The 65,023-nt window shown below is 38.9% G+C and overlaps 3 protein-coding genes and 2 long non-coding RNA genes across 7 annotated transcripts; 3 read left to right on the forward strand and 2 right to left on the reverse strand.

The window, feature by feature from the left end:
• Positions 1–10,327: 10,327 nt before the first annotated feature.
• Positions 10,328–25,543, forward strand: LOC139139180 (serine palmitoyltransferase 1-like). Its single transcript, XM_070707992.1, has 14 exons — positions 10,328–10,430; positions 12,019–12,126; positions 12,878–12,969; positions 14,396–14,489; positions 15,207–15,279; positions 15,732–15,864; positions 16,818–16,947; positions 18,398–18,487; positions 18,882–18,989; positions 19,390–19,485; positions 20,300–20,451; positions 21,124–21,238; positions 22,626–22,696; positions 23,609–25,543. The coding sequence occupies exons 1-14, from the start codon at positions 10,383–10,385 to the stop codon at positions 23,712–23,714; spliced, it is 1,416 nt and encodes a 471-aa protein (XP_070564093.1). The 5' UTR covers positions 10,328–10,382; the 3' UTR covers positions 23,715–25,543.
• A 2,388-nt stretch (positions 25,544–27,931) lies between these two features.
• LOC139139181 (uncharacterized) lies at positions 27,932–35,766 on the reverse strand. Of its 2 annotated transcripts, none has more exons than XR_011553737.1 (3): positions 35,601–35,766; positions 31,706–32,283; positions 27,932–28,995 (listed from the first exon to the last, which is right to left on the reverse strand). It is a non-coding gene; the product is annotated as an uncharacterized lncRNA (long non-coding RNA). The 2 variants fall into 2 exon arrangements; XR_011553736.1 differs by having other exon boundaries at positions 31,706–32,280; positions 35,601–35,764.
• Positions 35,767–42,599: 6,833 nt separating this feature from the next.
• On the reverse strand, positions 42,600–51,074 carry LOC139139182 (uncharacterized). Of its 2 annotated transcripts, none has more exons than XR_011553739.1 (3): positions 50,987–51,074; positions 50,261–50,685; positions 42,600–45,181 (listed from the first exon to the last, which is right to left on the reverse strand). It is a non-coding gene; the product is annotated as an uncharacterized lncRNA (long non-coding RNA). The 2 variants fall into 2 exon arrangements; XR_011553738.1 differs by having other exon boundaries at positions 50,912–50,987.
• An 8,065-nt stretch (positions 51,075–59,139) lies between these two features.
• Positions 59,140–59,847, forward strand: LOC139138092 (uncharacterized). The gene has a single exon (XM_070706316.1). The coding sequence runs from the start codon at positions 59,140–59,142 to the stop codon at positions 59,845–59,847; it is 708 nt and encodes a 235-aa protein (XP_070562417.1).
• A 719-nt stretch (positions 59,848–60,566) lies between these two features.
• LOC139138093 (uncharacterized) lies at positions 60,567–62,402 on the forward strand. Its single transcript, XM_070706317.1, has one exon. It carries the CDS (start codon positions 60,567–60,569, stop codon positions 62,400–62,402), a length of 1,836 nt encoding a protein of 611 aa, XP_070562418.1.
• The last annotated feature ends 2,621 nt before the right edge of the window (positions 62,403–65,023 follow it).

The following is a 65,023-nucleotide window of genomic DNA, read 5'->3' on the forward strand; positions in this document are numbered from 1 at the left end:
ACAAGGATAAATATGCTAGAGTGAACATTTATTTATAGTTCTCTAATCCCGCATCAAATATTACATTCAACACAACAGTATAACATTGTCATGTTCTAGTGATGTACAAGTGAGTGTAAGTGCATGTGAACGGGTGGGCTGCCATGCGTGCAAATAAGCGTGTGCATGCGTGCGTGCGAGAGGATGAAGAGATTGCATTGGTAAAGACTTAGGAAAATTTTACTTTCTTTTTGAGCAAGAACTAGCAATATGCCCCTTTTCTTCAGAAACGTAACAAGTGATGGACTGGGTTTATTTCTTTTGTCATCTAAATCTCTCATTATCGGCCCTTGACGACCATTTGAACAGTCTCTCAGTGAATTTAGACACTTTAGAGACAATCTCCTCTTCTTTGTTACCCAACAATAATACTATTAGCCTCCCGGCTTCTCTACCGAAATCATTCGATTCAAATTGTGCTAGCACTGCTCTGCGTCACTGCAACTTCGGGTGTACTGCCACCGTAGCGATCAACTAGGGCCCTCAGTGCTGCAATCAATTGTGAGCGTGACGTCAGAGACTGATAATGTGCCAGGTTCATAATTTTTCAAGGATGTCGTCCAACGAGGCAGTCTCAGTCTACTCCTGTAGTTTTTCCATCTGTTTCTTTAACATCGGCAATTCTCCATCTTGCGACTCTGAGAGAAAAGAAATGCACCTATAATAGATTCAACGTCATAGTACACTCTTGCCTTTACGGCTTCTTTCCTCTTTCCAACTAAAACACACTGTACATTGAAGAGACCCTTATCTCTACATTCAAACTTTCTCGCAGGTTTATAATTAGTCCCAAAGTTTCTAATAGCAGAATACTAGCGCATTTCCCATCCGTTACTGTGTACTATCCCATGTATATATATGTATCGCGTACCTCGCGTAATTTGAATTTTCGAATTCGTTCACGAATTCGCAGCGATTTTTGTAAAAATTACATTAAAACGTTATAATCCTTTGGCCCAAAATCCGTAATAAAATGCAAAATGGACCAACTTTTCTATGTCTTTCTGTGATTTCCACGTCGAAATATGGTTGGCCTAAAAATGCCACGGATTATCTACGACCAATGACAATAAAAGATGCAGCAGGTGCATACAAGGACTTGTCTATGACACGTGGAAGTTTTTTTTTCAATGGTAAAACTTTTTTTTACTCTACTATTCAACGGGTTGCGAACGTGTATTTTTTTAATGCGACGAAAAAGTCAATACATGTGATACTGCACTCGTAATAAATGGGGGTATCTATGGCAGCGATGACAACCAAAGGGTGAGAAAAACCTGGTGGAAACTCCACGTCAAAATACTAGAGGTAAATGCAAATGTACATATCAGGGAGTAAACAGACTAGGGAAATTTTACACAGAGCTGACCCGAAAACGAAAACCTCAGAAATTTACGGATACTCGCCTAGAAGGAGGAAAATCTACGACACAACTCGGAAAATATATACGGAGGATTCTGAAACACGCAAAGGAACGAAGCTTACCTGACTCGCATTGCTGTTGTTAGCAGCGGCCTCTCCACTTGCAGACATCGGGTTACTCTTCTGTACTTGGGTGGCATCTGGCTGCACCTCTCGAGGTGGTTTTGTGTACCACTGGGACCAGGCCTTGGCTGTGTACTGGCAGGGTCTGTAGTTTCCCGATGGGAGGCAACAAACACTCGAGCCGCTGGTGCCGTGCTGGGTTGTGAAGCCATCGTGCGTACTGGCTGGCCTATTGCAATGGGAGGGAACGACCACATGTTGCTACTCTCCTTTTATACGTGTGTAAATTTGCATATCGCGTATGGATATCGCTTCGTGATGCGGCTTTGAATATATGAGGCATTAACACCTGACGGCCTAAATATTCACAGCTAGCTGCTCCCTTTGTCTTTATTTAAATTCTAACACTATAGCGCCCTCCCAGCCACACTATAAATACACATAAAAACATTCTCTCAATTGCCATTCAACATCTGAGCCATTTAAATAGGTAAGAACTCCTGTATTTTCACAATGCTGTCACTTAGTATTTTCTCTGACATGTAACTTTTGTACGAAAAATACCGCTGTAACTCACTCCATATTGAAACTTTTTGTTTTGTAGCACCTGAGGAAGTCCTACTTTTAGGACGAAACGTTTTGCAGATATAATAAACTATTTGAACCAGCAGATTGGTACGTGTGTAATACCCTATAAACGAATATATATATATATATATATATATATATATATATATATATATATATATATATATATATATATATATATATATATATATGTCTGATTTATTAGGACGAAACGTTTTGCAGATATAATAAACTATTTGAACCAGCAGATTGGTACGTGTGTAATACCCTATAAACGAATATATATATATATATATATATATATATCTGATTTATTAAAGTATGGCGCCCGAAGGGCGCACCGAAAAATATGAAACATCCTGATATCTCTGACATATATGTCTTGTATATTAAAGTCATGCACCGGAAGGGCGTGCTGAAAAATGTCTGATATATTAAAGTAATGTGCTTGAAGAGCACGCTGAAAAATATTAACATACAGATATCTCTGATATATGTGTGTGCCTGATATGTTGAAGTCGAGCGTGCTGAAAAATATGTCTGATTATTAAAGTTACGCACCCGAAGGGCGCGCCGAAAAATGCAACTGAATGATGAAATTTGTGGCTGACAGGATGCATTTTAGGCAATGATGAGCCTGTGTCAAAATTCAAAAACACACTGACCCCCCCCCCCCTATTGGGCATTTCAAAAACACGGTGACCCCCATCACCAAAGTCAAAAACAGGGTGAACCCCCCCCCCATGAATCCACCCCCCCCCTCCCAGGCCGAAGAAACTGACCAGATCCTAAGAAGTTTTTTTCTCTGCATTACATGACATGACACGACAAAACAAACTGGGAAAAAATGAACAGCATCACAAAATTTAAATGTAACTATAAGAATGATTAGTGTAATATGTGCTGAAAATTTGACATTGTCTGATAAGCCCAACTTCAGTGCAAATTCTGCAAACTCTCCGCGAGTTGCTGGCGAAACAACAAAAGATTATTGTCCTGCAATAGATAAAGACGATATGAAACGTTTGATTTTGAAGGTGTTGCTTTTTCCAATCGACCCAAAGTGAAAAGGTTGTACGTAGGTGGTATTAAAGAGGGTACTACACGCGACCAGATCGAGCGCCATCTCAATAAAACCAATGTCCGCTGTACGTCAATTAGACTCATCACAAGTAAAAGGCGTGGTGCCATAGCTGCCAAAATAGATGTGGCTACCGATCACATTCAGCGTGTTTTACGCCAAGGATTTTGGCCGCCAAATGTGCTATGCCGACTATGGATGGGTGAACAGAAATTCTCTGACTACATTAAGCATCTACAATCTACAAGACGGCAACCTGAAACCACCAATACATGAAATTTAGCCTGTTGACCTTTTCCATTTTAAAGCTTGTTCTTGTTTGCTTATTGTCTATGCTCCAGACTCATAATTCTGCTGAAATACTAAGACTCGCATGCTGGAATGTCAGAGGTGTGATGTCTACCGTCCCTTACCTAGTCCAACTCTTCAATGAAACTGACATCTGCGCTGTAAGTGAAAATTGGCTTTTCCCACACTCACTGCACTTCCTTGATTTGATCTACAATGATTTTGCTTCTTTTGGTGTGACAGATAGGACGTACGATCTCAATCCCTGGAACTTTTCAGCTCGAGGTCAAGGAGGTGTGGCGTTTCTTTGCCGGAAAACACTACGCCCGCAGATCGAACATATTGACTTGAACGATGACCGCGTTATCGGCTTGAAATTGGACTGTAAAATAATCAATCTATCTTCATTTTTGCTTTGTATTTAACGCCTGTCAACTACACAGTAGATCCATACGTGGAATATGTTAATTTACTGGAAGATTTGTATAATACATATACACCTGTCGGTCACGTGATTTTTTTTGGAGACTTTAATGCAAGTCTATCAGGACCACGTCGACAAGTAAATCCTGTCACAACCAGAGAGAATTCTCTTCAGCAGTTCGCCGATTCTTACAACCTTCAACCAGTCAATCTATTAAACGTTTGCAATGGTCCAGTCGAAACTTTTTGTTCCTCAGATGGTTTGCATCGATCGACAATTGACTATATATTGATCAGAGTGTATAGCTGACAATGTTACCAAGTGTCAAGTACAAGATGGTGATGCACTGAATTTATCAGACCACTACCCAGTTGTGTGGAATCTAAGACTCTCCGTCGCTACTTTCCATTTGTTGCCTGATCGATCACGCCTAGCGTGGTCTAAAGTTAACGATCGTGTCATCAGATAGACAAACATACAGTCACTCACTCTCTCACAAACTAAAGTTACTTTCTCTTGACAGAAAACCATTAGTATGTCCCGCTGACATTGAACAAGTCACGAATTCCCTTATTAATGTTCTACGTGAAACTGCCTGTGAACATATTCCATCATCTCGTTTCAAACCTTTCTTAAAACCATACTGGTCAGAACTTAAAGATTTTCATCGTAAAACATGAGAATGCCGCAAGAAGTGGATTGAAGCTGGTAGACCAAGAGAACGCCAGCATGATACGTATCGTCTATACAAGGAATCAAAACGAGCTTTCCGAAAGCAGCTACGTAAAAAACAAAGGGAAGAGGAAAGGAAACAGTATGATTTCATTGAAACTGCAATTGAACTTGACCAAGGAAGTTTCTGGCGATGTATAAACACTCGACGGAAAAACAAAGGTGATACCTTTCCTGTTCTAAAAGTAGACAGTCTGAAAATTTGTGATCCTGACAAAGTAGCTGATGTTTTTGCTAAAGTCTTCCAACAACTGTATGAACCATTGGAAGAGAACACTTTTTCTAGCAATTTTAAAGTAACAATCGACAACAACAATAACTTACTAGTTACCGAGGGTTATTTGAATCGGGAACAGATTGTGTCTACTCCCTTCACTAATGAAGAAATTTCGTGTGCCGTAAGGAAATTGAAACACGAAAAAGCTGGTGGTCCAGATTCAATCACTTATAAGCATATTATATTTGGTGGGCCAGTTCTCCGAACTGTGTATTTTTCAACGCCTACAGCCATGGCTATCCAGTAATCACATCCCTCATCCACTCCAAGCGGGATATCAACCAGGGCTAAGCAACGTCACAACGGCTGTCGGCATCCAAGAGACTATCAACTATCACATTGAACGTCGTAATAAAGTCTTCATGTGCAGCTTAGATATACACAAAGCCTTTGACACAATTTGGTGGAATGGACTTCTTACGAAACTTTATAGACTGGGCATAAATTCAAAACTTTGGAGGTTCCTACGCACGATGTTCCACGGCCAAAATTGCCGAATAGCCATTGGCAGATATAAATTGAAAGATTTTCCAATATTTCAGGGAATCAGACAAGGAAGTGTACTTGCAAGAGTGCTCTTCCTTGTTTATATTAAAGATTTATTTAACGAACTAGTATCTAATGAAAGTCGCTGCTTTGTTGGATCATCGTTTGCTGGTGTACCCGTACTAGCAGATGACATATCAATTCTTGCACCTACCCTGTCTGGCTGCCAAAAACATGTAGACACTGTCAGTGAATTCTGCTCACTATGGAGACTAAAACTTTCCACAAGCAAATGTAGCTTACTTGTTTTCGGAGAACCGAACGTTGAGCACAAATCTAGGCCAACCCATTCAACCTTACTCCTGAACAATACAGCAGTCGCCGAAACGGACTCAATTACAATCGTTGGCATGAAATTGACCAGACCTTTGTCTTCCATGGAGAGAACTGTTACTGATGACTGTAAAAAAGCAAGATCCATCATTAACTCTCTTCGTAGCTCGGGTATCGGCCCGAACGGTCTCAACCCTATTATCAGCGCATATGATTTGGAAAAGGATGTGCATCCCGGCAGTTTTTCATACCTGTGAACTTTGGACCATCTCCGCCACAGTACTTCTCATGCTTGAAAGATGTCAACGTTATGCAGCTAAGTTGATATAAGGTTTGCCCAAGAGAACTCCGTCAGACATTGCTCTAAGCATATTTAGATCTATGCAAATTAAGATTCTTTGGCAATGTTTGTCAACTGAATAGTAACTTAGTATGCAAGATAGTTTTCTTAATTCGACTTTGTGAATTCAAAAGTTCTGCAGAACAAAAACAAGTTACCACTGAACAACGAGTCTAGTTGATTCTCACCGGTGAATTCATTCTCACCATGAAAATCACCATTCTCACCGTGCTTGGTGTGAATTTCCATACTCACCAAGGAGTGCATTTCTCACTGCAGTGAGAATGACATGAGATTCTCACCGATTGCGAGAAAGCGTCCCTTTCTCGCTCCAGTCTCTCAATTTTTTCGTATCGTGTAGAAAGATAGACAGTGCAGAATGGGAGCGCAGATCATTATGCAGATCTCATTATCCGCAGATCGATAACCCAAACCTCCATCAATCAATTTGCGAAATAGTGTTCAGTGATTCACTTTATCGAAGGCTTTTGGAAAACAGGGGTATTATGACGCTTATAAAAATCAATTATTTCTTTTAATAAAAACACACATATCAGTTGAGTGACTTTCTTTAAAACCAAATTGATGATCACTTGTGTACAATAGACTATCACACTTATCAAGACTGAGTATTTCATACATCTTAGAAATGGCAGTGGCAATAGCAATACGTAATTCTCAGAATTAGTAACATTGACACTTACATCACCAGTTTTATTCTTTACAAGTGGAACCAAGGTGGTGTCCATCATGCGAGACGGCAAGTAACCATGAATATGCAGTAAACATCACTGAGAGAAAAACATGCAGGCGTGAATGGGCAAACTTTAGATGCTCAGCTGTAATGCCATCTGGACCAGCAGATTTACCAATGGCTATTGGAGTGACAATCATATCCTCATCGAACGAAAGAATCGAAATAATATCTTTCACAAAACTCTCATTACTGTTGTTGGTGACAGAGGAAAGCAGACTTGCAAAATGGTCACGTCACAAATGTGCAATGTCATGTTGCTCATTACAGCCATCAATGGTTGATGATAAAGGTGACTTCTTTTTACTTTTGACACGCTTCCAAAACTGCTTGTCATTTTTGTTAGAGAGGTTGTCGGCTAAGGTGTTAGCTCTCTTTCGAGACTCACTATTTTTACAGATCTTAAAAACATACGTAAACTTAGCACGTGATGTCCTAATGAGATTAAAAATCGGACCTTGTCTGGGACTGCCAGAGTCCCGCCACAACAGGTTAGCGTCACGAGCAATGGCATATGATGTAATTGAAAATATCACAGTGTCACACTTTCTGTTTCACTGCATGCCTGGACTACACTATCGCAGAGACTTTTTCCCAAGTTGAACTGTAGCCCTAATATCTTGTATAATGAAGTGTTTTCACTCACCACATATATCGCTTTTAGTTCAGTTAACAGGCACGGCAATTAATGTACAGACAGTCCTGTTGAAGTCATAGAAGTAGACTTATTTGTTATATTTGAAGACTTTGATTTACACAACAGTACTAGAGACGTTGGTATATTTTTTGGTCATATTTTCAAATGTTGCTTTTTTGAAAATATGTCTTTGATGTCAGTAATACAGTAACAGTACTTTCTTGTTTAATCAATAGCTAGCCTAGATAGGGATATCCTACATGGAAAGAGTTTTCCTGGTTGTTCCAACTTTTGCACACATTTTTTCCATCACATTTTCAAGGTTATAATGACAATGGGTCATGAAAGCAAAACAAAGTATATATTATAACTTTCTACCTCCAAGAATAAAAGCAAAAGTTTTTATTAAAGTTATATTTTTAAAGAAAAAAATACACTATACCAATCATGGAAACCACTGTCTCCATTTTAATAAAAATAAATGACTACAGACTGCTTTGCAGACTCGGGGCCGTATTCGGGCCTGGTTTTCGCCTTGCTCTGTCTTTGGTAGCTTGTACAAAGTAGAGGTGTGCCAAGTGTCTCTGCATCAAGGTGGGTCTGTGCGGGTATTGAACTCTATTCAATCGGCCTGACTTCTAGTGACTATGGTTCCAAAGGCTTGGACTCTACCACTGCGCCACGATGGTTCAGCCCACCTCCACCCTTGATCATTCACAATTTAACCAATTTTGACAAATTAATGCTTACATTTGATTCCACTATTCCAACCATACGGTATGATAATGGAAAAGTCTTTGATTTGTCACCGTTCAAGTTGAACACATTGAGCCCTAGAGAAGTTGTTGCACAAAATGTAATGTATTATTGCTTTCATGAATATATCAGGCGCCTTTGCAACTATCAGTGTCGGTACTGCAAGACAGTAGCCGCCGTTTTGATCTTCAATGGTAAACATTACAGCAATAGGTTGTATTCCTAAATTGATCAATGGTATATAGTATCAGTTTTCGAAAACTAGAAATCTAAGCAAAGACCATCTTGCTTGTATCCCCATGCACGTTTGGGTACGGTAACCGTGCTCCGTGCAAAAACTGAATCACAGGACTGTGACCCAAAACAAACGTACCCACATAATTATTCACTGTAAAAAGGTATGTACACAGGAGAACAAAAGGTCGCAGGAGGTGCGAAACACAACAAAAGAAGTGTTAAATGAGCAAAACAACAACAAAAAGTAAAACTACCAACCAGAAAATACAGTAATCTCGCTTGTACCTCAATCTTTGTAGTGTGCAAGAAAGATAAATATAAATCCTTGTATAGACTAGATTCTTAGTTCTTAAATTTTCATATCGTTGGTAAATTCAGTTTCTTGTCTTTCCATACGACCAGAGCCGAAGAACTATCTCTCATCATACAGTCAAACAAGCTGTCTTGATCCCCTTCCCACAGCCTTGCTGTAGAAATACTTGAATAATTTAATTCTGTACACAAACCGTTAATCGCTCCCTACAGTCTGGAAAAGTACCTTTATTACGTTATTCAAGTAAGCAATAGCTTAAAAAGATATCGTATGAGATTTGTTATTTTTCATAAAATATAAATGGCAAACACTGTCACTCATCACTTCCAAGTTGCTACTGGAAACTTTGTAATCTAAACACAGAAAGTTTCACAGTACAGAGACTGCTCTACTAGACTTGGTTCAAGTCGGAGAATTTTTAAAAAATAAACTCATTTATAATAGTTTCTCTTGTGTCTCTCCAATTTCGTACAACCTATTCCGAATTTGGCAGGCCTGGCCACGTTTTCCCAGCGATTGAACGCGTTAACTTGAGACTGCGCAGTAGTGAATAAGTTTCTGCCGGATTCACCCAGTACAGAGATGTCATCTTATGAATAATATATAAGTAAATAAAACGTCATCTCATGAATAATTTATAGCAACGCAGACCTAGCAAGAAAGCAAAGTCTGTGATTGCTGTTGAAACTCTCCTGTATAGCGTTCACCCCACTCATCGCGTCCACTTCACTCATGTATTTCACATGAAAATAAAACACTAATCTTCGCATCCACTCCACTAAAACATCAAAAAATCACAGACTTGAACCAAGTCTACTGCTCTACTTAAAGTTACTTAAAAGTTCAAGAAAAGTCGTTGTCATTGCTAACATCAAAATTTGCATATAAGCTCTGCGTATGTGTGAATAATTCGTGAAACTTTGAGGCGTCACCGTTGTCCACTGTACATGGTATACCCATGGAGGTAGTAGAGAATGGAGTAGTTAGTAAGGCAAACAGCGGCAAAACACATGGTCCCTTTGATCTCCGCCTAGTTGTGACTCCTTCTCTACTACCTCCATGGTATACCGTTCTCCTGAGGCTATGATCTGCAGGTATCGATGTCAAATGACTAAAAAATTCACTTCTTGGATAGAATCATGCAAAATAAATCATTCATTGTCTAGATATAAATAAAAATATCCTTTACAAAAAGAAACCTCTTTATTCATGCATGGGCTACCAGACCTTGTCGCTGGGCTACCAACTTCAGAAAATGGTAGCCCAATCGGACTATCAGGAAAAAAAGTTAATTTCGAGCCCTAGGAGGGCTTCATACCTGACATTGTAAGAATTTTCTCAAAATATGATTTGCTTTGTTTGTTTGGGGTTTTTTTTGGATGAATTCTACATTATCGGCTTCTTTCCATCTAAAGAGATATGGAAGATAAGGGAGCTGTTTTCCAGAATGAAAATTCTATTGGAGATATGTTTGGGCCACGCTTGGGCGTATGCTGGTGTTCGCCGTGCGGCAACGCAAACTCTGATGACCTATTCCTCTCCCCGCATTAGCCAATCAAAGGACAAGAGCTCGACCTTTGACACTGGTCATGCATAATGATCGGAATTCAAGATGGTGGATAGTTGGACGTACGATGAGCTGATTGAGGCCTTTCAAAAGGTAACACATTGTGTCTCATTAATTACGACACCATACACTCTATAGACTGTGTCCTTTAGTGTCAGTCTGTCTAAGCTTGTATCTAACCGTCTTCTTTTGGTAATCAGAGACAGCAAATGATTATGGGAGTCGTGTTATCTAACCGCGACCTGACTCATTGACTGTATCCCTCGTCCTCCATGCCCGCTGTGCGTTTGATAAGATCATTTATTGTCACACCTTTCGGCTTGTGACGTCTCCACTCGTGTTGTGAATTTATTTTTGCAAAGAGAAGAGTCCTGGTATTTAAACTAAAATTATCGCAACATTATAAGAGGAAATACAACTTCTTGCGCGAATAATGAACTCAGCACAACACAAAACGCACTTCGATATTCATCCCACCCTTCATGATGCATTTCAGTAAACAGTACCGATGAATTGAAACACCGAAATAAGTATGTGCCATACCTCCATGGTATGTCTATTGTCATCCCATGGAGATACATACAGTGTGCTACCGCAGGTCATTCCCACTGCTAACACCACCGGTTCCACAGTTTTGATCATTGAAAATGTCGGCTGCACGCACTGTTTGCTGTGTGTTGCTAACCATGCTGTGCCACAACTTGAAACACATTAAAAGTATATTGCAGTCTTTCAGTAAGCCGCTTCGTTACAGCAAATACATAAATGATGGGATGTCAGTGTCGCTGATGGCCGAAATAATTTCAACCCGCCACGACTAACAAATGCTTTAATGTGCGTTTGGGCAAAACTGTTATATGATCGTGAGCATGTTACATCCATGAGTATTTGATGAAGGTACATGTATGGTTACATAATCATCAAAATAGCCAATGTCAACACTTCACAGCCTGATAGTACTCTACACCGGAATGCTATATTTTGAATTACCAGGCATGTTTTCCAATACCAGAATGTAATTGTATACCAATGAGTACACAATTGTATTTCTTATCAATCATTTTCAAATAATTATTCGACCAAACACATATTTTGATTGCAGATACAGTCAACACTCAACACATTTTTCATGAGTGACACAAGCATTTTCACAAAATTCACATACTATTACTAATCAGTAATTTCGACAGCATGGAAAACAGGGCTCAATCTACATATCAATGTATGGTTTGCAGATTTTTTTGTCAAGAAAATGTATTCTTTTGTATGGTAATAACATGTAAATATATTTCTCATAAAACGGGGTCTTCCATGTGCCCTTCAAAATCCCCATGTGGAGAACTCTGCTGGCTGACCTATCACCAGTTAAATATCATAGGCACTGATTCCCAGTGTATTCCTGACCAAAATATTGTAGTATTTGTAAGGTCTTGGTGCTGGAAATGCTAGCTTTTATCGAGGGCGCCATGAGTGAAGTAAGTGCCTAGAGGTCTGAATGTACAATGTCATCTGCAATTTTTTTTACGCCCATGTTTAACTGAATACTTTGACCAGAAATAAAAGCTTCCATTCTGTATAATCTGGTAGTGTACAAGTACAAATACACGGACAGGCATCAAGAACAGTCTGTTTTATCCCTCAAGTTATTCATACTCAATTTCACATTTTTATTTCTTTTCAGGCACCACTATATCATATTATATTTGAAGCAGTATTGATTTTGGGGATTTTCTACCTTTTATTCAAGAGAAGCTACAAACCCAGCAAGCGTGATCAACTTACTGAAGCCGTAAGTACTGCTGTCGCACACACAAACCACGATATGTTTTATATTTATACTGACAGTACAGTGTACATGTAATAGTTGAAACTCTTACATGGACATCAGCATACATTTGCATCTGCATGGAAAGCTCTGTTTTAGGGAAGGGCATTCCATCGAACGTTTCGTTTTGTCAAATTTTAATGCTTCCAATAACTTTCCAACCAGTGTGTCTTTTAACCTTACATCTGCAATGTTACTATATCCCTATCAGGTCAGTTTGTATAAACCCTGTAAAGCATAGCATATCCCATAAAACACATTTAAACAGACTGACTATTTGAAGACCCCAGAACACGTACATAAACATGATTTTCACCGACGTGCCTTTGAGATGTGTGCAATGCGCAAGCATTGTAATTTTTATTGACGTCACCTGGTACAGTGATCCATGTGTATTGCAGTTGTATGTGTCACAGACATGAGTCTGGGCATCTCTTTATGGCAACTTTGAATGATTTGAACTTAAAAAGGGTTTACCAAAAAACATTAAAAGTTATAGTGTGTGTTATTGCACCTCATGTATCATTCAGTTATTGCGATTGTCTTAAACTTAGTCATGTGACATATTCAAAAAGTTGGGGCTAATGTGCATGACGGTAATACTGATGATACTCTCGCCTTTGACACAGGCATCATCAATATTACTTTTATTAGCACCACCCCCTTAGAGGGCAACAAATAATGATGTCATGGTATTGGTATCAAAATCTTGCAGGAAAAAGATCAGCTGGTAGCGGAATGGGAGCCGGAACCACTTGTTCCTGAACTGGTCGACAGGTCTGCAGCCAACTACAAAGTAGTATCAAAGTGAGTTCAGGCTTCTTGAATTTTCAACTTGAAGTGACTTTACTGTTCTGTAGATGTTTTGCACAGTAAGAAAAAACATGCTTTAGTGTGTGTTGTAGAAAATGCAGGGCTTTCACTTACATGTAACCCCCCTTGACTATCACAATGTCCTGGCAGTAGAACACTCTGTGAACACTCATAGGACCTTGCTTGAATTAATGCATTAATTTAAAGGAATAAAAAATATTTCTTGAATATCCAGAGTTTAAGGTTGTCAAGGGATTGATATTGGAATTTTATACATGCCATCCATTGACTTACTTTTGACAACTTTTTCAGTATCATATAATCATTACTCTAATTATCAACAAGAATCCATAAACCTTCTATTTATCAAGAAGAATCCATAGGTCTGCTTGAGTAAAATGTGTTGGAACACCTCATATCAGGCCTGCCAACAGCCTATTCATGCATGACTTGTATTCATGTTTTTGACCTGAGGAATTTCATTAATTATCATTGCCATCCATTCAACCGTAGACTAGGTTGGTGAATGAATATTAATTCTTCATTATGCTCAAGAGAGCAAACCAAGAAACTGCAGCTGATGCACAGAACAAAATATGTCAAAAGTTACAGTTACTTGGGCTTCCCTATGACAAAATCAATGTGGTATGCATACAGAAAGATCAGGTCAAAATATCGTGTGAACATAAAGACTAAAATAAAGGAAACTTCGCTGTCCAAAGGACTTGCGTGTCACATTGGAAAGAGTACGTAAAAACACAATAAAGGAATACAATGCACAACCAGCTGAACAGACCTGAAAATGTGTACTTCTCTACTAACTTTGTTCTTTCAATGCTCTTTCAATACAGACTTTCATATAACATCAGATGAAAGATGGCAGACTACTGGTATAGGTCTAAAAATTCAATATTTTTTTGTGAGAATCAAATTCTTGCTGCTGTGGCCACGTGGAATTATACCGTCTCTTACATGTAAAGCTCCAATACACACCTGCCACAGAGTCATAATTTTAAAATCATGCAGCCTTTTTGTCCAAATACATGTAGTAGAATTCTCATTTCAAGAGACCAGATTATTTTATGATGAGATTACATGTAGATAAAGGATGGGACACAAGGGCATTTAAAACCAAAAAAATTGTGACAAGTCTTCCTCCTGTCCAATTTACTCTGAATCTTTTTCAGTTTCTTGAAACATAATTTAAATAAAATGATTTTGTCTCTTGAGTGTTCTCATTAAATAGTTGTAGTGCAGACTGATTTCAAGCCTATGTATCAGTTATTGTCACCTAGCTATGTGTGTTCTTCTTAATATTTTCCCCTTTCGAACGAGATTGTCTCTCTTATTCTTATTGCTTAATGTACGTGATTTTAGCAGACTAGTTTTGATTTCATGGTTTATACATCTCGCCCAACAGGCAAGGAGGCGCCCATGTTACAGTAGATGGCAAAGAATGTCTGAATCTAGCAACGTTCAACTTTCTTGGAATGCTTGGGAAAAAACCTGTAGAGGTAGGTCACTGATTGCTTCCTGTTCATTGTGGGAAGACAAGGTTTCCAGTCATGATTCCCATATCCTTTTACACCTTTGTGAAAAATGTACAAAAATGTTGCAGGACATAAATCTTGTAAAAATTTTTTAAAAGAATAAGCATATGAAAAAGACAGTGGCTTGAGTGACTGCATTGTAAGTATTTTTCGTGATTTTTCACTGTCCAGTGTTTCTGCAGATAAAAAAAAAATAGGTCATGACATTAGTTTAAAAAATATAAAGTGTAAAGTCTTTCAATATTCCCGTCAATGTCCTCAGTTATATTTTATACCATTTCTCTGAACTGAATCAATGAGACTTTTGGATATTTGACAAAAAAGTTCAAAATTTGATTGAAATGTAAGAGGGTATTAAAATAACATCATAAGCTTTTGTTTTTACATTTATTGGTTATTTGATTGAATGTTAATTTTAGCCTTTATTCCTCGTGATTCACTATTTTAGTCACAAACTTTTGGGATTAACAAATACGGAACTGATGTAAACAGAACAGTGAAAGACCAAGTCTTTTTTCCAGTGAGTTCTGTTTACAGTTGATCCTTCCGATAGGCTTTGCTTGTTACACAATCATTCTTACATTAGATAAGGTGTACTAATAGGAAACAAAACAGTTTTTTTACTTGCATAGAAATCTTATTTGTCAAAAATATAACATACATTATTATTATTTTACATAGAATGGGGCAGTAAAAGCTTTACAGAAATATGGCGTTGGCTCCTGTGGGCCCAGAGGATTTTATGGAACAGTAGGTCAGTACACATTCCTACTACACTGTAATAGTGCAGTTGATTTTTATGCCCAGTCAGCTCTTGTCAATTTTTACTCTGTTGCTTCAAAAATTGTGTTCAATTGCAATCGCTTGAGCACATGAGTATTGTACTACATTTAGATTTTGACCAGGCTCAGTCACAGAAAGAAAAATTTTAACAGAAAATTAACTTTTGGAATCAAGACAGATGAAGGTGTAGTACAAAAATTGACTTGTAGATGTGCAATACCCAAAGTGTCAAATGTGATTACTGGTAGTCAAAGCGAACAAAGTGTTTGACAAATTATGAATAGATATGGTCACCAAATTTTTGATGAAAAGACGACAGTTACTTGATTTTGCTGTTTTTCCTTGATGCACATGTACAACGTGGGTGATTTCAATCAAACATTACATGTATCTGACATACCAAGAATGTTACCTCTTTCACAGACATCCATCTGGAGCTTGAAGATAGACTAGCCAAGTACATGAAAACAGAAGAAGCTATTTTGTATTCCTATGGGTTTTCTACAGTAGCGAGCGCCATCCCAGCCTATGCCAAAAGATCAGATGTCATATTTTGGTACGTTTCCATCCTTACTAGGTCGTTTAACCCTTTGAGTGCCAAAGTCACTTTTTGTCACCTTTATAAAATATAATCCCAGACAATTCTTTTTAGATCCAGACAATTTTTTTTTCAGATTTTTCCTGAAATTTTGATCAAAAGCTGTAGCCATTGAAAACTGATGTCCATTTGGTCCAAAATTATTATAAGAATCACTGGAAAATTCATAAAAATTGGTAAAATGTTGCACTGAAATTTCGGTGGAAAAAATTCAGCACTCAAATGGTTAATGTCTTGTTACAATACAAAATATTTACAGATGAAACGGTTCTTTCATATTTCTCTCATGTTCCTTGTACATACTGGGCAGAGACTGTTAAAAATGAAACCTGCAAAATCAAATTCCTATAGGTGCTTTCCTTCCCCTCATCGTCAAATGAAATCTTGTCAAAAAATTTACTCTCTGGTTCATTGTATTATTTCAGAGGTAATACCAAACCTGTTAAAACAAATCAAGTTGTAGGGCCCACCTCCATGCAGTAATTACATATCATATCACAAAGTGTTTATGCCTCCACATCAGTGTATATGATCAACAATGTACAGAAATATTCTCTATAGATAGTGATCCATTATCTTCAGATTTACAGACAGAAACTAGCGCTGGTCTGTTGCAGATATGCAGAGCTTTGCAGGTTGAGTCTGATCGCCAGATTGTCACTTACAGCAACTTAGGAGTCTTAAACTAGGGCTATCCTTGTAGCTGATTGGCTGTTTGGAAATTATTCAATAACAGTGGAGAGCTTCAGCCGACCAAACTGGCTAAAAACTTCTGAGGCAGTATACACTTTCAATATATGAATAAATTATGATCCAAGCATTAGATGTACCTGTTTACTGGCAACTTCAGCTCCTTTTGTACGCAGTGGATTCATCAATACGAACCACGATGTGTTTTTGTGTCCTTACAGTGATCAAGGTGTGTGCTTTGCTGTGCAGATGGGTTTGCTTGCTTCCAGGAGCAACTTGAAATTCTTTAAACACAATGACATGGAAGACTTGGAAAGGCTTCTCATTGAACAAGCAAAAGAAGACAAAAAGGTAAAAGAAGGTTGAAATACTTTAAAATTGATAAGTATCAGAGTGATATAATTTCACTGTTTTATTGTTTGAGATATTTTCACTGGGATGTAAAATCACTGATTTGGTTTGAATACAATAGCATATTTAGCTCATTTCATGTATAAGTCAACCAGTGAATTAAATCCCGGTGAATGAATAATTTATGCTCTAACTCCAGTAGGCTATTATCATGGTCTTGCTTGGTAATACTGACAGTGGTATAAATCTGACACGTTGGTAAACACTCTGTAACAGCCAGTTATGTTCTCTAAAGTGATGAATTACTACTGTGACATATTTCCATGTCAGCACATTCATTTTCCCGACAGCAAAATGATAAATTTTGAAAAACCACAAAGCTTTGAAAAATACAGGGATGGTAAAGATCTTTTAGGGGTTGTGAAAACGGACAACTGTCTGTTGGTAGGCATCTCACACACTACCAGTAATCCATTTTTGCTGGTATTAAACTTCAGTAGAGAGATTTTATCCTCAACACCACAAAGCTAATCAATCCCCTTCACCCAATCCCATCCCCCAACCTTTAGGTCAGTTATGTCAGCTCACACCAAGTACATGTACCTGATGAACCTGATGAAAGGTGCAGTTGAATTGCATAGCAATGGACCTAATACTCAGCCATTCATAAAGCCCCTCAGTGAATATTGCATCAAATGACACAAGTGAAGGACAAAGCCAACATCTGTAATTATGTTGACTTTTAATCTCAAAAGAAATCGTAAAATTTAGCAAACATCTACACACCGTCCCTCGTGGGTGGAGGGACGGTGATCTACACTAGTAGGGGAATCCCATGACTTAAGAGTGTGCAACACAAGTGCAGATTAGCTTACACAAACCTGTGATACAAACCTAAAAGGTTTATGTGTGACTAGCGCCCTCTTGCTATGTGCTGTACTCCAAATCCTTATTCTAATGACTCCCTAGGTTAATGATTAATTGAAGTGCTGTCTGTGTCCACTTATATACTCACTCTCTGAGAGCATGTTACATGTTATATTGAATTGTTTCATTCTTTCACAAGACAAATTCATAGGGCGTGCATTGACAACTCAACCTGCCAATCAAATACATTCATAGGGTCTGTGAGTTCCTTGAAAGTCCTGAAAACCCCGTGAATTTTAAAGCCTCCTGGAATGTCCTTGGAAAATCCTCGAAAATGAACTTAGGTCCTGGAAAGTCCTGGAAAATGATCGGCCACCGGAAATATTCCAGACTTGCACAATTGTCAGTCGTGATAGATGAAAATGATAAAATTCATAAAAATGCTACTTGGAAAATGGCATTTGGAAATTGAAACTTGCTGAAAAAGTCCTTGAAAGTCACCTTGAATTTTATTTGTCTGTGAGTGTATGGACCCTGCATGATTCAGTGTGTTTTACATTTCTCAACTTGCCCTTGTCCCCAGAATCCAAAGAAAGCCAAGGTGACGAGGAGATTTCTCGTTGTTGAAGGATTGTATACAAATTACGGTGATATTGCACCATTGAAAGAGTTGGTAAGTGTGTTTTAAGAGCATTTACATTTCAGATTTTTGTTATCTAATTAATATAAGAATTTTATAGATAAGTATAAGACTCCAGTATTGGGTTATTATCCAGACTTGCAAAACTCAAATGAATACATCATATTTTATCTGTGATTTTGCTGAAAAGCAAAGATTCCCCTATTGTAACTGTACAATCTTTTGTGATATTTTCCATGGACAAAAGCCTTTTGAATCTCAGAGTGTGCCAAACTGAAAATAGCTGTTTGGAATTGATGACGCATTTCAAATATGGGGGAAATGTAGCTTCCATTTGAAGTATTTGGCTTACTTAGCAACACAAACATAGAGAGCAAGAAAGTAGATTTGCGGACACCAGTTGACAGCATTGTTTTCATCACGACAGCTGCAGTTGAAGTACAAATACAAAGTGCGTCTCTTCATGGATGAGAGTATCTCCTTTGGTGTGCTAGGCGCTCATGGCAAAGGCCTGACAGAATATTTTGATGTTCCGGTAAGTTTGTGCTCTTCCACCACATCAGCAAAGTCTTCAGAAACGTGTACATGGATGAAATCTGCCTCCACAAGTGTTCATGCATCTGCTTGTAGTTCAGAGATTCCTCAACTAGTTTCCATGACAACCTGTAATCTCTCTGTCAGAAATATTTAACTCATTCCAACTATTGACATTATTAATAGTACAGAGTTTCTTACTTTTAACCATACAAGATTTTGCTATTATCCTCATGATTTCCATTATGTTTCTAGAATTTCAAACTTCAATCCGATTATTAGCTGTACTTTTATGTGGAGTTGCACGTTTTACTCAAGGGCCACAGGAGAATTTGACACAACTATTATAAACATCTATTGTAGATGACTGTACACTCTGCTAATTGTTTCCCAATTAATAGGTAGAAGAAGTTGACATGATCACAACATCCATGGAAAATTCCTTGGCCAGTATTGGTGGATTTTGCTGCGGTACAACCTTTGTGATTGACCATCAGGTAACAACCATTATCTATCTGTTTTGCCCTGTCTCAGACCATTGCAATGTACACAAACAGTACAAGTACAGTTCAACCTTTGAGCCAAAATATGATGACTTTTCAAATAACAGTGTTCAGACTTCTCATTTCACACAAAACGGTGAGCAGATCTGTTTCATACATGACTGTCTCTTGAACAATTATTGCAGTATATCCACTGACTGATCACAAACTTTTCAAGTGGCCTTGCAATCCATTCATCATCATCATACAATTAGATGGTCCTTTGTTTAATTGGATTGATCTTGATAGTAGGTTAAACTTTTTGTTATGAAATATATCAGCAAATGTGACATTAGCTGCTACCAACTGAAATTTAGACTGAGTTTGTTATTTTTCACCTGAGTTTATAATACTGCTTGTAGTCAGATCCCTCAAACGAGAAGTTTACCAAGGCTTATTTTTACATATGTGCTGGCTTTTGGGTCACTTATTCCGGAAAAGGCATTTTCACTATGTGTAACTCGCTCGATAGTTTACAAAAACATATAAAAACAGTGGTGGAAGTTGCATTTTAGGGCTTTATCAACTCACTGTATTTTGAATCATGGGAAAAAGCGCCAAGCTTTGTGCTTTCATACATGATATGGCAGGGACTATCTTCCGATGGGTAAGACACTGTCATTTACATTCAAAACAGACTGTTCGTATTATTATGCAAATACGCACAACCTGGCATGAGTGTGAGTGAGTGGAGCAGATATGCTTGTGAGTGTGCATTATCTATGACAGAATGGCTGATTAGCATATCATACATTATTCATTGTCACAGAGACTTGCAGGACTTGGATACTGTTTCTCTGCATCACTGCCACCATTACTGGCGGCAGCTGCCATCGAATCTCTCAACCTCATGGAAGAAAATCCTGATATGTTTTCCCAGCTTCAGAACAAATGTAGACTCATGCATGAACTCCTATCAAGGTAATTAAGAACCTCTCCTTTTATCGTATTCTTGAAATCAACAAGTCATTCAGAATTTGTAACTTTTCAGTTTGTAAATGTATATTTTTAATGTTTCACTGAACGAAGGTAGCGACTGATGGAATGTGTGTGTAGTTGCTATGGTGATAGTCATGTCAGACAAGAGGACGAGATTGAACTTAGGAGTGTGTGATTTTAGTGTAAAGTATCTCAATTATACAGATCAACACAAAAACTTTCCTTGATTTTGGCAAACTGGATGTTCTTGACAAATATGTTCAAATTCCTATTCCCCTAGCATGCCCTTCCAGAAACCTTCCATTTACAATAAAGAGGAATTTCGACATCTGCAGTGGCTTGTAGATGTGAGATGTCTGTATTAACATAACTGATCTTTTTACCTTCCAAACATGTTTGCTATGATGTCATTGACCATCCTGTATGTATTTGTTTCCCCCTCTCTTCTGCTACCCTCTTTACCACATTCGATTCGCATTCTGTAAATTACAGAAAAGAGCAACATGTATTCTTTGAAGTACACACAATCTGACTTTCATTTGGAGGATGCAAAGTGTTTTGAAAAAGTGAGATATATATATAGATTCAACAGTGTAAATCTTGCTGGTCATTAAGATGACCCCCATTAATCCTTTTCCCCTGATGAATCTTCAGCATTCCAGGTTTCAAAGTCACCAGTGTTCCGCAGTCTTCCCTGCAGTTTTTACGTCTTGAAGAGAGCATGCCCAGGGAAGAGGAGAATGCAATCCTGAAAACGATTGTCAACAAAGTATGATATCATGTTAAATTACTCAGTGTTCAGAGCATGTACATATTCAGCAGAATTTATACAACCCCCATGATAACTCAAAGAATGATTGCAGGAAAGAACCATCAATTTGTGTAGTAGTAAGAGATTTTGATAATATTTGTTTCTGTCTAGTACACGGTACATTTATGATATCTAGGTTGACTAAGAGCTTGTCAGAGCACAGGGGACCCAGGGAAAGACAAACAAACGAGCAAGCAAACAAACAAACAAATAAACAAAAAGCAAACATGTTAATTAACATATGAATAAGCATACAAATACATTAATAAATAAAAAACAAAAATACAGACAAACAGAAACAAACAAACAAACAATATCATAGAACGTTGAATAAATAACAAATAAATAAACAAATGTATACACCCGCGCATATATATATATATATATATATATATATATATATATATATATATATATATATATATATATATATATATATATATATATATATATATATATATATTTGTATATAATATATATATACACACACATGCATGTGTGTGAGTGTAAGAGACAGTGGCATACTGAAAAAATATTGAAAAAAATTGAAATGATTGACTGAATAGCTCATGCAACTGTCAACATGCGACGGCAGTACCACTACTCCCTATACTTCCCAAAGGGAGGTGACTCAATGGCCGCTCACGCCAAGACCTGGCCAGTGATATATTTTTTCCTACCGCACATAAAATGACCGTCTCACCGCAAATGAGTAAAAATCCATACCAGTTGGGAAGGACATGAATGGAGCTCTCATGTTCAACATATAAAATGAATGTGTGATCAAAAAGAAAGCAATTTTCCGGCGATTTTTAAAGTCATGACGATATCATTTCCTCCGTGACAAACTTTACTAATTGTTTGTTTATTTGTTTCTGTTTGCCTGTGTTTTTGTTTTTTATTTATTCATGTATTTGTATGCTTATTTATATGTTTATTAATATGTTTGTTTGCTTTTTGTTTATTTATTTATTTATTGTTTGTTGGTTTGTTTGCTCATTTGTTTGTCTTTCCCTGGCTCCCCTGTGGTCAGAGGGCTTGGTGTAATCAGTTATAAGAATTTTGCATCTGTTATACAAATACACTGACTGATCTTACAGAAATACGAGGAAATGGACCAATCACAAAAAAAGTTTGGCAAAAATAGAATGCTGTATATCTAGCAGAAATCTGCTTTACAAACTGTAGCCACTTCAGAGGGTTCCATTGACAAATGAAAACTTTACTAATTTTCGAAGACTCAGTTCTTTGAAAAAATTTGTTAAAAAATTGTACATCAATAGCATTACTCTATTTGTTGTCAAACATTGTATCATCCAATAACTCAATCTCTGTGTGCTTGCAGGCAATGGAAGCTGGCGTTGCTATGATCCATCCTAATTACTTGAAGGAAGAAAGATTTCTGCCCCCACCAGGGTAAGATCAGACATTTATTTATAATAGTTTACATCTTCCATAAAATCCTTATCCTTCTTGTGATCCTTCTTTTGTGCTTGCTTCTGGTTTATCACACTGGTGTTTGCCCATTATTGAATACATTGACAACTTCATGGGCAACTGCCCGGTCAGACCGTTGAGGGCGCTGTTGGCAGACCAGAAATCTCAAGTATTTTCTCTTGCGTTAATGTACTACATTGTAGGCATGTATCACCTTTCAATGCAGGCTCATGTAATCTTTAATGCTGACTAAATGCTTTCCTGTAATCAGCCCTTTTATATAAAGTATACAATAAGCACTCATAAATGCCACCAGGTGGTCAATCCATACCTAGAAGTTTTTCCAGGGTCTGTTGATGTACGTCTGTTCCACGTCCTTTCCTAGTAATGAATCTATTCATCTTCACATTGAGAATAACACTTCAAGCTAATCACCAAGTTTGTGGTACTGATATCATTTACCCTTTGAGCACCAAAGTCAATTTTTGTCAGCCTCACAAAATATACTCCACTCAATTTTTTTCAGATTTTTGCCAAAATTTTGATAAGAAACTGTAGCCAACAAAATATGATGTCCTTTTAGTCCAAAATTATCAAAACAATTACAGAAAAATTCATAATAATTGGTAAAATGTTGCACTATAATTTTGGTTGGAAAAATTACAACACTGAAAGGGCTAAGTTGTTGCCTTGTTTAGGTGTACCTTTATTTTCAACTTTGTTGTTGAATTGTTTCAGCAACACATCATTACTATCCTAAGAAATCATGTGACAACCATAGACATGCCAAAAACGGTGGAAACTCAAAAGCTCAACAATTTAAATGTACTGGTTATAAAGAAGCCTGTTAGGACGTTACTCTCATGTTGGTGTATTTTCTCCTCTTTTCAGTATTCGTATCGCCGTGACAACTGAACTCAGCGAGGATAACATAAGGCATGCAGCAGATTGCATCAGGGAAGTCACGAAAAGTGTACTGGATGAGCTGTCATCATAACATAGCTCTGTTACAGGACTTTGATACCAAACCAGTGTACCTTTGTACCTTGATGTTGGATGGGTTTCTTTCTGACAAACTAATTTAAAGATAACACTTTGCATAATATGAAACTGGTGGCCGTTGTTTTGAAAACCATGACGAGATCATGATTTTGACAGTACAGTGGACATTAGGGGGAAATTTTTACACAAAATCCTTCATCTTCTAGATCATGACCTGGCAAATATTTAAATTAGAGTTTGTCAGCAGATTTCATGACACAGGCAGGTGGGTCACCCCAAAGTTATCCTTTTCATGAATATGGTTGTCCCACCTCACTGAAAACAAAAAAAGATATACCAAAGTATTGCAGTTAAAGGGTTAACAGAATTCAAATACTAGATGTCGTCTGCTCTTTCTGGGGTTGACAAAGAATTTTTTTATGTTGCAGAGGGAAGTTCTTATTTTTGTACCATCTGAAATAGTGGTTTTCACTGATATAACACCAGTAGGACTTAGATATCTTTTTGAACTGTTTCCTAGCAGCGTCCAAACCATTTCAATGTAGCTTATGGTAGGATACGCAATGGGGACAGATAATAGGACTCTCAAACTTTTACATTGTACTTTTAGCCCATCACTTGTTGGGGTTCATTTTGAAGCTTATTGAGTATATAAAGTATTCACTGGTTTGGTTTTGTGAAAATTGGGAATTTATTACCGCCATAGAGATAACACAGAGATGGCGGCCATTTTGAATTTTAGTATCGGTAACACTTTGGTAATTTGTTTCTCTAGTAAAAAAATTTGCACAGGATCCTGATTTGTAGTCTTGAAATTTTAAGAGAATGGTTGAAAGTTTATTTTTGGAAAGTATGAGCAAAAGTTTAAGTCTTTCATTTGTAAGGCACGAACTACCTTAATTATGTTTCAAACTGACCTTTGACCTGTTGAAAAGGTTCAGAGTCTGCTGTGTTAGTGATTACCCCTTTTATTTAAACTCTTGCTGCTTTTTTGTGGCAGTGTCATCCCTCCGATGCTGTTCACCACAGAGGTGTGGTGCAGTCCTATTGTCTCCAAAGCTGTGTTCAGAACCATTGTACAGAAATCAGGGGTAACATGTCTGGACTTAGATTTGTTTTTCCCTATGAAAAGTATGCAATCACAGTGCTTTACTTCTAATCATAGGCCCTCTAGTTTACTCAAGGGTCTATGATCTGTCATATTTAAAGTGTTTTTTTGCCGTGTAATTAGACTGTCTGAGTAAATTGATCCATTTGTGATCAACATCAAGCAAACTTTTTTTTTTACATTAATGCATCTGATCATTTTGGAACAGTATGCAGTGTCCAGACTTCAAGCCCACCTCTTATGATGCTCAATGTGGAAATCCTATTTATCACATTTCAACGGGTTATCCACAGGGGCTGAGCTGTGGACTTCGGTCACTGCACCCAAGGTATGGCAAGTTGAAGCCACAAAGATGTCAGCATTGGAGATTTGGCAGTCTCCGTGCTCAGTTCTGCGTATGGCACAGCTTCCATTGAAACGCTATAAAATGAATTAAAAAACTAATCCAAATGAATAATTTTTATCATAATCATGATAACAATCTTCCAATATATGAACAATTTACCTATTGAGGATTTTGATATTTTCATGACACATTTTTCTACCCATTTTGTTTTCACAGCATGTTGTCATTCCAGTTTTACTTGCATTTGTTTCTGTCAGAAGAGACAAAGATCTAGAATATTGTAGATTTATAGTTCTGTAGTTTATGTACTTTCATTTCAGAATTTACTTCCATAAAATTGTTTGTTTCAGAACATGCAATTGTACTCATATGCATCTCATAACGATAGATCATATAATCACCATGCTTACTGTTAGAAAGGGCAAAGGTGACAAGGTCAGAGTTGTTTCTGTTTCCCAGCATGCCCATGAGTATAGTGTTTTTATGTCACATGATCAGGCAAGGAGAATATTTTGTTGCAACAGTAATTATTCAGCATCTGATGAAGGATGCCGCATAATAATACCGGTATCAGCTGTTTCTCAAAAAAAAGATTTATGATTATGCAAATGCTATTAAAATTCCATGCAGTATTGAGCTTCAAGTTCCAGAGTTCCTGAGCTCAGGTTCCTGCTTGTAAGGTGACAGTGGAAGCATAAGCTGTAAATCTGTAACACTTGCCGAACCCATGCCATCTCAAACTTGCATACAAATGTCAGAGCAATGCAAGACATTTCTTTTCTGTTTTATTTTCATCCTTTCAAGAAACCTATTGGATCCAAAGTAAACTTACAGTTCTCCTGTTTTGTTTGTCATCTATTTCATAGCACATACCTCAACCATGAAGATAAACTTCATTATTCCCATCTGGGTTTTACTAATTCAACTATCCTGTTACTTTCGTCTATGCATTTATTTCTTGTATACTGAAATGTTGCATCGCTGTCACTCTTCATACCTCCCTGCCCCTCCAAACCCCTTCTGTCTCAAGTACCCTCATACCCTCATAAAACAAGACAACTGCAAGGATTTGATGTAACACTATTTTGAACACCCAGTGTAGATGCATATACTACAACAAACCATTTGCTTTTTGTAAATTTTTTAATGATTTTGTAAATTTTACCATCAGTTCTCATGTTTGTTCAGTAACCTTGAAGAGAAAACAATTTTGACATTGTAAGCGAGGGCATATTTATAAATCTTTTGTAATATTTGCAGACTATGTTTTACTGTCATGAATCATGAAAACAGTGGATAGCTTGGGAAAATACAATGTATTAAAGTATCAAAAAGTCTAATTGAGCTCTTCTGTATTGCAGGAATTTTAGAATTGTTAGAGTGCCCATAGGGTGTGATTGTCAGACAGTCAGCTACCAGACACTAATCCCAACCCTATCCCAGACCATAGACTCAGCTTGTGAGTTGGAAATGTCATTGTGTCATTGTGTAGTCAACTGTAGAAGCCCCACCAGCTGAATAGTTTGGTCCAATACCATTCTTTCAAATTGCAAGTATGGCCAGTCTGACAGAGAAGCTAGGATATCAGAGAGTAGCATCACTCAAACTATTTTCTTTTGCATTTGATTTGCATATTGATTGCACAGAATAGATGCAGTGTGTAATGTGGCTTTTCAAAAAGCTTGACCATAATCCTCTCTAGGGAGTGGTGGAATGTAAGATAATGGAAATGAATTGTTTGCTACAATTTTCATTCTATGCGAACAGTTTTGATGAGTATGCCGGCTATGAAATTTTTACAGCTGCAGACTCCATGCTTTTTTCCGACAGAGGGCGCCATTGTGCTCTGTCTCATGGCAGTCTCTTGGCAAGCTCAGACAAGACTGCACCAACACATGTAATTGAGTAAGACAATGCCTCATTATGTGAATTTGACACCGGTATGAAATTCTGAGTTGTAGAGATCCTTATATGCCTGTACAGTTTGTGAGCAACTCAAAGGTGCAAAGGAATTGTAATTTAAATCTTTATTTGTAAACCAATAAATACTGAAGTTGCTCTGCACATGTGGCTGTCATTTCTTATCAATGTCACATTGAGCCAAGATTAAATAATATATATATATATATATATATATATATATATATATATATATATATATATATATATATATATTTAACTCCTAGGCTCTTGTCTTATCATTGTCACACTGAGAGTTGCTTAAATAAATATATGTGTGTGTGTGTGTGTGTGTTAAATATACATGCGTTACAGATATCTGTGTGTACACATTTGCATAATATGCTTATATACTCTATGCAGCATTGCAAAGGAATATGAACCTAGACAGATTTGAAATACTTCAAATTTCCATTATTCAAGTTTCATTAAAGCAATCAAGCAATGCATTTCTGACGATCACTCAAGTGATTGAAGCGTGTGTGTTGGACAATTTTGGAGGAAGAGTGCTCTGATATAATTATGTGTATGTGTGTTTGGATAAGAGATATCAAGTTGATCAAGTTGTGGAGAATAGAGATTACAGTTGTAAAAGAGGATTGTACACTGGGTAGTGCTGTACAAATAATACTGTAACATTGTGTTCATAACTACATTAAGGTAGAACGCGCCTCGGGGACAGAAATTCGGGCCGTCAAATTTTATCAATTTTCTTCTGACCTACCACTTGTGGGGGCTCATTTTGAAGCTCTTGGCGAAAGAAAAGTTTTCACCGTCTTAGTTTTTCGAAAATCGAAAATTTTATTTTTTTTCCCATAGAGTCAACACAGGGATGGCGGCCATTTTTAATTTCAAATATCGAGAAATCGCAAGTTATTTGTCTCTCTAGTACCAAAGTTTGCACGGTGACCCCTGATTTTTATTCTTGCTTTGGTAAGAGAATGGTTGAAAGTTTCACTGAGGAAAGTTTGAGCAAAAGTTTAAGTCTTTCACTTTCGAGGTGCATATTACCTTAAGGTAGAATGTCGTTTTTGGGAACAATATTTTGTACTTGAAGTTTTGCAATCCGAATCAGATCTACCGCTTGTTTGGTGCTCATTTTAAAGCTCTTCGAGTAAGACAAAATTTTACTGTCTTAATTAATTTTTCGAAAATCTAAACTTTATTTTTCCCCAAAGAGTTAACACTGAGGTGGCGGCCATTTTGAATTTCAAATATCGGTAAATGTTAGATAAATTTGTGTCTAGTAAGCTTATCAAACTTTGCACGTGGATCCCTCAATAGTATTGTTGATTTATTGACAGAATGGTTGAAAATTTCACTGAGGAAAGTTTAAAGAAAGTTTAACTTTCACTTTCGAGTCGCATTCTACCTTGACTTGCATATTTTGCATTTTAGGACTAAAACTAAAACAATGTGTTCTATGAAAGGAATGGGACCCAACACTTCCATTTATATGGCACACTCATAGAAAAAGACTGGTGGTACGTAAGAGGGTATCTGTTTTTCAATACATCCTCGTAATTACGGGGAATCTTGGCTTTCATTCCAATAAAATCGATCGTTTTTGCCGGTATGACCCAAGAGCGCGGAACCTTTACCGTCTCATCGTAAGTTCTCTCAACAATCGTCTGCTCGCTTAAAATGCGTTTTGAGGGGTTTTTCCGGAGCATTTTTTGTGGTTTCCCGTCATATTCACCGTCATACTCTTGCCACCGCTGCAGATCAACGGTTAGGTTTCTGTACCAAGCAATGACGCTATTGGACTCTATTCCCTTGTCTTTGAGCCGTTTTCGGAACTTTCCAAGATTATAGCTGCGTCCTTCTGGCGATATTCTACTGATATCAGCGTCTCCATCGTGTCTGCAAGAGATGAAACAGAAATAGTGATGATGCTTTCCAGACCTTCGATCCACTGCACCCCTCAGGTAAATTGACCAATCGCGAGATATATTCGGCAATGGTCGGGGGTGCGTCACAGCTAGCCGAGTTGCTTCATTGTTGCAGAAGTTTAGGGGTGGTAAGGATCCTGACGTGCGAAGGTTATTTTCGCGTTCCCAAATGTGACAAATTGATTTATTCTAATTATGTAGTGAACATACTACATTTCCTCAAATTTGCAGACATGTTTATCGACCGACCGACCTTCGTATTACTTTCAGAAATCAACAGGGCCGCAAAGTTTTGTTGTTGTTGTTGTTTTGTTTTGTTGGGTTTTTTTTTACATTTTGACCACACTACAAAGATGTAATGGGCAACTGAATCATCAAGGGGCAAAGTCGCTGTCTTTGGACATGTTTTCGTCACAATTTGTATTAATTTAGGAGCCAGTTTATTCATAGTTTAAGTCATGAATTTATCAGATCGACAAAACACCTCTGGCCTCGCTGACCAGCAAAAGATGAACCCACAAAGTTGAATCCCTGGTTCCCGTATTGGTTTTTATGTCGACATGTATGGTGTCAGTCCGTCGTTTATCAGGTGAATTCGGTTTTGAGACAAGGTCATTCTGATAAACAACTTCTGCTTCTAACGGAAGAAGTGGCATTATATCTGGTCTCCTCCAGTTGTACACGCTATATCAGGTTAGTCCAACAGAATTTTTTTAGTTGATAAAATTTCAATGGAGAACAAAGGTAGACACACTGTTTACGAGAACTTTACACATCCACTGAGGCTACGGGTGAGAACCAGGGATTGAACAGGGCATCTGTAACGACAGAAATTCCACGAATCATAAAGCGTCAAACTCATACATATTTATCAATGACGTTTCGGAGTGGCGTAGGATAAGTCCTATTCGCTCAGCTTTGTTATGTATATGAACATACCACACGAAGGTTACTCTCACGCCTAGCTGTAAGTAGTTCCGGTTACAGTCACGGTGAAAATGTAATTCGTATTTTGGCATGTTAAAATATGGGTTCATATCAGTACCCTCTAAACGATAGAAGAATGGTAATACAGGCATGGTATGTATGATAAAAGGCACAAAAAAGGAAATTTACTTTATCCTCTCTCTCTCTCTCTCTCTCTCTCTCTCTCTCTCTCTCTCTCTCTCTCTCTCTCTGAAATGGCCGTGCGGGGCAGGTGAATCGTATTTTAATTACATCTCTGTTTCCAAACTAACAAAAAGGGATATTCTATACTTTAATTTGAGTAACACTTCTCTCTTCTCAATATCAATAAACACAAACCTTCGTTTTCAACCCATAATATCGCAGGTAATTTCCGTGTTCCGAGACGGTTTAACAGTTTCCAATCATTTTGATCCGAGACGTCAAATTTTGTCACTACCTGTCCCACTGGCACAAAAGGACCACATAGAACGTTTTTTAGTACATTTCTCAAAAAATTAGCATCACTAGCATTTCATGTTGACACGGTCATATTCGGTCAACGGTTTCTAAGTGACTTTCATTTCACCTATGTTAAAAATTACTGTTCAGAGAAATATTGTTAAGATTTTTCGATAACCTGTTATAATTTAGGGACCGTTCAGTTTTTACGGCCGGGGGGACCGGCAAAATCCAGGGGGTCATGATAATTTGGAATCCGCGAAGGGGGGGTCATCACTTTTTCACTGGTAGGAAAGGGGGGGTCACCACATTTTCAAAAACATAATACCAACAATAAAGTTCACTTTATGCCATGGCCATGATCGATCCTCTTTACCGGCGGACCGCCTTCGGCGGCCCACTACAATAAATATACTTTATGTATTACCCATGACCCTCTTAACGGGCAGACGCCTTTTGCAGCCCACTCCAATTAGGTTTACTTCATGCAATGGCCATGATCGACCCTCTTTACCGGCGGGCCGCCTACGGCGGCCCACTACAATAAATTGACTTTATTGTAATACCCCATGACCATCTTAACGACCAGACGCCTTCAGCGGCCCTGTTCAGTAAAGTTTACTTCGTGCAATGGCCACGATCGACCCTCTTTTTACCAGCGGGCCACCTTTGGTGGCCCACTAGAATAAAGTTGACTTTACGTAATGGCCCATGACCCTCTTAACCGGAGGGCTGCCTTTGGCGAACCACTCCAATAAAGTTTACTTTATACAATGTCCATGGACATAAGTTGTCTATGGAAATGAAGTTAAAATTGCCTTACAGTCGTCCTAAGTAACAGACGTACTGCATGGATGTGGCTGAGAAGTTTGTGCACTGGCATCTCTGCTACACGAATAAAGTGCGCCGCGTACCGTAGTTCAAATCCAACCGTGCGGGTAAATTTGATTTATGGGTTTAGGTTATTTTTCATCGGGGGGGGGGGGGGGTCATCAATTTTTTCGTCTGACAAAGGGGGTCATCATTTTTTCGCGAAAAATGCAGGGGGGGGTCTATATTTTTTTGAACACCGGCGACAAGATTTTGCCCCCCCCCCCCGGCCGTCAAAACTGAACGGTCCCTTATATTGTTATTTTGCATTACTGCCAGTGTATCGCGTTGAATGAAAAGAATACATGCATTGCTCTAACGTTTACGACATATTATATTTCATATATGTAAATCATTTCTATACTACCAAGGTGACTGGTTTTACTCATTACTTCGATATTTACCTTAAGATATCGCCTGTCCTTACTGCTCCCAATAGCGTCCCGAAGTCCAACCAGTAGGTAACGTTCATATCTTCATAAATAGTTATTATATTGCGAACCATGTAGCGTAAGTCATCAAGTTGTTCAGCGGATAAATAACAAGGCTTGTTGTAGGCGCCACTCGCACGAGGAAGGATCACGAAGTGCAGAACTGCGAACGTGGTAAATATAAAGCCTACCAAAACTGAGAGAATTCCCTTTCTGTAACTTCTGCATGGCTGAAATAACGCTCGTTTCCTCATGGTCTAGATTCGAGATAAATAAACAGTCCACACAAGCTGTGGGTTGGTAGTGTAGATCGATGACGTAATTGGCATATATTGGCATTGACGTATATACTGGCACGTGATCCACGAACGGAGGTCGAAGTGACTCCGAAAGAGGATTTCCGTTGGAGGAGTGGTTCTACGTGCGTTGAAGATATCGGTGATTGTGTTGTCTTCTCTGACATTGATCCAAGGTTACTGCCGTGATTATTCTGCCACCTGTGGTGATTGAGGACTTGGAAAACCCGAGAATCTGGTCACCGTGTGAGACTGCTGAGAGACAGAGAGATATGAAAGAGAAAAGATTGGCATGGATTTGACGATCCTATAAAGTGCATGATCTGATGGCAATGTAGTTTGACTGGCCCAAAATGTTTTCTCGCAGCGGTGTTTCATAGCGGGTGGTAATGTAATGCACGATTCACGATAACTAAAAAGTAACGAAACCATGTATAATAACGAAAAGGGTGGGGCCTGAAATTCTCTGGATGCAGCCAGTGGTAGACTGGTGTGCCACACAATCTCCGTGGTGTAGGAAGATGAATTTTGCCTGTGTTGCATCCGGTTCCGTGACCGTGTCTACACGCTTCGGCCGAACGTCATGGCGATGATGATGATGATGATGATGATGATGATGATGATGATGATGATGATGGTGATGATGATGATGATGATGATGATGATGATGATGATGATGATGATGGTAGTTTTGTGGATACGGAAGCCATAACGGTTGCAATGCCGCGACTTTGAATCACTAGCACTATACATTTGTCCCTGTGAAGTATATGGCCCTCTCCGTGAATAAATTGAAACGAAATTTAACAGCTAAATACGACAAGTGGTTGCGATATACTGGTTGTGTGAACAGAGAACTGATGGTCAGGACCCCATATTCTTGGCACCACTATGGTCTCAATCGATCGTAAATGCGCGGGATTTCCCGTCGAAAGACGCTAATACCAGCAAGACATTTTAGAAATACGACAAGGATAAGGACCGTCATAATTTTTTTTTCAAATAAATATATATTTGATTCAATAATAAAATACAATGTTTGCAACATTAAATACAACACAATTATTTATGACCCCACTGCTATAAGCAATATCCTCAGCTGTTATAGCTTACTCAACTATTTACCGAATCTTTTGGTTGCCATAGTATTCTCACAAATATACAAAGTTGCCTTTATCTTCGGAGGAAAAAGGAACGGGGACGAAGATAAGTATTTTGAGCTCGCTGTCTCACGACACTCTAGTACATTGACCCTTGACTCGCTGTTAGGGGATCCGTTTGATGAATAATACCAAAAGGGCGTTGGTACAATTCTTCAGGTGGGCTTCGTTCTGGGGTTTGGGAGGCGTGAATATGCCCCACGGGGACAGATATTCAGACTTAAATTTTTCTCGATTCTTTCCTGATTTACCACTTGTGGGAGCTCATTTTACAGCTCTTTGAATACTAAAAATCTAAACCGTCTCATTTTTTTCGACAAATCGAAAATTTTATTTTTCCATGTAGAGTTAACACAGAGCTGGCGGCCATTTTGAATTACAAAGATCGGTAAATATTAGGTAATTTGCATCTCTAGTAATAAACTTTACACGATGACCCCGATTTTCACTCTTGGTTTTGAAAGAGAATAGTCGAAAGTTTGCTTTGAGAAAGCTCGAGCAAAAGTTTAGGTCTTTCATTTTCGAGGCTTGAACTATTCTGAACACGCGCATGACAGACGAAACCCATTGTTGATGCAAACTGTTTGTGGCAATCGTCTAGATTGTGATACTAAATCACCGTTCAGATTTTTTCTTGAAGTGTTGGTTGTTCAAACGTCTCTCAAGAAATTAAAACTTCCAACCTCCTATTTCGGCATTTATCTTGTTTAAGGAAGTTCTAATCACGATTTCATCGTAGGATTTTAACTTTTGTCCTACAACATGATTGGAACTAATTTGGGATAGTGGGATGGTGAAGACATGTCGGTGTGATCTGCAAATATGAGTTCATCTGCTTTTCTCTTTAAGTTATACACTTGTTTTTAGGAGTAGTTTGTAATATTGTAACATTCAGCTATAGGCCCGGGCATCTAACTCTTTTGAGAAATTTGTAAAATACTATGATCCTATTATCCCAAATTAGTTCCAATTATATTCAAGGCAGGTCATAGCCTATACGCATACAATAGACCTGAACCCAGATAGTGACCTTAATCATCGATCTTCAATCATTAGCTCCTATGAGTAACACGCATGTACTGTAGCATGGGGGCTAATAGAACAATGTAGCTATGACATGTAGTACAATATTATGTAATATCAAGTATTTCCGTAAACCCAATATACATGTACTGTGTTAGATTCAAGCGATGGTAAATTACTAATCTGTGGACGCTGTCACCAGATTATCACCGGATTAAATTTGACAAAGTCAACAACGAACGCACCAGCAAGAAATCTACTTTACAATAAACATTTCCTAATTTTTCAAACGCCAACAGTGCGTTCTTTGTTGACTTTGTCAAATTTAATCCGGTGATAATCTGGTGACAGCGCCCACAGATTAGTAATTTACCCTGCTTACTTTGGCCTATTAGGCACTCAAACTCATCAGATAATAGATACAGCATGTTGATAAAACATTAACGCAAAATTGTCAAGGGCAGTGCTAAGACCTAAACACCAAAGGTTGGTAGAATATATCTTTATTAGCAATACAACGAAACACCTACCCACCCTGGGGACGGACACGTAGGCGTCCCTCAATGATTCAAGGACCCTACACTCATGTACTTTCCTCTTCTTTTTTCGAAAATAGCGAGTAACTTTATTTATAGTTATCACAGCCAGCAACGAAGTACATATAAAACGGTTCGCGATAGAACTAGCTTATTAAAAAACAGGCGGCAGTCAACCACAGATGCTGATCATGCTGATCTTGCATCGAACCATTGACAATACAGACGGCACGTAAACACTGCAAGGGATCTCGGAAGTTACGTTTACATCATGATTTGCGTCTGCAAAGACTTGATATGACAAGCGCCACGGCACAAATTACAGGTCGAATTTTCAGGCGCACGAAAACCGAGTTTAATTACCTTTATGCATTACAAGACAGCGGAGTGACGATTTCGTCGGAAATTCTCACCATAATTTCGAACGATTCGTTTCAAGTTGTGAATTAGTTTCAACGGAGCCTACGAGGACAGCCTCCTTGGCATACACAAATGGCAGCGTACCCGTAGAGGAGATGCTAGAGGCAAAGCATATGTAGTGAAGAATAACATGGATTATGAACAAACAACTTTTGTCAACTGGAGGCACATCGTACTTGTGTAGAGTCAGGGCATGGACGTACCACGTCCATGGTCAGGGTTATTATAATAGACGTGTCCGCCTCGAAAGAGATACTTAGTCCATTGTTCCTTACCTGACCAGTTTACTGAAGTCAGTTAGAAAACATTGAATCAATGACTTGTGTGCGCGGAGCTAGGTTATTTTCTGTTATTTTCAGTTGTATCTTAACATCATAAATAAATGACCTATGGCCGATTTACGGTAGAATTCAAACGATTCACGTAGCCTTACCTTTGTGTTCCCGGCCACTACTCACGACCCGTAACTGCTAGAGGTACTGTCAGCTATTCATACCATTTCACTCTGTGGTCTTTATCGATTTTCCAATTCTTTAAGCATTTAGACAAAGACTCTTGCAATTCATTGGTTGCAAAAAAAATCAAGTGTACCCATTTTATGGGCGTAGAAATAATGATGCCATTGTCGACGTCATTTGCATAGATCGGAGAGTATGTATAATGCACAATGCGGGGCAGATGAATATTCCACATTGATAAAGAAGGTCAACCTCACCTCGTCGGACACAATGACGGAATTACGTAATACAAATACAACACTTTCACAACAAATTCAGGAATGCACAGATGTTATGAAAGAAAGAGTCGTAGAATTGATGACGGAAGTGACCGACGTGAAAGAACAACTGAATATGGATAGTAAGAAAATTGCAGAATTAGCTGCTGAAAACACGATGTTGCAGAATAGATTAGACAGGTTAGAAAAAGACCAAGACAATAACAAATCACAAATGTTACGGGAGAATCTCATTATCCGAGGTGTTTACCAAGAAACAGACGAATCGTGGGAATCAAGTGAAACTAAAGTGCGAAATACAATAACTGATAAGTTGGGACTCAATGGGAAGAGATTCAGTTCGAAAGAGTACATAGGCTATCTGCTTCTCGACAAAGACCTCAACCAATCGTAGCGAGATTTAGCTTCTACAAACAGCGAGATGCCGTGTACCGGAAAGCTAAGGAGTTGAGAGACCAGATTCAACCGTACAAGTTTAGCTAAGATTTTACGTCACGGATGCGCGAAGCAAGATGGAAACTGGGGCCTTACCTTGTTGAAGCAAGAAAACAAAACAAAACTGCATATATTTCTTTTGATAAACTCAAAGTGGACGGCAAAACATACATTTATGATAACATAATTCAGAAAGTTGTAGAACTTCCTAGTAGATATGATTGACGGGATGGCCAAAGGCCCTCTGATCACAATGTTTCCCATGAAAGTGATGACAATTTCTCACAATGCTTTAAGAAGAAAATCAAGTTTATATGTTGGAATGTACAAGGTTTATATAAGAAAATTTCTGACGACTGTTTTATCTCGTACCTAAATAATTTTGACCTTGTATGTCTTGTTGAAACCTGGTTAAACTAAGGCACAGATATGTCAATTACTGGGTTCAAAAGTATTCATGCTGTTCGTAAACGTAAGAGCAATATTGGCCATAACTCTGGTGGAATTTCATTTTTTGTCAAATCAACATTACCATATGAGTGTTATAGACTAGAAAGTGTATCTGAAAATATTCTTCGGGTACATCTCAAGAGTAAAGATGCATTCTCTGACAGTTTTGTTATTGCCGTGGTTTGCAAATCACCTACTGGGTCATCTGTGCACTCAAACGAATTAATTTTTGATACGTTAGAAACAGAATTAGCGAATTATATAGCGCGTTTTGTGGATGGTAAATTTATGATCTGTGGCGACTTAAATGTGCGTAGAGGGGTTGAACCTGACTTTATAAATAATGACGGTATAGATCATATTCCTGTTGGTGATTATTACCACTGTGATACCGACATGCCGATTCGATCAAGCTTTGATAAGGTTGTAAATCAATACGGTAAGCTTTTACTTGATTTTTGCATTTCTACTGGTTTCAGAATTGTAAACGGAAGAATGGGTCAGCCCAGTAACTTTTACACGTGCATAACCCAAAATGGGTGTAGTATTGTGGATTATTTACTTATCCCTGAAAATGAATTTGTGCATGTTGATTTTATGGTTGACAGTCGCACTGAATCAGATCATATGCCCATTGTATTCACTGTAACTTGTAGCAATGAGACAAATGACGACAATACTAAATGTACTCCTGGAATACTGAAATGTAAATGAAATAAGTGGATTCTACTGGGATAATAGTAAGTCAGATTTACATCTTACCCGGTGGAATTCTGACCCAGTTAAATAACTTACCGATACGTTTTACAATCATTTTAGACAGAAAGATAACGATGTAGCTATTTCTTGCTTGAGTGACATTTTAAACATTGTTTCTTGTAATTTCCCAAAAGTGAAGGAGAAAAAGAAGGTGAGACGGGAGAGAAGTTGGTTTGATCAGGATCGTATTAGATCTAAACGGGAAGTCCAGCGTTCATTAAACAATTTTAGAAATGCCGGTACACAGGAAAACTTAAATGAGTACCAGAAGCTGAAAAAAATCTACCTCAAGCTTATCAGTGTTAAAAAATCTTTAATCAGCGTAAAATTGACTCTTTCCTAGCTGACGCTGAAGCCAAAGACTCCCGTTCTTTCTGGAATCGCTTTAAAGACTTTTCACCAGGGCCTTCTGCAAATATTCATCGTGACGCCTGGTCTGATTATTTTGCAGATCTGTTTAATCCTGTTTTTACTGATGATAGCGATTTTGCTGATTTCCATGATGCTGTCGTGGTCTCAGCGCAAGTTTCTTCTTGCTATGGTTTATTTTATTCTAATACGTTTGACTATGATATGTATTGCCAATAAAGATTTATACTGCCAACCTTTTCACAGTTAATATCTATATTTTCTCCCCGCCCCGCCCCTATGCTCAAAATGTCATCACTTTCAGCGGGCGGGGAGAAAATTTTGACAGTGGGCACCAGAAAATACGTAGAGGGAGGGGAAAGCGGCGTGGTTGATAGAACTTGAGGAGAAAAAGCGCATAACCTAGAGGGGAGCAATGTTCCAATGTATACTGCTAACTGCTCGCACGGTTTGCGTTGATCTGGGTTGCCTAGTTGGCATCTAGTTGGCAATGGGGAGTTTCAGTAGTGGGGAGAGGGCAGCGGGGAGCTTGAATTGTTGTGGGGAGTGGGGAGCGGGCAGACTTTGGGCATAAAAATTCAGCGGGAGGGCACATTTTCTGTGTATGCCAGTGGGAGGGCAGTTACGAACAGCTCCCATCCAAATCTTAGGTCAGGGTCATAAATAAGAAAAATCGGTATATTAGCCTTCAAAACATGTTTAGTGATGATTTTGCGAAATTCATAAAACTTACCAGTTGGCGGCACCTGCTGCATGATTTTGTAGTTATGTAAGTTTAGAGTGGTATATAACTTGGTAGCGAATGTACACTGACGACTTTGAACTTTAGAAGTGGAGTGTCACGTGGACTGAAAGACCCGTCGCTCGAGGGGAGCGTAGAGAGCGTCCTCGAGCGACAGATCTTTCAGTCTCAGTGTCACGTTGCCACCTTGAATAAAAATTCAGTCAATATCTTGGTGTGTTGACTTCAGTTACTGAAGTATTACGATCCAGTCTGGTACCGCGTATTCCCCTGACTAAGAGTGCAACGGTGCAGTTGCAGTCTGACGTCCATAGACAGTCTTGCGCCCCTGTTCACCAAAGGCTACTCTACATATTAGTATAGTAACCGTGGCTCACCTTTTTACGACCGTGACCGAATATTAGTATAGTAACCGTGGCTCACCTTTTTACGACCGTGACCGAATATTAGTATAGTAACCGTGCCTCACCTTTTTACGACCGCGACCAAGGAGGTAAAGTGTCATTACTACCTCCATTCTCCAACGTGACAGATCTTTCGATACAAGACTCTTCATCGATATTGCTTCTACTCTGACCACACAAATCATTTTAATAATGCATCCGCAGTGTTTCCTATGCGTTTTAAATTATCCAGGCAAAAATGTGAAAATGTGAAGGGAGATCAACATTTACTCGCTGATCAGAGCTTCAATCAGCAAAACCCACGACTCACTGTAATGGCCTCATGGAAACACTAAAACAAATATTCGTATTTGAGATTTATTTGTCCTGCACAAAGAATGTCTTTCCATTCTCACTGCTATTCTCAATGCCATTCGCACTGCTGTCAACACACTGCCATGCATGGCTGTGAGTAATTTTCTGAATTTTCATCTATTTCGGCTGCCGTCGCAATAAGAAGTTAAGTAGACAGAAAATATCCGTCACGTTCGACTGAAGCAGTTAGAATAGAGAGGTATATAACGAGCTGTACATATTTGCGTGTAATTCTTATTTTCGCACCGCGGGTCAGTGTGCTACCGCCTCGAGTAGGCCTATAGAGTAACTTCATGCACGGTTACTCTACTAGAGTAACCGTGCTTCATGTGTTCTAACCAAAGCCAATAACTGACCAAGGCGAAATTCAACTTGAAGATGCATCGAGAGACTATTGTCCTAAATATACATACCCCAACGCCAGAGGTTTTCTTTTTATATTTTCTGCGCCGTTTCCCAAGTTTTCGTCTCCATCAGAATATATCCCAAGCATTTACCAGCGGACAAATTCATCGAGAGTGTTTGTATGTCATCGTTACGCATGTGTCAACAATGATTACGCAATTTGCACCGCCGACCTGCTCGTGTTACACCGCGGGGGCTGGTGAACATTACATTGACTTATAATAATGGTAGCTAATTATATTATATATCAAACATTTTTATGGCAGACTTTGAAAGTGTTAAATCGTGCCTATTATAGCTACCATCCATGTGTAATATTTATAAAAACGGTCCATAAATATCTGTTAATTACTCTTCCTAATTACATAGGCTGAGTCGGGACGATAATCCATGTTTCAAGAAATCACCTATACGCGGAGGACAATATGCTGCCTATGCTGGAAATCACTTATGGAGGTCTACCCAGGTGCCGCCGACTAGTAAATATCATTAATTTCACAAAATCGTCACAAAGCATGATTTGGAGGTTGATATATCGATTTTACTTATTTTTGACCTTGACCTAACATTTGGAGGGGAAAGTAGAGCAGTTCGTAACAGCCCTCCCACTTGCAAAAGTGGAAATAATGCCCTCCCAATGAATTATGATGCCAACTGCCCTACAGTATCTATAGCCTGCAGCTGCCAACTCCCCACAATAATTCAGGCTTTCCACTGCCCTCTCCCCACTAGTGAATTTCCCCATTGCCAACTAGGTGCCCACTATAGGCAACCCAGATTGATCAAAGCAAAACCGTGCAAGCAGTATACCTTGGAACATTGCTCACCTCTAAGTTGGAGCCGATCTCCCCTCAAAGTTGGAGTTTGATCTCCCCGATCGAAGTTCTATCAACCACGGCATTCCCCTCCCTCTACGTATTTTCCGGTACCCAGTGTCAAAAATTTTCTCCCCGCCAACTGAAAAAAATGAAATTTCTTCCCCGCCCACTGATTAGTTTTTAAATTTGCCTGCCCGCTGAAACACTGCGCACGAACAGCTTAGTTGGCGGCGCCTGTATACTATACACAGAGATAGTAGGGTAGCAATAATGGCAGTGCATTGGCACTGTTCAAGGTTGTTATAGAAACGTTAACCATATAATAGTTATCACATATAATAAATCAATCTATTGCTCGCAAGTCCCTGTGGTTACGCCAGAGCATTGGAATCTGTTAATTTGTTTTCACTGCACTATGACAGGTAAAATACATCTTTCCGTAAATTAGGTTGAAACGCACACTTTCGACTGGCAAGGTATATCCATGTTAGTGTCGCCACAGATTAGAGTATCTGCCAGGTGTAGTACATAGCTTGTATTTCAATATGGTGCACTCATACAACAGGTGGATAAGGCGTTTGTAGTGTAATTAAAATAGACAATAGTTATGATATTGTTAATATTGAACATCAATATTATTTTCATTGATAAAACAGTTTGGCATTTGATCAGGGTAAACTCCCTTTCCGTTCTGCAATATTTACAAAGCCACTAAAGGGGTTCAACAGGGTTGAGTTTCCTATCCGTTCTGCAGTACATTAAATTGTCTGAACGCCTATATCACTTGACACAGTCGTTCACAGCTTGGTATATTTTAATTATGTACCCTCTCGTCCAAAATGGACAAAAGCAAACTTTGCACGACATAATACACGAGGTAAAACCGAATACACAGTTTGCTTGACAATATCTTGGGCCACAATACTGAATAATATGATACGTTATCAGTAATCTGTAGGTATGACGTCACAAGATTCACCAGAATTGCCTAATATAATATATGGCTGTGTCAAGTGTTATCCTTTAGCATTCAATAACTTAATCGTCCGCCCGCGTGGGTCGTATAGCTCCACTACAGTCTTCAACCAACTGACTGACTGATTGACTGATTTTGATGATATCACGTGAAATGGAAACCGCTTTTATGAGCAATGTTTGAGAAGTGCGTATTTATTGATCGTCCATTTTAGAAAGAGACCAGCATTCCCATCTTTGATTCGTAATGATGAATTCAAAACATCACTGCAGCGACAAGCTAGCGGTGAAAGATTCTGATTTCAAATCGCTTTCATAGCCCTGTAAATGCGAATAGCCTTCCTAGCTACGGCTATACAATGAAAATGGTGTGAGAAAAATGTCTGTTTAAAGGCTGTCGTCGAGCATGTATCAATATCCAAACTGTGTGATATTGTCAGAATACCTATATTTACTCATATGAAACAATGGGGTAAACACAAGCAAAATAGTCTATAAGTTTGAAAAGCCAATGGAAGTTATGTTAACTATTATGGAAATCTAATTTAGTCATGGACGCGAAAAATGAATAATTTTAAGGCCTTTTTTATCGTTCGATTGTTTTGTTCGCTTAGTAAAGGCACATGAGCTGCAACTTTTATCATTATTTCATGATTTTATATTTATATTAAAATCAGTTCATAGAGATGTTTCTACTCAGAGATGTTTACTCAAGTACAATTATCCACTGAGTGGGACTGCATTGGGAGGTTTCAGTAAGACAAATAATAAACGGATGCCGCACACGAATATGGCCGCCTCCATACAACTACATGATAAAAAGTGTAAACGGTGTATGTACACATTTGATTTGATTTGATTTTTGATTTTGATTTGATTTATTCAGCACTAAAAAATAGCATACAATACAAACAAGGAAAAAGACAAAGACAAAAGTGCTGGGATAACACAGAAAAGTTAAAAACTTATTACCACTGTGGTCCCACGAAAAATAAAATCACAAGCAAATCGGCAAGACAACAATTAATAAAAAACAAAATCATTTTGCTCACGTTGATTCATTGCTTCATAAAAATACTTCTTTAACTTTCTTTTAAACAGAGAATTTGAAGTAATACTCTGTACATTTCTTGGAACTTTATTCCATTCAACAGTAGCTGTATATATAAAACTATTCTGATAAAACCGAGCCCCACCTTGAATAAAAATAGAATAGGGTCCGGATCTCGACATAACTGTTAAAAACAAAATTATCAGACAAATATTTCGGTGCTAATCCTTATGTAACTCTATGAACATTATTGAGTTTTATATATGCGACTCTGTGGCTAACAGGTAGCCATCCCATTTGTTTGAAGTGAACCGATTCAAGGTGTGCTCTTGCTGACATACCAAGGACAAACCGTATAACATTATTTTGGGAAGTTTGAAGTTTTTGTTTGCTTTTTAGAGTCAAGGCACTATACCAGTAAGAGCTTGCATAATCAAAATGGCATTGTATCAAACAGTTAGCCAACAGTTTTCTCGTATGAAAATCTAAAACTTCTTTTTACGATATAAATATTTGAGAGAGAGCATGTTTTTTAATAACCTTAGATGCTACTGTTTCACCAGACAATGATTGATCCAAGTCAGTACCAAGATATTGCACACACTGTTTTGCAGCGATGTTGACATCCCCACACAAAACCTGCATTTCCGAACACTGTTTTAATTTTCGACTTGAACCAAACAAAATAGATTCTGTTTTACCGACATGAAGAGCCAATTTATTATCAATTAGCCATTCATTGAGATAACCCAATTCCTTACTAAGTTTTGTTTGAATATGTTCAACATCTCTGCCAGACACAAGAAGAGCTGAATCATCAGCATATAAGAGCAGTTGGCATGACACTGCTGATTGCATATCGTTTACATATATTGAAAAAAGTAAAGGCCCCTGTATAGAGCCTTGCGGTACTCCACAATCAACTGAGTTATTATTAGAAAGAGTTCTACCAGACAGATATGACTTGAACCACCGTACTGACTCTTTATTCATGCTACATGCATCAAGCTTTTCCAACAGTATTGCATGGTCAACCGTATCAAAGGCTTCCTGAAAATCTATCAAAACCATGCCTGTTAGCTCCCCTTTATTCATTTGAATCTTAAGAAATACAACATTGTGCAAAACACTTAAAGGAAGAGAAAGGATTCACTCCACTTTGACAAAAAATTCCCCGTTTTTCACATAACATGGCAAGATTTTGAAAATGGCGGGAAATTTAAAATAAACAAAAATCTGTTCAATTTCTTGCCTATTCTGCCACAAGCAAACGTTGTTGAGACATAGTTAAAGTCTATAAACATTGCAATGAATATCTGAGTAACTTGGAGGTACCCTGAGGTTGGACAAATTTCGTAGAGTTGCAGCTCATGGGCCTTTTATGATCGGTCGGGATTTATTGGTTTATTTTTCGTCAGTCGATATAAAGATTGTCTCCTGATAGTTATCTAGGAATATTGACAATACCGAGTAAGAAAATAAAGTATCTTGCAAAACTAAAAGATCACCCCGACTGTGAAAACGAGGAATCAAAATTCCAGAGAACAATCATCATATCATCGCCCAGCCAATAGCAGTTGACCAAAAGTGTACAGCTATCAACAAGATATTTCTCGATAACAAACGACGAAATACGGTCACTCTGCTATCACGAGTCAGCTCAATGCAGGACAACTAAGTTTCGATTTACTCCATCAAAGTTTCAGGATGGTAATTATTTATTTCGGCTTTGACAGGAGAGAGCATTTCTATTTCCCGATGACTGCTCTTCTTTCCTGTTTATCGACTTGCACTTTGCCAGGGTACATTTTATATATGGATTTATGCCACGAATTATACGGTCAAAACAACCACCGTGGTCTAGACCCGTGGCGATAGTTACAGCCATCGTGTCTCAGTAAAATGTATAAGTTCGTCAGAAAACACTAAATCTTGTAGCTTCAAAATAAATTGTATATTTTCTCTTTTCAAAACTGTGTGGGCGCTCTTCCTTCAAATATTCTTCAACCCATCATATGCTCATCTTCATTCAAAATGCACATGCGATACAGGATACCATTAAAGCTGTAATGTTCTAATGAAGTAACGGAACCCAACACTTCCATTTATACGGAACAGTTATCGAAAAGGCCCTGTAATACGTGAAGGGATAATGATGCTTCAGTAAACTGTCATGGTTACTCGGGATTCTGGCTTTCATCCCGAGAAAATCTATCTCCTTCGTCGGTAAAATCCAAGAGCTTGGGAAGTTCAATGTCTTCTCGTATGCCTTATCTATAAATGATTGTTCTTTTAATATTCGTTCTGAGAACTTCCTCCGCAACATTTTTTCTGATTTTCCGTTGACTTCACCGTCATACTGTTCCCAGCGATGGAGATCGACCGTGAGGTTTTTGTACCATGCGATGACACGGTTAGATTCGATTCCCTTTTCCGACAGACGTTTCATGAATTCTCCGAGGTTGTAGGTGCCCCCTTCGGGTGCAGTTCGGCCGATGTCGGCATCTCCATCATGTCTGTAGAGAGTAAAATGACATTTTCGTAAGAAAGGTCGCAATAAATGTATTTACATTGTTGAATTCGTCTTCGCGGTAGTGTGATTTGACCTAACCTCCGTTAACACCGTTTATGTCCCTTGAATGTGGAGCGTTGCACTGATAAAATAAAATTAATCTCTATTTCTTTTTCCGTGATGAAAGCAAGTTAGTAGGAAAGAGTTCAATGATGTATTAAGCTTAAGGTTGCTATTTTAGATATAAAGCTGGTAAATTAAAGATTAAAGGATAGCTCATGGTATACTGAAGCACAATAGAAGTCTCGTTAAGAGGCCAGTGGCTGTAACTTTCTATGACTTCTTGTTTTTTCTTCCTATTTTGTTTTCAAGGTCAACAGCAGTGTCTTGTTCTACTCCCAAAACTCTGTTGGCATACACAGTATTCAGTTTGTCAACTCAGCCTGTACATGTTCAGACTGCATTGTTATTATTGACACAGACAAAGACACCTGTGAAGCTCGTTTTAATATGAAAAGGCCATAGTTTATAGGGACGACGATGACATCAAACGGCGTGCCGCGTTTCTAATCTGTGTTTCTCTTTGTCTGTGTTGTTGAATAAGTCTGGTCTGGACTCAAATTGGACTGTATAAAAATAACGTTGCATTTTATACGTGGAGAGGCTGTGTTGAAGAGTTGAGTAGTAGGTGTTTTTTAAATAATAACGGGAATTGAGCAAGACACAGTCCCTCTATCTACAGAGGGACTGTGAACAAGAACTTAAAATTGAAGTTCCCAATACTCGATCAGAAGAAAGTCCCCAATTATATGATTACTCTGATATCAAGTGGGATGTCAATCGACGCTTATTAGTATTCATGATATTCTTGTGTAGAAAATGCCGACTTCTTAAACAATAGTCATTAAGTCACACTGTCAGTATTTGTGGAGCCAGAAGTCGATCTTTTATGTATAAAGCTATTGTTTCATTCAAAGGTTAGTTATAAGTCCAATCTCTATATACACGGATAATTATAACCTAGCTAGAGAGTCTGACCAATAGAGCGGTCGACTAAGAGACCCTCTAGCTAGTTTAGAATATCCACGGCGTGAGTGGTGAACGGTAACGGGAGAACTTATCTCTCTCGATTGTACTGTTTATAGAGATTTATAAAAATGACGGTGACTGAGTTGGGTTTCCAGCAACTTCCTTGATTCAAGGCTGCGCTCAAAATTGTGAAAAATGGGTGGATATAGAATGTGACCTGTCTATGGCGCGTAATGCATGCCAAAATTAACATCCATTTTCTTACACCACTGACCTAATTTTTCCACTAGTCATCCACATTCGGCTTGGCGATTTCTCAACCCACTCACTGAATTATTCAAGTGGTTAGCGATTTCTGAACCCACTTACTGCATCCTTTACGTGGTCAGCGATTTCTGAACCCACTCACTGAATCCTTCATGTGGTCAGCGATTTCTGAACCCACTCACTGAATCCTTCAACTAGTTAACGATTTCTGAACACACTGACTGACATTCAAGTGGTTAGCGATTTCTGAACCCACTGACCGAATCCTTCAAGTGGTCAGCGATTGCTGAACCAACTCACCAAATCCTTTAACTACGATACTCGCCTTCATTCCGCTAGGCACCCCAGCTATGGAGTGTAATTCATGCCAAAATTAGCACCCCACTTTTCGATACCACTCATTCACTTTTCGATACCACTCATTCAGAATTTGACACTACTCAACCAGTTTTCGAAACTAACCCTTCACTTTTCGACACTCGCAAAACCATTTCACCGCTACCAACTCAGTTTTCAATACCACAGATTTAGAAACCCGCAAAACCATTTCCCAACTATCAACTTAGTTTTCAATACCATTTACTCAGATTTCAACACTCGCAAAACGATTTCGCCGCTACCAACTTAGTTTTCGATATCAGACACCCTAGTTCACTAAAGAGTTTAACGGCTATGAATGAGACGTCCATGAAAGAATTTGAGAGGTGCATGACAAAATTCGCTAGCAAATTCTTAGGTCTTAGGGCATATTTTGAGCGTTGCTAGTGCTCGTTATGTTAACAGTAAATGTTGTACTAATCTGACAACGATTAGTTTGTTTTAGGCATTTAAATCGATTATCCGAACTTTTGATTTTGTGTCAATTTTTCATGGACTTTGTAATAAATTTCGGGTCTATATTGGTGCCTGCTTTCCGGTGTTTGAAAAGCATGTTGTGAAAGGCTGTTTCGAGAAATAAATCTTATTTCTCTGTGTTTAGCCATTCCCAGGTTTCCCAGGTTATTTGTTGTAAACGGCCTTTGAAATTGGTTTGGTCTGAGGAGAGTATTGGTTTATTTAATTCATGCCGCCAACTTCAATATTCAAATTCCTAATCAACCGACAGTAAACCGCCGAATATGTTCCAGTTATACCATATTATAGGCGGATAAACCTGGCAGCGAAAACAGCACGTCGACTTTCCGCTGCAGTACAATGGGAGATGGTGAAAAAGTACTTCAGCAATTTTGCCATGCAGTTCGCCATTGTACCACATTGGGGATCATTTAAGTACAAAGAATCATGGGAATGAAAGTAAACATGTCAATGGCCGACTTGCAGCGTGAAATGTGGAGAATTTACAGACCACAGTCACCTGTCTTCTATTCCGCTCTGCGCCCGTGCGCCCCATAGACGTGTGTACATGATCTTCTTCTCAGGCATATGTAGACACGTCTATGGGATGTGCATAGGCGCAGAACGGAATAGAAAGCAGGTGACTGTGGCCAGAAAGTACACTTTTGCCGGACTTTGGCATGTATCAGTCAAATATTGATGCCGTTACCAGAGGAAAGATTTGACCTTCGAAGATATTTTCAAACGTCGGATCTCTACTTTCTTTGAGGGCAGATGTTTTCTTGTGTTAGTTTTGGACTTCTTGACGATTTGCCGTGTCATACCTTTAAGTTCTTTACACTACCTCACACTTCGATCCAAGGCCTTCGATCCACTATCCAAGCAACACTGCGGGCACCTGTGCCCCCATAGAATGTATCGAACGGTAAACCCTTATAACCTCGGTGGTCATACATTTCGGGCAAATATAGGGTTACATTGACACAAATGTGTAAGATTAGACGGTATCAGGTGCCGCCAATTTTACAATCTCATCACAAAACATGATTCAAAGTCTGACACACTGCCCTTGACCTAAAATTTGGAGGGGAAAATAGAGCTGTTCGTAACTGCCCTCCCACTTGCAAAAGTGGAAAATGTGCCCTCCCACAGAAATTATGATGCGCACTGCCCTCTAGTATCTATGGTCTGCCAGCTCCCCACTCCCCACAACTATTCAAGCTCCTAATTGCCCTCATCGTTCGCTCGCACGGGTCCGTTACTTCCTACTGCTGTTTTCGGGAAGCATCCAGCTGCCTGGACAAGAGACCTTGGCAGGCGAAAATGCACTGCCCCCTCCCCACCACTGAAATTCCCCATCGCAAATTTGCGCAAGGAAGAAAATTATCATTTTAACCTTTGGACATTGCTTTCCTCTAAATTGGGCGCTTAATCTTCCTTGAAGATTTAGCAACCATGGCAATCCCCCCCCCCCAAACCTATTTTCCGGTACCCCTTGCCAGAAATTTTCTCCCCATCCACTGTAAAAACTGGAATTTCTTTCCACCCCACAATAAATACTGCTTTTTTCTCCCCGCCCGCTATTTAGTTTTTAAATTAGCTAGAACAGCTTCGATGGAGTCACCTGCGGCATATCAATACGCACACTAGACTGACCTTATCGTTCTATGGTCAATTCTTCAAACCCTAAAATATTGAAGATTTAGTTTTCGAACTGTTGACTAGCATGACACTACATTCATTATCAAAGCAATCCAACCTAGCTCCCACACTCTACCACATTTTGTTGCAATGCTAAACAATGCACTACAAATTGCTCCCAATTCGGGACTTCGCTGAGATGTAAATTTTGATTCGTGTGTACATCTCAGCTAAATCACATTTGTCTTTTGACATGAGCAATAAAATTGAGAACCATTCATAAAAGTTCAGACCCTGCAACGTTATCACATGTTGCCACAATAAAGTTTAAAGTGGTTGAAGACTCAGTTCCAGGAAGGATAAAAATTTTAATACTTGTGTACATCCTGTCATAAATTATATTACTGTACTTATGACATTGTGACCTATGACTAAATAGTTTGAAAAAAAAAACACGTAATTCCTAGTTATACCTACAGATCTGCTCACTAATGATAAGACAAAACGCAGACAAAAATTATTTAAATTTCCTTCTTGAGATGACGCAGCACTCAATTTCTCATCTTACCACCAATGTTCTACGCCATGCAAAGTAATATGATCAAATTTCCAACAGTCTGGTTCTGACCACGGTTTCTCCGGGATATAGAGTAACCGTGTTCTGACTTGATACCTTTTATCTTCATTTTAGAACTCATTACTTGTATACAGTAAATGCTAGAAATGTACTGGTTGATCGTGAACCAACGACCTAATCAGAATCAATCATACTGAATGCAATATGAGTGTAAAACTAGGACACTCATACTTGACCGATGTTAACTGACACCTATTTGCGTTTTGCTCTTTTTGAAAAAAACGAATCATGAGTAGATCTTACTTGCACGTAGATTATGATTAAATACCGAAAGGCTAAATAGGAACATTTTGAGGAATAGAAACCTTAAAATGCGTTGGAAAACATTTCCCCCTACTGCAGGGTGGACCAGTTGATAGTTTATGGCTTCGAGCATCAAGACAGACAAAATAGCTGGAACATACCACTTTGCAGAATGGTGAACTAATTTAGGTGACAATACAGCAAGTTGTATGATGAAAAATTCGATTAAGTTCACAGAAAACGTTTACAGCCCTCGTATACATGTGTATTGCATGTATGTGTCGTTTGTAACGTTATCACTTCGCAAACTACAAATGTGAATTGAGCTCACCATCGTTGGTGTGGTGGATGGTCTTTGACAGTATTTGAACCCAAACATAAATCATTTCATAATGCCAAGACTATCGACTTTATTGCTACTTTGAAACCAACCTTAAGATATCGCCTGTCCTTACTGCTCCCAATAGCGTCCCGAAGTCCAACCAGTAGGTAACGTTCATATCTTCATAAATAGTTATTATATTGCGAACCATGTAGCGTAAGTCATCAAGTTGTTCAGCGGATAAATAACAAGGCTTGTTGTAAGCGCCGCTGGCATGTGGAAGAATCACAACGTGCAGAACTGCAAGTGTAGTAAACATAAATCCAATCGATATCATGGCAAGTTTTCGCGGTAGATATTTGTGAGCAACGAAGCGTGGAAATTTCCTCATATTTATTTCAATTTCATAGCATCCACGTACTCCTGCGTAAAGTTGACAATTTCCTGGCGAACTCGTCCTCTAAGGGAGCAATTGATGTTTCTCTGATATTTGGGGCTTCTATTTTGTTGAAGTTGGAGTCGATAATGTTTTTACCTGTGAACAAGAAGAATAACATAATTTCCAATGTGTTGGTATATATGGCGGTATCAATAAGCGTTACAAGTGTATCTAAGTCACACTCACCTAGCATGCATCACCAACCAGTCAAAATTCAGATTTACAAAGCCTGGACGGCGGCAAGAAAATAGCACAACAGAAACAGCAAACTTTTCACAACATACACAACAAAGTTAAATCCATGAAGAAAAGGTGTGTATACCATTGGCTAAAAATACAACCGTGATGTCTAGTGTTTGGTAAGCGCATTTCCCCACATTCATTTGTATATACATACCACACTGCCAGATGACGAAATGACTCTATGCTTCTTAATACTATGGCATAGGCGCTTTTAGATGAAGTGGTTAATGATTAAACTTTATTTAAACTCCGTCCAATAATATAAACCTTTACAGAAATAAAAACGACGCAGCATTTCCGAATGCTAGTGGCGTAATTTATGACATCTCATAAAGCCCCACGGCTGGTTTATAACAGGAAGTTTGTTTTTCAGAGTGACGACTTCTCTAATGAATGGACGACACACAAACCTTTACAAACTCTATATTTTCAAGAACCCATTAATAGGTGGCTCACAGAATTGTCTCGTATCCAAAAGTGAAACTCAATACGTGTTTGTAGGCGGGATTTTGGAATTGATACACGTAAATTTATCAATGGACTGGACAGACATTACAGGGGTATGGTGTTTTTTTAGGTCACCATTTTCCGCGAAAGCATTTTTGAAGGGACTTGAAATTGTGCACGTACTCTATAAACGAGCGTCACAAATTTTTGCCAACCGATAACAAGGTAATATATATATATATATATATATATATATATATATATATATATATATATATATATATATATACACCACTCATTCAGATTTTGACACTACTCAAGAAGTTTTCGAAACTACCCATTCACTTTTCGATACCACTCATTCAGATTTTGACGCTACTCAACCAGTTTCCGAAACTACTCATTCACTTTTTGATACCACTCATTCACTTTTCGATGACACTATTTTTTTCGCCCGAGTGCTCATGGGTTGGATGAGATTAACAATGGCGGCGGATACGAACCCTTCCCTCGCATAGAGAGAGAAAAGTAGGCTTTGCGTAAGATTACAAGCGCGGCTGAGCACATCGTGTACCTAGGCGAGACGGGTGTGCTCGAAAACGAAGATCAATGCAAGTTTTGGATTCAAAATCGGCTGTTTTCGGCGGAGAAACTGCGCGCCGTATTTCCGAAGAGCTACAAGCGGTGGTGCCTATAGCAGTCTGCAGGTCTGTGGTGGGAGGCCGTTTAACGCCGGTGTATCGGAGATGAAAGTTTATTTTCGTGGACTTGTTGTGCGGATTCAGACTCTGAATGATAGCCAATCAGCTTTCAGTATTCATTAGCCAATCACGTGGAGTTTGTGATGTTGCGGTATCCCGCCAAAAATGGATACTTTTCTCACGTGCTAGATGTTACTGTTCAGTATTAGTTTAGTGTTGTGGAGTTCTAGTCAATAAAGCGGTTGAACGCTGATTCGGGTGTCGATCCAGTTATTTATACTGACCCAGAACCTTGCTCACATCCCCATCCCCTACATTTTTTGGTGCCGAGACCAGGATGGCAGACGCTCCAGAGCAACCCGCATCGACACCACTCACGAGACTGAAGGGAACGAGAAGAGGTCATCGGGCTTCGCTGACCAAACTCTTCAACAAAGCCGAAAATCTCATCGCCTCTTTCGACTCTGAAGCCAACAAGACGACTGCCCTGGACAATCTCATCACTCTGAGTGAGTTGATAAACTCTAAGTACGATATTCTTGCATCAGTAGATTTGAAAATAATCGAAAGTGTTGACGAGGGTGCACTCGAAGGAGTCATCGAGGAGGCTGACGACTATCTCCATAACGTGTTCGACAGGAAACGTAAGATCGGAAAGCTCATCATCAGCCAGATCTAACAACGGAGGAGCTTTACCCACTACTCAGTCTACTTCTGTGAAGACGACTAGTCTACCGAAGCTTCAACTACCCACCGTCTCCGGGGACATACTGAAATGGGTGAGTTTCTTTGACGCCTTCAAGTCTGATGTAAATGACGACAAAAATCTGGGAGATGTACAGAAATTCCAGTACTTACGCGCTCAGCTTCAAGGTGAGGCAGCTCGGACCATCGAAGGTCTATCTCTCACAAGTTCAAACTACGGACATGCACTTCAACTGTTGGATGAGCGGTATGGCCAGAAGCACAAAATCATAAGCGCCTATATGAAGCGTTGTGGGACATGCCTACTCCCACAGGAGAACTCAGTATTCTCAGAAATTTCTACGACACCCTTGAGAGCTACATTCGTGGCCTTCAATCTCTTGGGAAAAGTGAAGAATCGTATGGAGATTTACTTGTACCCATAGTCTTGGAAAAACTTCCTGTAAATACTCGCAAACAAATCGCACGGGAACACGGTAACAACGAATGGAACCTAGCCGATCTACGGAAAGCGATTTACAAGGAATCGACGCACTTCAGGCTGGTTACTCAATCGATGAACTGGACTGCGGTTCCTCCGACAAACCATCCATGACTGCCGCATTTCACGCCAAAACTTCACCCGCTAAACCCAAGAAATCCAGATCGTGTGCCTATTGTAAGGACTCTCATTTTCCCAACGACTGCATTGTCGTCTCAGATCGAGCCAAGCGACTTGATATATTGAAAGGTACGGTGGCCCCTACACGCCACGGAACTCTACTACTTTTGAATATAAACTCTAATTTTTCTTGACAATATCTTTAATATTTGTAAGAGATTTTATTTCTCCACCGCAAACTTTTAATTTTGTACGGGCAACTTTATCTTAACATTATCTTAACTTTAACTTCTCGAAAGTAGTTTTAGTTTTAACAATAAAGAAAATATGTTTCTCAAAAGTATTTTTTATTTTGTAAAACAAACGTAAAATTTTTTCAAGATAACAGACTCCCCTACACGTCATGGAAATTTATTAATTTTGAACATAAACTCATATTTCTTGGCAATATATTTAATATTGTAAGAAATTTTATTTCTCCACAGCAAACTTTTATTTCTGAACGGGGAAACTTTATTTTTGATGTAAACTGTTTTTAAAAATTTTTAACAAAAACACTTTAACTTTTTAAAAAAACTTTAACTTTGAACAAAATATTTGTTTCTCAAAAACGTTTTTTATTTCGTAAAGAAGTAAAAATTGTTCACAGCAAGAGTTTAAGATTTTTGCTAAGCGCGAACTGAGTTACTTAAATGACATAACCTTATGTTTTTAGAGCAGAAAACTTAAATTCTTAAAGAAAAGTTTTATTTTTCAAGAGTAAAATTAATTTCTTTATAGAAAAAACATTTTCTCAGAGCAGCAAATTGAAATATAGTGAATAAAACTTTTTTCTCAATGGAGAGAAATTATTTTCTGAAGACAACAAAACTAATTCCTTCAAGATATATTTCTACATATGAGTGTGGTTTAAGAATCTTTGGTAAAACTGAACTGAGAAAGAACGAAAAAGGGATTAAAAAGTCAAATTTACTTTTCTTCAGAGCGAAATTTATTTCTGAGAGGAGAAATATTTCATGTGAGGGCGCAATTACCTATAATGCATAGCAAACTCTTTCTAGCGAGAGTAAACATATTTTTGGGAAGAGTAAAACATTTTTTCGATGAGCAAAACTATTTTAACGGCGGCGGAAGTTAAAGTATCCCACCATGCACACCCAAGTTTGATGACCCAGAGTCTCCGAGTTGGTAGCCGGTATCAGACAGTTCGTGTTCGTGTCGTGGCTACATGGACGATCTGCTCTCTGAGACAACCATGACTGACTTCATCGGCGATACGGGCACGCCAGCCCGGCCCTACCCTGCCTGCGTACGATGCTGTGTGTTGGGACCGTATAACGCCGGGAACTCACAACATCGTACACAGGGCTACGGGCACGCGTGTCAGTTGCCACTTGTCTGAGTCCCTGAAGAACGGTTTAATGTTTGATTGATTCGTCCTGACGGTAGACGGTGTGCGACGGGACCGCATTGGGGTTCTTCATTAGGGACGATTCAGAATTTACTTCCAGGGGGGGGGGGTGTGGAAGATTTTCAGGGGGGGCCACCCATTTTTCCCAAGAAAATTTAGGGGGGGCCAGACAAAAATACCACAATCTTTTAGGGGGGCCAAGGAAAAAAAACATCAATTCAATATTTGCCCAGAATTTCTGATCTCTACAAAAGAGCACCATAGACGCTACCTGGGTGACAGATAAACTCAACATGTTTAGTTAAACTCCTTTAGCTGCCAAATTCGGTAATATTCACAGTGGTTTGTTTTATGCATCTACTGCAGTATCTTGTTCTCCTCCCTGAAGCGTTATGAAATGTCCAGTATTTAGCATGTCAATACAAACCATACAGTGAACAGTCAGGGTTGTTTTTGTTGAAAAGAGATCTCAAGTCCAGACTAGAATTCATTTATCAACAATAACAATGGTCATTTATGTTCACACTGGTATGTTGCTAAATACAGCATTGGGTGTTCTATGTAGTGATAGAATAACAAACAAATGCTGATACACAGAGATGAACATTGAACAAATGCTAAAAATTACAGCAAATGTCTGGGTTTACCTTGTAGCTTGTAAAGCAGTTGAAAGTTGCATGATAAAGAAGTGTTAATTTATGCAAAGGTATGCAAATCACCTGATTTCTTGGCTTCTTTTGCCTCCCAATTTCAAAATTTCCAACGAATTTAACTCCACTCCGGCTGGGTCAAATTTTCTGAAATTTCACATTATGTTTTTTAAATGCTATATAACACAACAACTATCAATTGGTTTTGTTTGGCAATAAAGCTCTTACATTTTTAATATTAGGCATTTTGAATAGGAGGCATTTTTATTTTGCTGATCATGATTTAAATCAAGTATTAGAGTGTCAGTCTTTAAACCCCTACAATTATGAAGATGGATAATGCCAAATAAAATAGTTGTTTTTTTCTACATGAATACTTTCCTTTCAAGTGAAATATTACATTTCAGAAAATACTGTCTAGTTTTCGACTTAAATTAATTTTTATCATTAATACAAAAGTGAGGTTTTTTACCCCAAATATACACCCATTTCATCCTTTGAGTAAACTACTGCTACTGCTACTCTTCTTTTCTGCTCCTTTTTTCTATGTTTCATTCTCATCAATTTTACCCTTTCTAAATTTTTTAAATGTTCTACATAACTTTTTACAGTGCTTACATCTACTATAAACTTTTTTGAAAATAAATTTATGGCCGTCTCATCTTCAAGGTGCTTTTCAGCGAATAGGTTTTAATGTTGAAAATAAAAATATTATGTATTACTGTCAAAAATATATGGTGAAAAATTTACAAAAGGGTTGATTTTCCAATAATCCTGTATGTGCATCCAGAAGATCATGTGGCACTGCACCAATGCTATGGTGTCGGATTGTTGAAATGTTGTGTACACAAGTAATTTGCTGTAGTCCAAGAAGTGATCTCAGTGTGTATGAGGCTAGGAGAAATGTGGATAGGCTTACACATTGTGTATTGATGCTAATACTTTTGTGTCCCATTCATTCTGATATGTATAATCAAAGATTTCAAAGTGGCGGCTGGCAGAAAAGGCAAAAAAGCAAATTAACATGTATTGTTTCGTGTCATCTGAAAACATGCGCATCATGACTATTTTAAAATTAAAGTTTGTTAAAAAAAATTTGAAATATGAATGCTCTGTCAATTTTGAAAAATACAGCTGACAAAATGTGAATTTGACTTACACAGGGTTATCTGCATTTTAATATGAACATTGGATTGTGAATGGAATGAGCAGAATAACATGTGAATTCATGTTTTGGATAAGGTGTTTTGTTCAAGAAATGTTCTAAAATATTCCTCAGCATCGTTGCTTTCAGTGGCAGCTACTTGGTTTTATGACAACCAAATTAGAAAAAAAGAGAAAATTAAAAACAAGTTGGCTTTCACCAATTTTAATTCCTAATGTTTAAAACTTTCACCGTGAGTCTGCAAATATTCAGCATCATCAAATGAAAATGTATGCTGAACGCGTGTGCATGTACATGTACATCTTACTTTCCAGAAATATCTGGATATCTGCAAATGATGTACCATTAAAGGGATATCGTCAAGATATAGATCACTTTGCCAATTATCTGCTCCTCTGATTTTCTGTTCACCATTTCTAACTGACATCTTTGCTTGTCTTTGTGTGCATCTTATGTATCAGTGAGGCATAACGAAAAAAGTATTCATATTTAGTAATTCACTTTTCTTCAGAAATTTACAACCAGATATGTTTAATGCTACCCTTTCCAAAAGTGTGCCACTTGCAGTCCCTGCAAATCATTCTTTTATAGTCACTAACTATAGTCACATAACCCTGAAATGATTTGTTATATCATCGATTAAATGTCCACTAAAGTTCCTGCAACTTGTTAGACTGGATATGTCTACAATGTATAAGCATGCATGATATATTAGGGGGGCATGGAAAAAAAACAGGAAAGATGAGGGGGGGGGCCATAGATTTTTTCTATAATTTACTAGGGGGGCCATGGAAAAAAATCACCGAGAAAATAGAAAATCCTCCACCCTCCCCCTGGAAGTAAATTCTGAATCGTCCCTTAGCTCTGCATGTCATAGCCCTGCGCGCGTACAGGTCTGTGTGTTCCCGGCGTTAGCTGCAGTACAGTACGGCAAACCGTCCGACCCAAATACCCAGGTAAAACCTCGAGGTACTGTACTGCAGCTAGGGCCGGGCTAGCGTGCCTGTACGCCGATGAAGTCAGTCATGGTTGTCTCGGAGACTCTGGGTCATCAAACTTGGGTGTTGCATGGTGGGATACTTTAACTTCCGCCGCCGTTAAAATAGTTTTGCTCGTCGGAAAAATGTTTTACTCTTCCCAAAAATATGTTTACTCTCGCTAGAAAGAGTTTGCTATGCATTATAGGTAATTGCGCCCTCACATGAAATATTTCTCCTCTCAGAAATAAATTTCGCTCTGAAGAAAAGTAAGTTTGACTTTTTCATCCTTCCTTTTTCGTTCTTTCTCAGTTCAGTTTTACCAAATTCTTAAACTACACTCATATGTAGAAAATATATCTTGAAAGAATTAGTTTTGTTGTCTTCAGAAAATAATTTCTCTCCATTGAGAAAAAAGTTTTATTCACTGTATTTCAATTTGCTGCTCTGAGAAAATCTTTTTTCCATAAAGAAATTAATTTTACTCTTGGAAAAATAAAACTTTTCTTTGAGAATTTAAGTTTTCTGCTCTAAAGACATAAGGTTATGTCATTTAAGTAACTCAGTTCGCGCTTAGCAAAAATCTTTAACTCATGCTGTGAACAATTTTACTTCTTTTCGAAATAAAAAAACGTGTTTGAGAAACAAATATTTTGTTCAAAGTTAAAGTTTTTTTTTTAAAGTTAAAGTGTTTTTGTTAAATTTTTTAAAAACAGTTTACATCAAAAATAAAGTTTCCCCGTTCAGAAATAAAAGTTTGCTGTGGAGAAATAAAATTTCTTACAAATATTAAATACATTGTCGAGAAATATGAATTTATGTTCAAAATTAATAAATTTCCATGACGTGTAGGGGAGTTTGTTATCTTGAAAAATTTTTACTTTTGTTTTAAAAATAAAAAATACTTTTGAGAAACATATTTTGTTTATGTTAAAACTAAGTTATGGTTAAAACTAAAACTACTTTCGAGAAGTTAAAGTTAAGATAATGTTAAGATAAAGTTGTCCGTACAAAATTAAAAGTTTGCGGGGAATAAATAAAATCTCTTACAAATATTAAAGATATTGTCAAGAAAAATTAGAGTTTATATTCAAAAGTAATAGAGTTCCGTGGCGTGTAGGGCCACCGTAGAAACGCGATAAACTTTGTTTCAATTGCTTGGAAAGCACCGAGTCAGTGGGTGCAAATCAAGATTCAGTTGTCGTGTATGCCGCAGAGAACATTACACGTCTCTTCATCAAGACCACACGGACAATAACACTGATAAAACTGCAAAGGCAACCGAAAATACCCCAGCTACTGAGACACACGTTCAATTTGCCAAGACGGAGGAGAGCTACAATGCCAGTAACTCGCGAAACGGACCAATCCTTCTCAAAACAGCCGTCGTTCCAGTCTCTATGAAACGTCAAACAGTTGACGCCACGGTGTTATTCGACGAAGGTGCTACGCGTTCATTCGTCACGAGAACTTTCGCTACAAAACTCGGTTTGAAGATTAAAGGCACTGACTGAACTAATTCGGCTGACATCATTCGGTGACAATCAACCTCGCGAAAGATCAATCGATGTAACCACGCTTACACTGAATACGCTCTCTGGACAGAAAATAGACATTTCTGTGCTCATACTTCCTCAGATCACTACAAGAATGACTAACTTTGTCACACGATCGCTCATGAATGTACCCTACCTACGAGAATTGAACCTAGCTCACCCCGTTTCGGATGCCACTTCGTTCGAGATATCTGTGTTGATCGGTGCGGACTATTATTGGGATTTTGTAGAAGATCGCGTGATTCGTGGCTCAGGACCTACCGCCGTGTCCTCAAAGTTCGGATATCTCCTTTCCGGTCCCATTCACTCAGGAAAGGCGACCAAAAACCCAGCCACGATTCTGCACATTCTCACAAACACATGCGAAGAAGAGTCTCAACTCAAAGTTTATTGGGATCTCGAGACAATCGGTATCAAAGACGAACTGCTCGCAAACAATAAAACGAAAGATGACTTCGAACTGTACAGAGACACTCACTTGCGCATTGAAAATGGCAAGTATGTAGCACGGTTGCCATGGAAACCAGACCACCCGGCCCTACCTACAAACTACAATATCGCGAAGATGCGTACGCGTTCTATGGCTCGCAGACTGACACCGGACATTCTGGAGGCTTATGACAAAATCATTTCCGACCAAAAGGCGCGGGATTTCATCGAAGAAACGACAGATGATGAAAGCGAGCGTAGCAGCGGCCACAGTATCTACCACATCACCCAGTCAAGAAAGATTCAGCCACGACGCCAATACGGATTGTTTATGACTGTAGTTGCAAGCAGTCGACCGATTCTCCAAGTTTGAACGATTGCCTACTAACGGGCCCGCCTCTACTGAACGACCTAACGCAAATTCTACTTCGATTTCGGGTAAACCGCATCGCCTTTTCGAGCGACATCGAAAAGGCCTTTCTACACGTGCGATTGGATGAAAGTGACCGTCAGTTTACAAAGTTCTTGTGGTTATCCGAACCAATGAACCCGGAAAGTTCGTTCAAAACGTATTGTTTCAAGGTGATACTCTTTGGCGCCGTCAGCTCCCCATTCATCCTCAACGCGGTTGTAAAGACCACTCAGAATCTCACGAACGCACCCCAACTTCGACCGACCTCGAGAACAATATTTACGTGGATAATATCCTCAGCGGAACCGATAGCAACGAAGATGCGGTCGAATACTATGAAGAGTCAAACCACCTGTTTGAATCGTGCGGATTTAATCTATGAAGCTGGTCGTCTAACTGTGAAGATATTCGCGTGCTTGCAGAAAGAGACAATAAACTCGAACCGGACACTACCGTAAACGCACTTGGACTCCGCTGGTTGACCGAAACAGATGAACTAACGCACGCCAAGAAAGATCACAACCGGTCGATAGTCTCACCACGAAACGCGAAGTCGTCAGAACAGCAGCGAGCTTGTACGACCCGCTTGGCTACCTCTCTCCAGTTCATGTCAAGGCAAAGGTGTTCATACAACAATTATGGAAGAAAGGACTGGCCTGGGATGAACCCTTGGTAACGAAATGTGTAAACAGTGGACAGATATAGCGAATGATATCAGTAAAACTACAGAGCTGAAATTCAAGCGACAGTACTTCGATTCTCCAATTCAGCCTGACAGCCAAGACTACGACTTACACGTGTTTGCCGATGCAAGCAAGAAGGCATATGGTGCGGTCGCATACCTTCGTCATGGCAACAAGACCGCAATCGTAATGGCCAAAACTCGAGTTGCACCTCTCAAAGAACTAACTCTACCTCAGTTGGAGTTGATGGCTGCCTTGGTTGGCTCGAGGCTAATCAAGTTCTTGTGCAACGCATTTACGGATAAACTACGTATTCAACAGTGTACTTTATGGTCAGACAGCGAGATAGTTCTACACTGGTTAAACAGCGACAAGAAACTTCCAGTCTTTATTGCCAATCGCGTCAAGGAAATCAGAGGAATTTCTTGCACCGCTAAATACTGTCCTACAAAGGAAAATCCAGCAGATTTGCTAACCCGAGGGATATCTGCGCGTAACCTAGATACAAACAAACTTTGGTGGAATGGACCCTCTTGGTTACACCACGGCGACTGGCCAATCAGCGAGCTGTTTGACAGTGCTATACACCACGTTTCACTGTCAGCTGCAAGAGACGACGATCTCCTTGGTAACTCAGATAAGGCAGGAGATAACAAAATTGTCAACGAACCGGAACGCGAAATGCCAGCGACCGGTATACAATTCATCGTGGACGCGAACAGATACAGCAAACTGCCAAAACTCCTTCGCGTGTCTGCCTTGATCATGAGATTCGTCTCGAATATGAAGAAATCATCTGTTCGGAAACGCGGACCCATCACTGCAGATGAAATACAACACGCGGAACTCGTTTGGATCAAACATATCCAACAAGAGACTTACGGCAGACGTTCAGTGCAACAGAAAGGACAGTTTGCTACAACACAGAAACAGCTGAAACTTTTCGCCGACGAAAGCGGAATACTGAGATGCGATGGAAGATTACAGAACGCGCCTATCGGCTACGATGTGAAATTCCCGATTTTATTGCCGAACAATCATCGATTCACCGATCTCTTAATTCTCGACGCACATTCACGACTTCTTCACGCTGGAGTCCAGTCAACTGTAACAAACTTACAGCAGCGATTCTGGATCCCGAAACTACGACATACTGCGAGATCTCTCCTGAGAAAGTGCGTCACATGCCGTAAGATAAGCGGAACTTCGTACACATATCCAGTACAGGCACCTCTACAAACAGACCGTGTGAACATTACACCACCGTTTACTGTGACAGGAGTAGACTTTACTGGAGCTTTGTACATCAAATCTACGAAAAATGTACGTGACACAAAGGTGTACGCGTGTCTATTCACCTGTGCAGTCACTCGGGCGGTTCATTTAGAGCTGCTAGTCACTGACTTATCGACAAGAGGTTTCCTGCAAGCATTCTGCCGCTTCGCAGCGAGACGTTCACTTCCTAGTAAAATGATCTCGGACAACGCGACTAACTTCATATCAGCATCAGACGAATTGAACCGATTATTCGACGCGCCTGAAGTGAAGGACTACTTGGTGAATAAACGAGTTGAATGGAAATTCATACCCAAACGAGCCCCATGGTTTTGGGGGGTTTTGGAGCGATTGTTTGGGCTAACGAAGAACGCCATAAAGAAAACTCTGGGACGTGCGTATGTAACCTACGATGAGCTGAACACCCTGCTAACTGAAGTCGAGGCAATGCTGAACGACCGGCCGATAACTTACGTCTCTGCCGACGTTAGAGACAATATACTGTTAACTCCAGCTCATCTACTGCATGGTCGTCCCTTGACTATATCTGTCTGTTGATGATGACGAACTCACTGACCCTACATATGGCAACCACGATGAGTTAAACAAACGCTATACCCTGCTAACTACACTTCACACGCGGTTCTGGCGTCGATGGGTGTCGGAGTATTTACCAGCTCTACGCGAGAGCCATAACTTGTCCGGAAAAACTGTAAATGCCATCAAGGTTGGAGACATAGTACTTGTTCAGGACGACGTGAAGCGACGCCTAAATTGGAGTTTGGCTAAAGTTGAAAGACTCAACTACGTACGCGACAACCTTGTAAGATCAGCGGAAATTAAGACAGCCATGGGACATACAAGTAGACCCGTGAACAAACTTTACCCATTAGAAGTTAACTCTTGCTCTCATTAATGTGCATTACAAGAACTGAGTAAAGACACATTTCAGCATTTCAGTTTGTGTTTAGATAAAACAATGTTCATGTTTTCATTCAATTATTGATTGAGCTATTTCTCACAAATTCCGCGGCCCGGGAGAAATATCGGAGATGAAAGTTTATTTTCGTGGACTTGTTGTGCGGATTCAGACTCTGAACTATGATAGCCAATCAGCTTTCAGTATTCATTAGCCAATCACGTCGAGTTTGTGATGTTGCGGTATCCCGCCAAAAATGGATACTTTTCTCACGTTCTAGATGTTACTGTTCAGTACTAGTTTTAGTGTTGTTGAGTTGTAGTCAATAAAGCGGTTGAACGCTGATTCGGGTGTCGATCCAGTTATTTATACTGACCCAGAACCTTGCTCACATCCCCATCCCATACAAACGGTGACACACAGTCCTGTATACCTCTTTATATACACTGTGATGTAACTCTCGCGGTAGACTGAACCGGGGCAATGGTAACTCTCGCCGTAGACTGAACCGGGGCACTGGTGTCGCTTGTTTATTTTGGCATAGATTGTGAAACTATATAAGGGTTTCCAGAGGGTTGTTCACATATGCAGATTACAATGTGTAAAATATAATTTTAATAATCATAATTATCACAACAATGGGGTTTCCAGACGGTATTCACACAAAGTAGACGACATTGTTTTAAAAAAAATTTTAATATTCTGTAACATTTATATTAATAATTTATTAATAATAGGTCTAAAAATGGGCCCCGGGTTTCTTACGTGCGGCCGCACATCCCTAACACTTCACAGAGCAAGTACCCCCCCCCCCCCGAAGCAGTCAACGCGCCTTATGTAATTTGACTCAAACCTCCTTGACTAATCAATTCGAGAAATACATGTATTTGCATAGCAGTAGTGAGACAATTGGAAAATGACCTTTGAAACAACTCTCAGTTACTTTGTTGTTTTCAAAGGGATCAGCCTAACGTAACTGTTGTATTGTAGGTCAATGAAATAATCATTGCGCTTCCGGTGGTTTGACCCGCCATATTTTACAGATCGTAATAACGTCACCTTTTCAGACAACAACACGTGGGTGTGCAGTTTTTACCCTGTTATCATCAATTCACAGTGCAGCAAGCAAAAATAAATAAAAATTCACAAAGAAATTCCCAACTCATCCACTAAGTTTCTCATGGTAGTGTTGAAAGTGAAACGTGCATTTGTTATTATAGTTGAGCAATAAATTTTATCGTTAGGGGGCATTTGGTAATTACGGGATAGATATCTAGAGCTTCTGTGTCTAAATTCTCATGAAATAACATTTTAAATTAGTCTTGTTTCAGTTCCCCTTTCAAGGAGACCAGCTGTAAGTTACGATACAACTTCTATCTTGGGGGGGGGGTGTTTTACGATATCAACAACAATATCTTGTACTCTCAGAACCTTTTAAATCCATTTTCCCCTGTAGAGGTCAACCGTGACGGCGAAAGGGTTAAAGGTATGTTGCAATTGTTCGACAAGTGAAAAGGCAAACAGTGAATTATCCTTCAGACCAAAATTCAAGTATTAGCAATACATAGGTATCCTAAGTCGGCAAACTAGAGTTTGGAAACTTCTGTCATTATTATACAGAATAAAAATCAAGAAAAATTGTCAAAAACACAGCTACTGTATTAAATAAGTTTTTGTAGCCGTATTTTCTACCCTGGGTTGGTAACTCTGCTGGTGGACAGAATTGTCCCCGAGGTTATCGTTCGCCCCGTTAAAAGCGATGAAATTCGTTTCTTCGCTTCGATAAAGTTTGTATGTGCGATGTGTGATAGTGAGCATACGTGCTTCACGAACTCTACAACGTGTGGAGCGGTCTCAGTCAGAAAAATGTAACAACTTAGCCGGCTATTGAACCACTCTTTTTTGGGAGTGGAGATTTAGCCGAGCGGTTCTCTCTGTGGCCTCTCCGCTAGGCGACTGATGCCGTATCTTGTGGGTTCGAACCCGATTGAAAACTAGCCGTATTATCTTGAATACCTGGCTTTACTCACAAATGATCTATTCTGACTTTCAGTGAGCAAAACGTTGGTTCATTAACACTGAATGCAATAGTTGGAAATGGTCTAATTACACAGTGAAGTGTTTGATTAACTGTTGTTCTTTCTTTGATATTCGTAATTGACATCAATTTTCATCATTTCAGGACAGCAGGTTACTCAACGTCTTTTCATATATACAGATATTTAAATGAGCAGTGAATTTATTTTAAACTTTGTGTGTG

The sequence above is a fragment of the Ptychodera flava genome, chromosome 8, assembly GCF_041260155.1.
Source record: "Ptychodera flava strain L36383 chromosome 8, AS_Pfla_20210202, whole genome shotgun sequence".
In the NCBI taxonomy this organism is placed as follows: domain Eukaryota; kingdom Metazoa; phylum Hemichordata; class Enteropneusta; family Ptychoderidae; genus Ptychodera; species Ptychodera flava.

Excerpts from the sequence above, each read along its gene's own strand:
- LOC139139180 (XM_070707992.1), top strand. The coding sequence starts at position 10,383 with ATGGTGGATAGTTGGACGTACGATGAGCTGATTGAGGCCTTTCAAAAG. Across the intron at positions 10,431-12,018 it reads TGATTGAGGCCTTTCAAAAG|GCACCACTATATCATATTAT; the intron begins GTAACACATTGT and ends ATTTCTTTTCAG. Across the intron at positions 18,990-19,389 it reads CAGAATATTTTGATGTTCCG|GTAGAAGAAGTTGACATGAT; the intron begins GTAAGTTTGTGC and ends CCCAATTAATAG.
- LOC139138092 (XM_070706316.1), top strand. The coding sequence starts at position 59,140 with ATGACTAACTTTGTCACACGATCGCTCATGAATGTACCCTACCTACGA.
- LOC139138093 (XM_070706317.1), top strand. The coding sequence starts at position 60,567 with ATGTGTAAACAGTGGACAGATATAGCGAATGATATCAGTAAAACTACA.